This window comes from Anomaloglossus baeobatrachus, chromosome 1 (assembly GCF_048569485.1).
Source record: "Anomaloglossus baeobatrachus isolate aAnoBae1 chromosome 1, aAnoBae1.hap1, whole genome shotgun sequence".
Lineage (NCBI taxonomy): Eukaryota > Metazoa > Chordata > Amphibia > Anura > Aromobatidae > Anomaloglossus > Anomaloglossus baeobatrachus.
In genome coordinates, this window is record NC_134353.1 from 965248062 (window position 1) to 965320150 (window position 72089).

The window sequence follows — 72089 nt, forward strand, 5'->3', positions numbered from 1 at the left end:
CTGCATTCATGCTCGAGGCATCTAAAATTTAAGGGCTTGCAAACCCTGTGTGACCCGTTACGTTTTGTGAGAGGCAGGTAACTGCTTTTATATTTTTTAGTGATTCAAGGTATATGCTGAAAACATCAGGCCATACTTCACTAGGAGCTGTGAAACGGAAAAGGTCTTCTTCGTAACTGTTAGCGAGCAGCGCATACGATGCACATCCAGCACCCTCAGGCTATATTACTTAAGATAAGCTTCTCACCAAGCCAATTTTTAAACAAATGTAGAAAATATGTATTTATTCTGCCTGGTCTTCCTCCACACCTACGACCTACCGATCGTAACCAGCCAGCTTGTACGAGTGTGCGAGACATGGACTGCCGCGATCAACTGATCCGGAGAAGCGTCTATTTGCCCGGTACTTGGCACATTCAAATGAGATGGCAGAAAGAGTAACAGGGGGAAAAAAAAACAATTGAAGACCTGTGTCATGCCCATGAACTCGTGGTTCGTTCAGGGGAGCGTGAGATAAGTAAGAGTCGGTCACCAGAGTCATCAAGTGATTTTGGGAACGAGCAGGAATGCAGCGGGGAAACAGTCACTGAGGTATCACCGAATAATGCATCATCATGGCTGCAAACTTTCATCTTGTGCCTATTAGGAGAACCAGACCATTGGGATTTAGACACCCATGAAAATAAAAACCTTTAAACGAAAATCTTTTGTCACTTTTATTTGCACCAGGCTGGGCATTATTGTGACGGGGTATGCGACAGAGCAGTAAGGGACGCCAGGCTAAGGAACAATCCAAGAAGGAAATAGGACCGGGGGCGCCAAGGAGAATGCAAAAGTCCTCAAAGTCCAATCGTCCATGTACGGGCGATAAGGAGCTGGCCTTAGCACAGGTCCTCACCCTTCACTCAACAAAGCATAACTAAAAACTAAAACATGGGGCTGAATCTCCCACCCCTCCTTAGATCCACCCCCTTAACATTTGCTACTTGTAGCTAGAAAAGGGTTCCTAGACACAGCCTCCAGAGATTGTGTACTAGGCAAGCCCCCTGTAGAGGAGAACAATATATATGCAACCCCCCCCCCTCCAAATCAAGGACAATAGCTACGGCTGAAGCCTGATTGCAATATGATACAGGCTGGGGGGATATAATGTTACAATTATGCATACCTAGCGCTGCGGCAATTTTTAGGCCACACCCATACCCATATCCACTCCCCATTTACACCCATCATACTGAAACTGCAGAAGCTGTCCGTGATCGCTCTGAGCCACCACAGATCAGCAATGTGCAGAACAGGCATGGAGTTAGCTACAGGGTGTGCAGGCGGCTAGGACTCAGGAGGAGAGCTAAACAGGGTGTAAAGACAGCTAGAACCCAGGAGGAGGGCTGAACAGGGTGTGCAGGCGGCTAGGACCCAGGAGGAGGGCTGAACAGGGTGTGCAGGCAGCTAGGACCCAGGAGGAGAGCTGAACAGGGTATGCAGGCAGCTAGGACCCAGGAGGAGAGCTGAACAGGGTGTGCAGGCAGCTAGGACCCAGGAGGAGAGCTGAACAGGGTGTGCAGGCAGCTAGGACCCAGTAGGAGAGCTGAACAGGGTGTGCAGGCAGCTAGGACCCAGTAGGAGAGCTGAACAGGGTGTGCAGGCAGCTAGGACCCAGGAGGAGAGCTGAACAGGGTGTGCAGGCAGCTAGGACCCAGGAGAAGAGCTGAACAGGGTATGCAGGCAGCTAGGACCCAGGAGGAGAGCTGAACAGGGTGTGCAGGCAGCTAGGACCCAGGAGGAGAGCTGAACAGGGTGTGCAGGCAGCTAGGACCCAGGAGGAGAGCTGAACAGGGTGTGCAGGCGGCTAGGACCCAGGAGGAGAGCTGAACAGGGTGTGCAGGCAGCTAGGACCCAGGAGGAGAGCTGAACAGGGTGTGCAGGCGGCTAGGACCCAGGAGGAGAGCTGAACAGGGTGTGCAGGCAGCTAAGACCCAGGAGGAGAGCTGAACAGGGTGTGCAGGCGGCTAGGACCCAGGAGGAGAGCTGAACAGGGTGTGCAGGCATCTAGGACCCAGGAGGAGAGCTGAACAGGGTGTGCAGGCGGCTAGGACCCAGGAGGAGAGCTGAACAGGGTGTGCAGGCAGCTAGGACCCAGGAGGAGAGCTGAACAGGGTGTGCAGGCAGCTAGGACCCAGGAGGAGAGCTGAACAGGGTGTGCAGGCATCTAGGACCCAGGAGGAGAGCTGAACAGGGTGTGCAGGCAGCTAGGACCCAGGAGGAGAGCTGAACAGGGTGTGCAGGCAGCTAGGACCCAGGAGAAGAGCTGAACAGGGTATGCAGGCAGCTAGGACCCAGGAGGAGAGCTGAACAGGGTGTGCAGGCAGCTAGGACCCAGGAGGAGAGCTGAACAGGGTGTGCAGGCAGCTAGGACCCAGGAGGAGAGCTGAACAGGGTGTGCAGCTAAGGGTATGTTCACACATCAGGTTTTTGCTGTGCGGCACAATCCGGCGCCTTGCGGGAAAAACGCATCTGGGTTTTTTTCTGGTTTTTTTTTGCCGCCGGGTGTGGTTTTTCCTCAGACTTTTATTAGCGCTGGATTGTGCCGCATGTACTTGTGTTTGATCCGGTTTTTGCCTGATGTGGCAAAAAACGTCACTCCGGCGGCCACACAGGACGCAGAGAGGAACGTTTTTTGCCAGCGCCAAAAAAATGCATAGCTCCGGGTGCGGCGCTGTGCGGCATGGTGCATAATGAAAGTCTATGCGAGCCGGATTCGGTGTCATGCTTCAAACGCCGGAAGCATGTACCATATCCGGTTTTTACTTCTGAGCATGCCCAGAAGTGATATAAACTCATTGCTTGTCAGAAAATCAATCACTCACTCACTCTCAAACTCTCTCACTCACTGACTGACTCACTGACTTATTCACTCACTCTCACCCACTCACCGATCACCGGCGCAGGGCTGCACGGCTGTCACACTGCTCCGGCGGCTTTTCCTGATTTGGAAATGCCGGCCGCCCATTATTCAATCTCGTATTCCCTGCTTTCCCTGCACACCGGTGCTTATGATTAGTTGCAGGCAGACACGCCCTCACGCTGAGTGATAGCTGTCTCACTGCAACCAATCACAGCAGCCGGTGGGCGGGTCTATATTGTGCAGTAAAATAAATAAATAAATAATCAAAAGAAAAACGGCGTGCGGTTCCCCCCCAATTTTGATACCAGCCAAGATAAAGCCACACGGCTGAAGGCTGGTATTCTCAGGATGGGGAGCTCTACATTATGGGGAGCCCCCCAGCCTAAAAATATCAGCCAGCAGCCGCCCGGAATTACCGCATCCATTAGATGCGACAGTCCAGGGACTCTACCCGGCTCTTCCTGAATTGCCCTGGTGCGGTGGCAATCGGGGTAATAAGGGATTAATCATGGCAGGCGTCTATGAGACACCCCCAATGATTAACCTGTAAGTGAAAGTAAATAAACACATACACCCAAAAAAATCCTTTATTTGGAATAAAAGACAAAAAAACACCCTCTTTCACAGTTTTATTAAAATCCCCAAATACCCCTCCAGGTCCGATGTAATCCACAGAGGTCCCGCGACGCTCTCAGCTCTACTACATGAAGCTGACAGGAACGGCAGTAGAACACCGCCTCTCTCTATCAGCTCCACACAGCAACTGAAGGGAGTCGCGCTGTCAGCGGTGACGTCACTGAGGTAATGCCGGGTTGTGTGCGGTGATGATGCGTGTGAGGTAGTGCCTGCCTGTGCGGTGATGATGCGTGCTGGGTAGTGCTGGCGTGTGCGGTGATGATGCGTGTGAGGTAGTGCCGGTGTTTGTGCAGTGATGGTGGGGTCTCTGTCGCTCTCAGCATAACAAAAAAAAAAAAAAGATCCGTTGCATCAGTTTTTTCACAATCTGAAACGGATCCGTTGCATCAGGCACAAACCAGATTGTGCCTGATTGGAAAAAACTGATCTGTGAACTTAGCCTAAGGCTGCTTTCACACATCCGGTTTTTGCCGTGCGGCACAATACGGCGCTCTGCAGGAAACACGCAACAGTTTTTTTTGCCGCCGGTTGCGGTTTTTCCTGTATAAACTTACATTAGTGCCGTATTGTGCCGCATGGGCTTGCGTTTGGTCTGGTTTTTGCCGCATGCGGCAGATTTAGCCGATGCGGCGGCCAGATGGAACGGTGCCTGGCATGTTTTTTTGTCCAACAAAAAAAAAACGCATCGCGCCGCATCCGGCCAATGCGGCGCGATTTGAAATGCATGCCTATGGACGCCGCATGCGGTTTTTTCCACTGCGCATGCTCAGTAGCCTGCCGCAAGCGGCAAAAACCGGACGGGCCGCATGTAAAAAACTTATGCAAAGGATGCGGTTTTGTAACTGCATCCGTTGCATAGGTTTTAGAGCTGGATTGGCCGGCTCTGCAAAACCGGTGGTGTGAACTTAGCCTAAGATGCAGCAGCTCTGCCAGGCAGGAGATCATGTGGACGGTAGCTGATAGAAGCATTGCCAATGCTTCTATCTTTGCATATTACCGGCCAGTGCTGTGCACCTGCAGGAGAGGACACAAGTGGTGAGTACACTGTCTTCTCCCCAATGTCCTGATCTACCGTGTGCCTGCAGCATTGAGAAGCAAACACTGCACACACGATAGATCAAAGAAACAGCTGGAGGAGCACAGGCTCCGGACCGGAGGGGAGGGAGGGGGAGGGAATCAGCGCTGGGGACATTCATAGCAGCAGCACAGAGACTAGCGTATCGCGCTCTGCTCTGTAATGCTCAAGACACGTGTTAGGATGGTAGGAGGGAAAAGCAGCGAGGCAGGGAGTGGGTGGGCGGAGCCGGGATAAAGACCTCCCACCCGGGGCAACGGGACAAACTCTGCAAAGCGTGAGAGATATAGATCGCTATATATATATATATATATATATCTATATATATATCTATCAGCTAAAAAGGTGTTCTATATACTCAAGTTGACAACTTGCAATATCCCTTTAGAAGATGAAAGTATATATTATATACACTCGCATCATATATAAACATATGTATCTCCGGGATTTCAGCTACCGGGGGTGGCTGAGACCCTGGAGATATCGATCAGCGTCGTTTTTTCCGGTCCCCATTCACGTGATCGCCGTTACAAACCGTGTAACAGCGACAACGTGAAAGTTAATGTCGCACTGGTAAAAAAAAAAAATAATTCTTCTCCCATCTGGCATGATCAAACATGTTAGATGGGAGATGAATGTCCTCCCCCGGTCCCGGTGTGTCCAAAACCTCCTCACAACCCCCGGTCCCCGGTCCCCCTGACATGTCAGATGGCACGGAAAGGTCCTCCCAGGTCACCCCCTGTCAGGCTGTCACCCCGGTCTCACCCGGTCTCTGCTGTTCTCTTTACCTCATCCAGCTGCGTTCCCCAGCGCCACTCCTTCTCTTAGTCTTCGGTGAATGCTTGACGCATGCGCAGAGCGCCTGCCAGCCGTCTCTGCGCGCAGGGACACACCTTGCTGCAGCTGTGTTCCCCCGCGCCCCCCCTCCTCGTCTTCACTGAAATGCTTGACGCATGCGCAGAGCGCCCGTCAGCAGGCTCTCTACAAGCAGGTTCACAGCTCGCTGCGTGGTTCACACTGCTGTGCTATGGATCCGGAGAGCGTGCTGGGGAGTGTGAGTGCCGTATCACGGCACTCACACTCCTCACATAGAGTGGCTGCACTTCCAGAAAATGTTCGATACGTTCCCTAAGCGTATCCCCATATCCTGGAACACAGAGTCGTCCTCCAAAATGGATTACGGCGGACCAGATTTCTTTTTTTTTTTTTTTAATAATTTGGTGAAAGAGGGATGTGTTGGGGAGTGTTTTTTCAAATAAATTTTTTTTTGTTGTCTTTTTTTTATTATTGACTGGGTTTTGATGTCTGGTATCTGATAGACGCCGTGACATCACAAACTCCAGGGCTTGATGCCAGGTGACATTACACATCTGGTATCAACCCCATTTATTACCCCGTTTGCCACCGCACCAGGGTACGGGATGAGCTGGGGAAAAGCACCAGGATTGGCGCATCTAATGGCTGCGCCACTTCTGGGGCAGCTGCGGACTGCTATTTTTAGGCGGGGAAGGGCCAATAACTATGGACCTTCCCACCCTGAGAATACCAGACCACAGATGTCTGCTTTACCTTAGCTGGTGATCCAATTTGGGGGGGACCCCATGTTTTTTTTTTTATTATTCTTTATTTATAAAATAATTATAAAAAAAATAGAGCTTGGGGACCCCATAAATAAATCTTGTATTTGTTTTTTCCCCCATTCTAGGTTGAGTACAACTCCAGGTGAACAGCGCCCTTGAAGAGTGACACGAATATTTTTGTTTAGTGTTTATAGAAATGTTTTTATTACTGTTAACTGTTCTTGGGTTTTGTTTTTTTTTCTAGTGATAAAGCGGTCACACAGCGGTGATGAAAAAAATCTGACATATGTACAAATGTAGGTTTGAATGGCATTGACATTGAGTACCTTGACTATGGTCAGTTTTCTTAGCTGTTTTTTTATAGCGTGTGTGTGTGTGTGTGTGTGTGTGTGTGTGTGTGTGTGTGTGTGTGTGTGTGTGTGTGTGTGTGTGTGTGTGTGTGTGTGTGTGTGTGTGTGTGTGTGTGTGTGTGTGTGTGTATTAGTTATATTTATATTTTTTTATATAGGAGTTAAAGGAATTTCCATGCAACAGGTGCTGTGCAGGGCTTCAATCCTCCTACATATAGCTTGTCAATAGTGCTAATAATGTTAGTTTAGAATTTTTTTTCAAAAGGAATGTGTTCTAAAATTGGAGTAGCAGCCAGCACAGCCAATCATGAGGGAGAGCAAGCTGAGGGCGGTCCTTTGTGTTGGGCAAGTCTGGATTTGTCCCTTGCTGCTTCATTTCTGCAGAGATCAGAGTTGGAGGCAAATCAAAGGAATGGTAAGTGCAGAAATCTTTAAATATATTAGTGCCCTAAATAAATGTACATTACAAGGAAAGCTGCAGAGAGCCCAGAGACACCTGTGTCTGAGTAACAGAGTTAAAAAAGAAAGGGCTCCTGTATTGAAATATAGCCACTATCATCCTCACACTGCTCCCCTGATCTACAAGTGTCAGCATTAAGTTATAACCACCATCATCATTCTGCCTAACAATTTTTATTTCTGGTTTTATTTTCTGTTAACAGGATTAGCATAGGAACCCTTAGTTTGTTTGGTTGTTTTTTTTGTTTGTTTTTTTAGTTTAGAATGTGTGACTCTACATTTTGCACAGGGGGTGATTGCAACCACACACATTAGAAAGTTATATTATTTTAGCGCTTCAGGAGAAACTGACATATATTCCTGGCAAATGGCGCATATATATTCCTATAATCGCATTGTATATTCAGGGTCTGCAAAATGACACCTGCTGTATAAATAAGTCTGGAATGGATAACGATGCTCCTTGTATACGGCTGTCAGTGATGTGTGCTGGTGCGCAATGAAACGGCCATCATTATTTAAATTTTCTTTTTTTTTCTCTAGGATTCTGATCTGTCATTGACCCCGCCAGATGAGGCTGTGCCAGTGAGCCAAAAAAGAGGGAGTTTGAGCCTGAGGTTGTGATGTAACAAATTATTCACTGACATTTTGATATTTATGAATTTCAGCTGCTTCCAGCATGGAGGAGCCCAAGCCGGAGGCCACGCCGGAGCCGACGAAAAAGGCCAAGCCCGAGTCTGAGCCAAAGGCCGAGCCAGAAAATTAAACCTTTATACTAAGAGTAAGGTCCTGCTCTTCTATCTATGCACAAATTCCTAATTCTCCTCCATACACTTCATCACACATCTCTTTCTGTAGGTACGAGGCCGAAAAAGGTTCAAAATATTCCATCACTTAAATGAAGCCCTGGAGGCCGAGGACAAAATAATACGAGAGTAAGTACAAAGCTACAGTCAGAATAATGCTCCATGGGATCATTGTCAGGCTGCCACCCTCCTGACATCATCCCGTGCAGGTGTTGGCTAATTGTGGCTGTGTAATTACACTGACAATTAACAAGTGTGAATTGGGGCTGGGACCTCTGGAGCTCCCGTTACTGGGTTGTGTAAAGACATCTTATACTATTCTGCTCTGGGCAACATTTTTTTAATTTTATTTTTTTCTCTCTCCACAGAATGAAAACTGCAAAATAAAATTTGTTATTTTCTTCATAACTTTCTGTTTTCAATAAAAGGTTAAAGTCTGACATGTGTTTTTGTTTTTTTCTCTTATTTAATATGCATCATATGCACATATAAAAATGTGGGTACACCAATGCTCTATACCTATAAATTGGTATAATATACTTGTTTTCTCAAAATATATGTATAATTATATTTATTTTTTAATTACACACACACACACACACGTCAATAATCAGTTTCCCACCAACATAATAACGGTAGCTTAACGCATTATACAATTTATCAAAGAAACAAGAGAAAACGAGTACATTATACCAATTTTCAATTTTATTATTTATGCAAAAATGTACAACCACTTCTCATAGGCCCTGTTCCAAGATTTTTTCTGTGGGATACAAACTTCTTTACTTCATTTTATTTCCTTATATGGAAGCCCCTTCTCATATGGTCCTTATGCTTCTATATGCTCTTCACACAGTTATGTGAGTTTTATTGTCTGGATTTTTTTTTTTTTTTGTCTGGATTTCTGGGACCTGGTTTGCACTCACCTGACACTGATAATTATACGACCCCCCCCCCCTCCCCTCCGCGGCTTCCCCTGCCTCCTGGAGCCTCCACTTCTATGACTGACACACATATATACCTAGGTTCTGGCTTCATACAGGTAATTTATGACTAAGGACTTAATGTGTTTCAGGCATAATATTAAAAACAAATAAAGTTTTTCCTGTATGGTATTTGGTGCAATGCGTTTTCTGGCTAAATTTTAAAGATTTTCTGTTTTGTTTTTTTTTTGTCTTTTTTTTCAATAAAGGACCAAAGATAATTTTAAGGAAATTGTGCTGAGTCCACATTACCTTCTTCTCTCTTATTATTATTCCGCTAAATGCTTTAGATTGCGAGATATTTGGCTCTGTCAACTGTGGACTTTGCATTATATTAGGGTTTTGGTTTTTTTGGGTTTTTTTTTTAATGAACGAGGGTTGGGTATTTTCTATCCTTTGGATGTAAGGCTATGTCCGCACTTTGCTTTTTTTGCTGCTTTTTTAAACTGCAGTGTTTAATGCCAAAATGGATGTGTTCATAGCCTAATTGTGGCTTTTACCCAACTCTCATCGGTGGGCCCAAGAGCGCCCTCTAGTCTGGAATTACACCCAAAGGTGTAGCTTACTTTGCGGCCTCATATCTCGGGAACCAAACATGTCACCGGGTCATGTGACCCCTTAAAATTTAAGTTGGAACCAGGCCGAGCTAATGGGACCTATCGCAATTCGGGGACCCCGGGAAACGACGGCAATGCGCCCCAAAAAGACAACCATGTTTGAACCCCGATAACTTCTGAACGCGGGGTCCTAGAGCTTCGGGGATGGTCTCGGAATCGGGGTGAAAAAATCTAGGGGGGTCTTTACAAGCATTCCGCTAAATGCTTTAGATTAGGAGATATTTGGCTCCAACTGTCACCTGTGGACTTTGCACTATTTTTTTTTTCCATTCTGCGAGGGTTGGCTATTTGGACGTAATTGTGGCTTTTACCCAACTCTAAAGTAGTCTGCTCAAGAGCGCCCCTTAATCTGGAATTACACCCAAAGGTGTAGCTTACTTTGCGGCCTCATATCTCAGGAACCAAACATGGCACCGGGTCACATGACCCCTTAAAATTTAAGTCAGAACCTGGCCGAGCTAATGGGACGTATACCAAAATTCGGGGTCCCCGGGAAACTACAGAAATGCGCCCCAAAAAGACGGCCATGTTTGAACCCCGATAACGTCTGAACGCGGGGACCTAGAGCTTCGGGGATGGTCTTGTTGGAATCGGGGTGAAAAAAATCTAGGGGGGGGTCTTTACAGACAACTTGCCAGATGCTTTAGTTTGCGAGATATTTAGTTTTAAAGAAACCCAGTAACCCCTGCATTGAATAACTTTTTTTCCATGTTGTGAGTTCGTTATTTGACAGTGTGGCATCCAAATAACGGGGTCTCATCGGTTAGAATACATTACAATGGGAATATCGCCATCAGGTGTTTTTACATTCCTGTATTAAAAAATAAATTTGGTGGACAACACTGCCATCATGTGGAAGTTAAGCAGAATACATTTTAAATAAAAAAAAAAAAGCCAGAGTGAGAAGCCGTTATTTGTCAGGAATTCAATGCAAATAACCGTTCTGACGTGTTCGCTTTTTTTTACGTTTTTTCCTCCTAGACCCCTTTAGAAGTCATATTTCTGGACGTGTTTTGCGCAGTTTGAGCCCAATCGCTCCCGAACCGTGTAACGGAAATTGGCCCGTCCCACGGCGTCTGAGCATCCAGTGGCGCCATAAAAACATTTGCCCCACCCCCCGGCCCATAGAGACCTGTATACCAAGGAAGAAAACCTCAAATTGACTCTGAATATTTTTAAATAAATCTCAATGCATTTGTTGCCGACCGGCAACAGCTAGAGTCAAGCCTCTGTTGCCGGTTGGCAACAGACGAAAAATCCCATGTTAAATCTTGCCGATCGGCAACATACCCCCCCAGAGTCAACCTCAAGAACATCTCTAGAATCCGCCCCTTTCTCACTATGGAAACGACAAAAACCCTCACCGTGGCCCTGATCCACTCTCGCCTTGACTACTGTAACTATTAATTAATCTCTCCCTAACTAGACTCTCTCCTCTACAGTCCATCCTTAATGCAGCAGCCAGGGTCATCTATCTGGCTAACCGCTACTCTGATGCCTCTGCTCTGTGCCAGTCATTGCACTGGCTGCCCATATATCACAGGATCCAATTCAAACTGCATGTTCTCACCCACAAAGCTCTCCACAGTGCGGCACCCCCCTACATCACCCCACCCGTTCTCTACGCTCTGCAAGAGACTTTCGACTAGCATCCACACTAATTCGAACCTCCCACTCCCGGATCCAAGACTTCTTCCGAGCTGCACCAATCCTCTGGAACGCTCTAACCCAAGAAGTTAGGACCAATCACAACTTACTCAGCTTTAGACGCACCCTAAAGACGCATCTTTTTAGGGCGGTTTATCACACTCCCTAATCAGATTCGATTCACATAGTCCCTCTACAACTTCTCACAACATAACTCCACATCAAACTCCACTGCACCCAAATGCATCTCAAGGCTCGGGCCCACTGGTCCAGGAAACCACTATCTAGCCCCATTTCCGTGAGATGGCTGGATTGTCATTGTAAATAAGCACTTGAACCTTGCCTCTCCCCCCATCTCATTGTAGATTGTAAGCTCTCAAGAGCAGGGTTGTGTTTTTTCTTTTTTTTTTCCCTCTAAATAGTTATAGAAATACAATGTTTGTATATGATCCTCCTGAATTGTAAAGCGCTGCGGAATATGTTTGCGCTATAGAAATAAAGATTATTATTATCAACATCAGGTGAATATGGTACTGTTGTTTATATTAAAAGTTGACTTACATATTTTACTTAAAAATAATCCAGTGTTATTATACTGTATTTTTTTGAAAAAAAAAAGTCTATTAAAATAAAGGTATCTCGAGATTGTATTAATATAAATGCTTTCTTCATCTCAATTAATGCCCTAGCATGTATGATTTCGGATTGATTTAATTAAACATTTAAATATAATTTTTAATGTTAAATGTGTATCTTTATGTTGACTAATAAAGATATTATTGCTAGCATAAATGGTTTCCCCTTTGTTATATATTTTTATTTTTTTATTTTTATTTTTTTTCCCCAAAATATTTTTTGGAAAAAAAAAAAGTGAATATTCTAACATTTAAATTAACATATTCAACAATAAGTATGTATGTAATTTTGTTCATAGACAATCGGACAGCTATATGTGCTATGTCGGACGATTTTTCAAGTGACCAGACAGGAAACATTGTTAACGACATTGCTTGATAATGTCGTTTTAAAAGTCAATACAACAATAGCAATTACAGCAATGGCAATGTAGTTAGCGCTTTGAATCAATATATCGCACATATTTGCCACATCGTTTACAAAACAGTTTACACAACATTTTTGCAGACCAAATTTAATTATAAACATAAAACATTGGGGGCGTGGCCTGGACCTCATGTAGAAAGGAAGCAGCGTGGGTGAGCTCCTGCCTGGATCCTGAATCATCCTGCACACCGGCCTTGCTGACAGGCACTACCGACCCTGGAGGGCTGCAACACTACTTATAACACCCGGGGAAGCGAGCACAGCCAGGATATGCCGACCCGCAGCAGCAATAAAAGGGACAGAGACGCGCAGGAGCGCGCCTCTGAAGAATCCAATATGGCGCCGCCGGCATCCACACCATCCCGAGCTGGAGCAGTGGGAGTAGCAAGCAGGTTGGAGCGGTTTGGCAGAGTGGCCCCTGGCACAGAGCCTACCTGCAACGAGGCACCTGATGGCAGCGCTGAACGGGCCCTGGAGCAGGGAGAAAACATACCCGACGGTGAGACTGAGTACCCTGGGCCCTGCATGTTCAGCAGCACAAGGTATGCAGACACAGAGGCCTGCGCTGGCAGAGGGAGGAGGGGGAGATGTGGAGCAAACACCACCTGTTTTCACTGAGGCCATACTGAGAGACATTCTGGCAGCAATTAACTCTTGCAATACCACATTGGCCACTCTAAGCAGCCAGATGGGAACTGTCACCTCAGATATGGCCTGTATTAAACGTGAGCTGCAAGGGGTGACTGTCAGAATGGGGGAGCTGGAGGAAAGAGTGAGTACAACAGAGGATAAATTACCAATGTCACGAGAGCTGGGAAAGGCCACGCAAAATATCTCCACACTGCTAAACAAGGTGGATGATTTGGAAAATCGCTCCTGCAGAAGTAATTCGAGACTGGTGGGGGTCCCAGAGAGGATGGAGGGCAATGACCCATTGAATTTCTTTGAAAAATGGCTTAAAGACACCATGGGAAAAGACATACTATCCTCTTTCTTCACCATTGAAAGGGCGCACAGGGTCCCTGCGCGTGCCCCACAGCCGGGAGCACCCCCACGTCCTATTCTGATTAAACTACTGCACTATAAAGATAGGGACACTATCCTGCGCAGAGCCAGAGATATCAAAGAACTTGCAATTGATGGCAGGAAGATATCAATATTTCCTGATTTCTCCATGGAAGTGCAACGTAAAAGAGCGCAATTTATTGAGATCAAAAAACGACTGCGCAACCTACAAGTGCCATACTCCATGATGTACCCTGCTAAGCTGCGGATTGCTGCGAACGGAGAGACTCATTTTTTTGATACGGCTGGGGCGGCATTGTCTTGGCTGGATATCAATGAGAGATCCCTGAGGAGGAAGAATACCTGAGATTTCCCTTTCTGCCGCCAGGCGTTGTTTTTGTTTGGGACGCTATGCTGGTGAGCTCATTACAGTTAAATTCATCTAGGATCCAGGACGGGAGACGGCCGGTTCATTGTGGACACACGCTGCACTAGCGAGTTGTGGACCCCCCTCCCTGCATGGACTTGGGGCGTATTTTTTAGCCCTGATTCTCTCTATTTGGGAGAAATGTGTAAGATACACTTGATTTTGAGGGCAGGGGCACTACGCACTGGTGTGCGGAGCCCTATCTCTCTCCTTGTTTTTCTTGTTTATTGTTGTATGATGCAATCTGTTTGGGAAGTGTGGTGTGCCTCAGTCGTGTCGCTCAACCTAATATGTTTTTGAGAATCGGTGGAGAACGCCTCTCTCCTCCAGGTATGAAGTATCCGTCCGGATCATATCTTAGTCTACGCTTATGGCGACCTCTTTAAATATTGTAGCGTGGAATGTTAGAGGGCTCGGAGATGCGAACAAAAGATGTGCTATATTTACTCACCTACAGAAACTTTTACCGGCTATTTTATGTCTCTCCGAGACCCACATGGTCAGGGATAATGTTCATTGGCTGAGGAAGGGATGGATCGCGCATGAATATCATTCCACATACTCGACCCATGCACGGGGTGTGAGTGTGTTGGTGCACAAATCCATCCCGTTCTCATGTACCAAATCAGTGATTGACCCGGGGGGTAGATTTGTATGTTTGCTTTGCACGCTGTATGGTATACAATTTATTCTGGTTGCGATATATATCCCTCCACCATATTCAGTCGAACCGGTAAAAAGGATATTGTCTATTTTAGATTCCCTTCCATCTGTGCCAACACTTTTGATAGGGATGTAAGTAATTATTAAAATCCCCTATCTAGATAAATTACACTCGGGAAACATATCGGAGAACGCCGCCCCGACTTCATTTGCTAGAATGCCAACAGAGCTGGGTTTTGTAGATCTTTGGCGTGCCCAACACCCCACAACCAAACAATTCTCCTGTTACTCTAGCTCCCACCACACCATGTCACGGATAGACCTGGCTATTGGAAACGCACTTATGGCCTCATATACACAAAAGGTGGCCTACCTACCTAGAAGTGTATCTGATCACTCACCATTACATGTTACGCTTGCATGGGGAAACCCCCTCGCTCTGCCCAGGCCTATCTGGAAACTTAATCCCTTCTGGATCCAGCTTATTGCGGGATCTTTATATGATAACATTCTGGAATACTTTCATCTTAATGAGTGCTCTGCACCGCCACACATAGTTTGGGACTCTATGAAAGCTGTGGTAAGGGGCATATATATATATTAGAGAAATATGCATACGCAAAAATCAAACCAAAGGTTACACCCAGAGTCTGATTCAGAAGGTATCTGATGCGGAGGCTGCGGTGGTGCTCAACCCAACAGAAGAAACTAAAAACACTCTAGAGAAGGCACAGATGTCACTCAAAGAAAATCTCATGTCGGTGGCAGAAAATAAACGCTATTTCCTTAAACAAAATTATTTTAATGGCGGGGGAGGGCGTGGGGCACCTACTGGCCACAGTCAGAGCACAGGAATAATCTTCTTATATAAATAGGTTAAAGACGGAATCAGGTGACTTTGTAACAGCAAGCGAGGATATAATAAGAGAAATAAAGAGGTATTATATGCGGCTATACACATCAGACTGTGACCTCACGGGGACTGAGATTGAGCAGTATTTGGATGCTCTCTCTCTTCCTACACTGAGTGATGTAAACAGGGAATTGCTGGACCGGGACATCTCATTGGAAGAACTGGAGGAAGCGCTTGGCCAGACACAAAATGAAAAAGCTCCGGGAACGGATGGCCTGCCTGGATTGTTTTATAAAACGTATGCACCCTTACTGCTACCCAAACTACTGAAGGTATTTGAAGAGGCTGAAAGGCAGAGGGTCCTCCCGCCCTCTATGAGGGAAGCCTTAATAGTCTTAATATTAAAACCCGGAAAAGATCCAGAGATCCCGGATTCGTATCGCCCAATCTCTCTCCTACAAACAGACATTAAATTGCTGGCCAAGGTGCTCGCCAATAGGATGTCCCGAGTCATCTCATCTATAGTGCAGAGTGATCAGACAGGATTCATTCCATGCAGAGCCACATCTATGAATCTCAGGAAATTATATTTGGGAATTCAACATAGTTCTGAGGTACCGGGGAAGGGAAGGGCAATTTTGTCTTTAGACGCCACTAAGGCGTTTGATAGCCTTGAATGGGAATATATGTGGGCTGTACTTCGGAAAATGGGCTTTGGACATAGATTCATAAATTGGGTAAAACTGCTATATGACTCACCGGTGGCGAAGGTTAGGGTTAATGGCAGGGTCTCCGAGTCTTTTCCTCTTGGAAGAGGTACTAGACAGGGGTGCCCGCTTTCACCCTTGCTATTCGCGACTGCAGTGGAGCCGTTGGCAGTGGCAATACGGAAATCCAGGGAGGTAGAGGGATTTCGGTGTGGAGCAGTGGAACAAAAGATATCATTATACGCAGACGATCTACTCTTATATTTAGACAGGGTACGTTCCTCGATTTTGCCGGCAATGAATATCATTCGGGAATTTGGACAGAGGTCTGGTCTACGAATCAACTGGTCCAAGTCGGCTTTCATGCCGTTTGACCCCCTTCCGGGGGACTTTTCGGACTTACAGATTCCAGTTCCTGTGGTCCGGGAGTTTAAATATCTGGGAGTAATTGTCAGCCCAATCCCGAAGGATTTCCAGGCCCTAAATCTGGAACCCCTGTTACAGCGATTCAGAGCAAAAGTGCATACCTGGTGCCGTTTGCCGCTATCAAATATCGGCAGATCCAATTTAATTAAAATGGTAATGATGCCACAATTACTATACCTTATACATAATTCTCCAGTGTGGATATGTAGGGAATTTTTTGTAAAAATTAATACAATATTCCGGGAACTTATTTGGAAGAAAAAGCAAGCTAGGATTCGACTGGAAGTGCTACAGCGGGGAAAGGAGGAGGGAGGACTGGCGGTACCAAACCCATATATATACACACTATATAGCCTCCCAGATGCAACATCTGAGGGGTTGGGGCAAAGAAGGAGGGTATGATACCAGTGGTGATATAGTGAGAGAGGGATCAGTATGGAAGTACCCAAGACAGATAAATGGGGCACGATATCCCACACTGGCTATGATATTCCGGGTGTGGGACAGGGGTAAGTCTCTTTTGGGGATAAGCGGACCTACAGAGCTCTGGCCACTGTGGCAGAACCCCGACTTGCCAGAAATTAAAAAATTAGTAGGGTTCAGAGGATGGGAGGATAAAGGGATCCATTTAGTGTCACAAGTACTACAAAATAATACTCTTAAAAGCTTTGAACAACTGAGAACGGAGTTTCACCTTCCGCATGTCTTCTTTTATCAGTATTTGCAGCTGAGACACGCACTGGAAAGACAGGGGAGGACAAACCCGGTAACAGTGACACAATCAGACATTACATAGGCTGCTTACATCTGAGTCCTCTAAGGGTCTTATTTCGGAATTATATAAAAAATTACTACCTGCCCATCTGGAAACACATCCATTGATTGTTAAAAGCAAATGGGAACGAGACGTCAGTCCCCTGACGGAAGGCCAGTGGTCTGATATATTGGAACAAGTTCCTAAACTGGCGGTATCAGAGTGCCAAAAGCGGTCTCAAATATATCTCATCCACAGGGTATATAAAACTCCCAGTCTACTATTTAAGATGGGACTCAGACCAAACACACAGTGTGTTAGGTGTGGACAGGATAATGCCCATTTGATGCAGGTTATGTGGGAGTGTGGACACATTGGTGATTTCTGGAACCAAACCCTGGGACTTATAGATCAAATATATCATATCACAATACAACCGTCGCCCCGCCTGTGCCTGTTGAGTCTGTGGGAAGGAGAAGTGGATCCGGATTCTCCAACAGCCCTGGGAAAAGCACGTATCTTGTACCAAGCAAGAAAGCTACTTGCATATCACTGGTTAGACCCTCTACCACCAACATCACCAGAGCTCAAAAACAAATTAAATAACGTCATAAGATTGGAAAGGGGAGTTTATTTAAAAAGAAAAACATTGAAAAAGTTATACAACATTTGGCGGCCATGGATGGAGTTGCCGGGCCTCCCCTCTAGTGCACTGGTTCGGGATGCAATGCTGGACCGGTTACTGTTGTGCCTGCAGTGATGGCATGTGTGAGGAAGGGAATTAAAACTAGTTTTTTCTGTGGCGAAGTGGACTTTGAATGAAGAGGTGAGAGAGGACTGGAACGGTTTCATGGATGACTGCACGGAGAGGGAGGGGCGGGAGAGTATAGCAATATGATGTGGAGCGACACGGCTGATGGAGGAGGTGTTCCTGTTAGTCTGAGGCATTATTGCATAAATTTAAGTTTTGTTTATTTGTAGAGCCACGAGGTTGGTAGGCTCAAGCTATATAATATAATTATGATTTGAGAACTCTATTATATTTACATATATGCAGAGAAAGAACCTGATTTATAAATCACGTGTTTATCTGTTTATTGTTATATGAAAAGTGAAATACTCTCTGTATTGATCCCTAATGATTTAATAAAAAAAAAAAGAAGGAAGAAAAAGCTAATGGCACACCTATACCGTCGGGGGCATGACTTCCCCTGTGAAGCCGGCCAGAGGAGACGGTCCATACGACAAAGGGCCGCAGCTCCCAGGGACTCTAGAAGGGGTGGTACCTGAAAGGACACATAAGGAAAAAACATCGGGGAGGGGGGAAGACGAGGACAAACATAGAAATGAACATGAATTAAGAACATTAACCAAAATGCATAAACCTTAGGCATAGATTCCCGGGGGGTCAACCCGGAAGGGAGAGACCTAGAGGTAGGTTCCCCAACCCGTCTGGGCTAAGAGAGCCACCCACCTCACTCCCCAGTAGCCCTCCCACGGGGGTCAGTCCAGTGGGCACGGGCCCATGCCAAAAGGAAACAAGGGGAAAAAAAAAAAAAAAACCTCAACCACTAACTCCAAGTAAGGGGACCGGGCTCCCGCCAACCCCCCTACCACCCACGGCATCATTGTGGCTACAGCCCCCCCCCCACTTATGCAGCTCAACAGACCCAGAGGGCCGCAGAGGACACAATGGACAGTCAGAGGCTTGCTGTAGAGAGAGTCACAGTATCACAAAGCATGCTCAGCCACTGGAACTCAGAGGGTATAAGAAATAGGCACCAACCAGGTTAAGGAGTGTCCTCAACGGTGAGCCGGGGAGGGGAGCGACCCGCGGCCCCTACCTCCTCTCCCCCCCAAAGCCCCACGCCCTCCACCCCTCACCTTGGGCCACACGGGAGGGGGCGGCCCTTCCAACCTTTGCAAGTCCCAATCTGGGATACAGACCGCTGGAATGGCCAGTGCTTCACAGAACAGAGTGGTATCTGCTGGAGTGCGAAGGGTCGCCGATTTACTCCCTCTGCGCGCTGTTAGTGCAAACGGGTAACCCCAGCGGTATGGAACCTGGTGCTCCTTCAGGCTCGTGAGGAGGGGTTTGAGGTGCCGCCTTTTCTGGAGTGTGATGCGAGAAAGATCCGGGAAAAGCTGGATTTCCTTGCCATTGAACACAGGTGCCGTGCGCCTCATTCTAGCCTTAGCCATGATCAGTTCTTTGGTGGAGAAGTCGTGAATGCAACAAATGATGTCCCGGGGTTGGGTGGATAAATTCTTCGGCTGTAAAGCCCTGTGTGCCCTGTCCAGCTTGATGATGTTAGAAGGGGGAGCGTCCAACACTTCATTAAAGATGGATTGTAGTATGGAGTTTGTGTCCTCGGGCCCATCTGACTCTGGGACCACCCTCACACGGACATTGCAACGGCGTCCTCTGTTGTCGAGATCCTCTATGTGAGACTGCATATCCTCCATAATTTTTTGTTGCGATGTTGCCAGTTTGTGTAATTCTGATACATGGGATCTGGGGATGTCATGCTCTTCCTCCAGGGATTCAATTCTGCCAGACAATTGCTGCAAATCTCTCCTCACTTCAGCTATTTCTGACCTGCAAGTTGCTTTAACCTTATGTATAAGGCATTGAAAGTCCTCTTTAGAAGGAAGTTTACTTATGAAATCATGCATGTCCTTATAGGAGGTGTCTGGCCCTTTAAGGTGAGCACCTTCAGTAATAGACGCTGGAGTTTTAGTCTGGTGCTGGGGAAGCTGGGAAGGTTGATCTCCACACCGAGGCCCAGAGGGGGGGGGAAGCAGGCTGCTCTGTTCCCTGATATTACCAGCTGTGGCTGCAGTCCCTTCTTCTCCCGGCAGTGGGGAGGGCTGCCCCCCGACCTCCACCTTATCTCCCACCGCCACTATGTGCTCCTGGGCCTGCTGCTGCTGTGCCTGAGGATCCGATGCAGTGCAGGGCTGCTGAGCCAAGGCATCCCCTGTTGGAACTGCTGCAGGGACTCCTCCACTCCCCCCTGTGTCCCCGCTCACCCACTCCTCCTTCTCTTGCTGCTTAGCAGGCCGGGCCGGTGCCTCCATTTCCCCTCCATGCTCCTGGAAATATGGCGTCCGGGCCTCCCCTGGACCCTGTTCCAGGCCCAAGAAAGTATCCAGCGCCGTGGTGTGCAGCAGGGGGGGCCACCGATGCCTGCTGCGACGGTTTAATCCTCCGTGGTCCCATCCTGAGAGCCGATGAGTAGGTTTGTGCTTATGATAAGTGCTGATTTAGCTGAGGGTCAACAGGAGCTCCTCTTCCCCACGTCCACTCAGCTCAGCATCCTGGACACGCCCCCTTGGCGCTCTTTTGAGAGCCAGCCCTCATGCAGGGATTGGCTGGCAGACCACTGCAATGCTACAGCCCTGTTAGTTGTGGAATTGCAGTGATTGGCCGGCCTGCACAGCGTGACCGAGCCTTTATACCGGCGGGCGCGCTGTGCTCTGCACACAGCCATCCAGACAGTCAGTACAGGGAGAGTGTTGCTGCTTCAGGGAAAGGTTTGCGGCCCTTTATAGTTATTTCCGTAGCAGGGCTGCAAACAGTATGACCAGAAGTCCTTCTCAGGACTATTGTAGTTGTATACAGGCAGGCAGGGTATAGCCAGGTCGGAGTACAGGAGCAGAGTCCTTCTCAGGACTATTGTTGCTGTATACAGGCAGGGCAGGCAGGGTATAGCCAGGTCGGAATACAGGCTAGTGACCAGAAGAGTCACTCTCAGGACTATTGTAGCTGTATACAGGCAGGCAGGCAGGGTACATAGCCATTCCTAGTGGTGACCGTATACCAGCCTTCATCACCATATCTGGGGCTGGTGTACACAGTCTAAAACAGTCCTGATAGTGTCAGACTTCTCAGTAATTGTCGCTCCTAAAAACCTGTTAGGTTCTTAGTGCGTCCGTGCTTGCATTTAAAAACCGCACGTGTGTGCCTGTCGGTGGCAGCGTACAGGTGCACTTGTGTGCGTTTTGCACAAACTTTGATATAACGCACAAGTCTAGTGAATACACGTCAGCACAGCATTGCAAAATGCGCAAGGGCGTTGGCAACGAACAAGGAAGTGGACGTGATGGTGGTGCAGGCAGAGGCCGAGGTCGTGGGCAAGCTCTAATTTCGCCACAACAAAGGGCCACATCTACTCGCTCGCACGTCCGGTCCCAAATTCTTGGGGACCGCAGCAGTACAACGCTCTTGAACCAAGACCAGTGTCAACAGGTTGTTAGTTGGATAGCGGATAATGCTTCCAGTCAGATTGGCACCACCACAAACACTCTGTCTTCCACACGGTCAAATGTCAGTACCCGTGATACTGCATCGCACATTTCAGAACCTGATCCTCCTTCCTACCACCAGGCTGAGTACACGTCCACGGACATTACTGATCCCACACTTGGACACTCGGAAGAGCTGTTCACGTTTCCATTCGCACATTCTGGCCTCTCGCCAGCTCCTGTTGAAGTGGGTCATGAGGAGATCGTATGTATAGATGCCCAAATATTTGAGCAGCCACGTTCTCACGAAGTTGGCAATGTGTCTCAACAAGGGGTGGACGATGATGAGACACAATTGTCAGGAATTCAGGAGGAGGAGCAGGGTGCGGAAGAGGAAGACGACGTGGTGGATGATCCAGTAACTGACCCAACCTGGCAGGAGGATATGCAGAGCGAGGACAGCAGTGCACAGGGGGAGGGAGGCGTAGTATCCCAACAGGCAGTAAGAAGCAGGGTGGTGGCCCCAGGCAGAAGTCAGGCAACCGTTCCCCGGAACAACAACACGACACAAGGTGCCTGTACAAATGCTAGGTCTTCCAGAGTCTGGCAGTTTTTTAAGCTGGCTCCAGATGATTCTAAAAAGGCCATTTGCAACACCTGCCGTGCCAGCATCAGCAGGGGTACCAAAACTAGCAGCCTGACCACCACCAGCATGATCAGGCACATGTCAGCCAAGTACCCGACTTTGTGGGATGTACAACAGAGTCGAGGAGCAGTGCTTGCTGATGTCACTGCTACGTCTACGCTTGTTGTGCATGCGAGCCAATCCCCTGTCCATGCTGCCTGCGAACAAGCCTCCTCCGGCCCTGCACCTGCAGTTGCCTACGCAGAAATAAAACCATCATCAAGCATGTCCTTGTCCCAGTGTAGCGTTCAGTTATCCATTCAGCAAACCTTTGAACGCAGGCGCAAATACACTGCCAACGCCCCACATGCCACAGTTCTAAATGCTAACATTTCGCGACTGCTTGCGCTGGAAATGTTGCCTTTTAGGCTGGTGGAGACAGAAGCATTCCGCGACCTGATGGCGGCAGCTGTCCCACGTTACTCGGTCCCCAGCCGCCACTATTTCTCCCGGTGTGCCGTCCCCGCATTGCATAACCACGTGTCACAAAACATCACACGTGCCCTGAACAACGCTGTTTCAGCCAAAGTCCACCTAACCACAGACACGTGGACAAGTGCTTGTGGGCAAGGCCGCTACATCTCGTTGACGGCACACTGGGTTAATATTGTGGAAGCTGGGACCCAGTCTGAGCGAGGGACTGAACACGTCCTTCCCACACCAAGGTTTGCAGGCCCTACCTCAGTCAGGGTTTCACCCACAATCTACAGCTCCGGAATGTCATGCTCTTCAGCCTCATCCTCTTCCTGCGCATCCTCATCCACTTTACCCTCCACACCAGTTCCAAGCTGGAAGCACTGCCTCGGCGAAGCGGCAACAGGCTGTGCTGAAGCTAATCTGCATACGTGACAAACCCCACAATACAGAAGAGGTGTGGACAGCTCTGAAACAGCAGGCAGATCACTGGCTCACACCTCTGAACCTAAAGCCAGGAAAGGTCGTGTGTGACAATGGCCGGAACCTGGTGGCGGCTTTGAGGCGAGGCCAGCTGACATGTTCCATGCGTGGCCCATGTGCTCAACCTCGTGGTTCAGCAGTTTCTAAAGTAATACCCAGAGCTGTCTGATCTGCTGGAAAACGTTCGCCGCCTGTCTGCACATTTTCGAAAGTCACCTACTGCTTCAGCCGGCCTTGCCGGCTTTCAGCGCCGTTTGCATCTTCCGGCTCACAGACTGGTGTCTGATGTCCCCACGCGTTGGAATTCAACTCTGCACATGTTGGTCAGGATATGTGAGCAGAAGAGGGCAGTTGTTGAGTACCTGCATCACCTAAGCCGTCGGGAAATGGGTCAAACTCCACACAACACCTGAGGAGTGGAGTTGGATGTCCGACCTATGTACCATTCTCCAAAACTTTGAGGACTCCACCAAGATGGTGAGTGGGGATGACGCTATTAGCGTCACCATACCGCTTCTCTGCCTTCTAAAACGGTCTCTGCTCAAAAACAAACCTGATGCATTGCAGGCGGAGCGCGATGAGTTGGAGCAAGAAACAGTAGTGGGTGTGGGTGATAACACACAGCCGAGCCTCGTCTCATCACAACATGCAGTGGAGGACCATGACTAGGAGGAGGATGAAGACATGGAGCAACTCTCCGGCCAAATTGAGGATATGACATGCACACCAATCATATCCTCGGTTCAGCGTGGCTGGCCAGAGGACAGGGTAGATGAGGAGGAGGAGGAGGAGGAGGAGGAGGAGGAGGAGGAGGAGGAGGAGGAGGAGGAGGAGGACAGCATGTTCAGTCATCGTGTTGGTCAGGATACTGAAGTCCTGGCTGTTAAGAGTCTGGCGCACATGGCTGACTTTATGGTAAGCTGCCTGTCTCGTGACCCTCGCGTTAAGAACATCTTGGCCGACAATCATTACTGGTTGGTAACACTGTTAGACCCACGCTACAAGGAGAACTTTATGTCTCTTATTCCCGAGGCGGAGAGGTCAGCCAAAATGCAGCAGTTCCGGAAGGCCATAGTCACGGAAGTAGGCCAAGCATTCCCCTCACAAAATGCTAGTGGCATAGGTCAGGAATCAGTGGACAACCAAGGCGTACAGCCGAGAGGGGCACAAGTCCAATCCGCCAGAGGTAGGGGAACAGTCTTTAAGATGTGGGACAGTTTTCTCAGCCCCTCACGTACCACAGCCCCTGAGGTGCAGGGTAGTGCCACAAGAAATCCTAAGTTTGCCCAGATGCTCAAGGAGTACCTTGCAGATCGAACAACTGTATTCCGACATTCCTCTGTGCCTTACAATTATTGGGTATCCAAGGTGGACACGTGGCATGAATTGGCTCTCTACGCCTTGGAAGTCCTGGCCTGCCCTGCCGATAGCGTTTTGTCAGAGCGTGTTTTTAGTGCCGCAGGTGGAAATCATTACAGATAAACGAACCTGCCTGTCAACTGAAAATGCTGACAGGCCGACTCTGATCAAGATGAACAAGGGTTGGATTGGGCCAGACTTCACCACACCACCAAACGAGAGCGGAATTTAACGTTTGTAACGGGAATTTGCCATGTACCTCCACTCACCCATGGGTACACACTTCTGGACTTTGGATAATCGCTGGACTGCTCCTCCTTCTCCTCGTGCGCCACTATGATGACAGTTACAATAGATAGGCCGTTGTTTCAGGTATACCCCCAGTGGTAAATTTTTTCGCCCATTCTTTCAGAATGGACATTACAACGACAGGAGACCCACTCCTTTGCAATGGGAACAATGTTTTGAGGCCCTCATGCACGTCTCTATCCAGGGACAATGTGGAGCCTCCCAATTTTTGGCTGCCCTGCCAAAGGGCTATACTACAAAAGACCCACTTTCTTACAATGGGCACTTCAGGTTTACAGGCCCTCATGCACGTCCCTATTCAGGGACAATGTGGAGCCTCTCAATTTTTGGCTGCCCTGGCAAAGGAAAATACTACAAAGACTCACTTCCTCAAAATGGGCACAGACTCAAGAGGTCTTCATGTACGTCTCTTCTCAGGGACATCGGAGTGCCACACAATGTTTTCACGTAAAATCTTTCATGTAATCTCCAAAAGTAACATACACCAGCTCTATCTCACTATTGGGTATGTGCCCTTAACATTTCCGCCATGAAAATTAATTTTGGTGTCATTTTGGAAGGTTTTCTGGCGAGTCCGTAAAAATGGCGTAAAACGCGGACAAAATTGTTCACAGCTGTGACTTTTGAGTGATAAATGCTTCAAGGGGTCTTCCCCATGCTGTTGCCATGTCATTTGAGCACTCTTCTGAGACTTTTGTGACATTTTTAGGGTTTCTACATGCTGCCGGGGGTCATTTCAGAAAAATACTCGGGTCTCCCATAGGATAACATTGGGCTCGGTGCTCGGGCCGAGTACACGAGTATCTTGGGATACTAATATAGTGCAAGCAACTGGCCAAACCGCTTGTCAGGTACCGTATTTTTCCGATTTATAAGACGGACCGGATTATAAGACGAACCCCAAATTTAGAGATAAAAAAGGTAAAAAAAAGTAATAAAAATGGGGTCCGTCTTATACTCCGGTGTTGTCTTACCGGAGGGGGGCAGCAGTGGTGGTGAAGCGGGTCACAGGAGGCAGAGGTTCTGCTGGCACATGCGGCGGCGTCCGTGGAGGCAGGTGCGGTGGCGTCCGTGGAGGCAGGCGCGGCGGCGTCCGTGGAGGCAGGCGCGGCGGCGTCCGTGGAGGCAGGCGCGGCGGCGTCCGTGGAGGCAGGCGCGGCGGCGTCCGTGGAGGCAGGCGCGGCGGCGTCCGTGGAGGCAGCGGGCGAGTGGTGCAGCAGATCAGTGCAGTGAGTGTCCGTGTGTATGCGGTCCCAGTTCAAATGGTGCCTGGAGCGGCGCATGCGCAGATGGAACTCTCCTCCAAGGGCTCCATCTGCGCACGCGCTGTCTCCCGGCGCCATCATTTGAAACTGGGACCGCGTACACACTGGGAAACCTGCCGAACAGCCGCCCACCCGCACAGAGAGGCAGCGGCACCGACAGGCACCCGGCTGCCGCCCGCACCGACAGGCACCCGGCTGCTGCCCGCACCGACAGGCACAGGCACTTGGCCGCACCAGATCGCCGCACAGACAAGCCCCCCAGGTAAAGCTATATTTGGATTTTAAGACACACCCCTCATTTTCCTCCCAATTTTTTGGGAGGAAAAGTGCGTCTTATAACCCGAAAAATACGGTATATAGGTGTATAAAGACTGCACAGAAATAGTATCTGTATCGTTACACATGTATCTGACACAGGTAGAGCTGTGACCACAAAACACCATGGGACAACCTGTCTGAAATCACAGACCCATAAATATAAACCGCATTGTAGATCCCTTCACCATTACACCATGACAACACAGATCATTCCCACAAATAATGCGTTAAAAGCGGCTCATGAAGCACTCGATAGGTTGACTAGCTCGCCGATTGTAAGCAGTGTAACAAATCCGGACAATATACGGGAGTTGTAGCGCCCCACGGGGCCTCAGGGGTTACTCGTCACCGAGCCAGTGGTTTCATGGGGCTGCTGTGACTGGCCTGACCAGGCTCCGTCGGCTACATGTAAAGACAACAGGTGCAAGGTGTCCGATGTGGAAGGAGGGTGAAGGGTCCCTGGGAAGCATGTCACCAGTTTTAGCGGCGAATGGGGTCTCTGCCTCCTCGACTGCCGACCCTCCCTGCGACTTTTCCTCTCCCAGGAGCAGTGTTGGATGGAGAATGCCTTGCAGCGCCACCCGTGGGTCGTGGCTAGGAATCGTCCACCGCTGCGAGATGTGGCTCTCCTCCGGGGCTGGTGTTGATGCAGCGCAGGTAATCCAGCTTCCCCACAGGCAATGCGAGCCCCGTGGATAAGCAAGTAGTAACCACCTGTGCATGAAACGACTTGTGGCCTTCAGTTCGACGTTGTGTCCTATTCAGAGTCTCTCTAGTACGGAGTATAATGGAAGTCAATGGGAAACTGGAGCATTTTTATACACGCAGATATTCAATTGAGTAGAGATCGCTCGCTCGTCAATAGGATATGGTCTTTACAGTCAACTGAAAAACTGGTCAAGAAAGTCACCTTTTGTTCTAAAATGGTCCAAAGCAGCTTCTGTAGTAACTTGGGCTTTACATTATGGCATTCTAGCTGTTCTGCAATATCAATTGGGCCAGGCCTCGCATATAATCAACCGCAGCTGGTTGGGGATCCATTCTGTTCAATTATGCTTTTAAAGGATGTCAGTCAAAGGCCATCAGCTCAAAAAAGGCTCCTCGGACAGACTTTGCTCTAGCCACTTTGTCTAGCAGGTTCCAGTTGAACCCCGGCCTTCACCCTTTAACCCCTATACAGGGATCTGGACTTACTACGGGGCCTCCCAGGTTGCGTCCACAAAGTAGTTGCTGGCCGGAGGAGCGAGCCTGAGGCAAGGATAGTCACAACTAAATACATTATCTGAAGGGACAAAACCAGACAAATCTAGAAGATAAAAATCATAGATCAAAAAGTAACTTCAGTCTGTTTCCTGACAGTGTTCATTGTATCTGACACAGATAAGACCATAAATTCAGGTGGATTTACAGAAACAGATGGGACAAATGCAAGTGAAGATCAGGATAAAGAGAAATTACTGCATCCTCATCAGCACTCAATACCTGGCAACTTCCAGCAGTATCCTGTGAGTTTAAGTAAGATGTGGTACTGCGCTATTGGCCACTGAAGGAAGTAATTTATGCATTATCAGCTGCTAGACTGCAAACCACAGCAAACCAAAGCCCAAAGCAGCAAAACTGCAGAAATCAGAGCAAATTGCTTTTGTGCATTTACCCCAAACCCCACTCCCCCTCTCCCCATCAGTAAAATTTGGCCATATCTGCTTCTCTAAGAAAAGGAACTAAATATCTGGAAAAACCTTGACCCCAAGAAATCAAGTCTGTGGCAGACATGTCCCCGGCACAAACCCTCCATAAATCACCCGCTCCAGGATCAAGATTCAAATTACTCAAAATGTGAGTGCAGTGATTTCTCTGTAAAAAAAAATGAATGCAATTGTGAGGAATATTCTGAAAGATATGAGACTTATGACAAAGGTCAGTCAGCTGTCACTGTCCATTTGCACACCTCTCTGATCTACTCAGAAAATGGCCAAGGTGACAAAATTCCATTAAGGCCAAAAAAGTCACTGCGCTCCCTGCTGAGTGAATTGTCCTGCTCAGGAGGTAGGTGGAGAACTACAAGCTTCTAGTCTGAAAAGAATAAAACAGGTAGAGGCTCTGCTAGACTGGACAGTCATTGAACTAAAATATAGGGGAGTTCATTGCTCCCACAAATTAAGCAGGTATATTTTCTGATTCCCGACAGCAAGACACATCACACATTTCCACTAAATTGTGAGATGTGCGTAGCCATCAATTAAATAGAATATTCATATCTTCCATGTAGGATACTCCAGGGCAGAGATATGAGGAAAACTGAAAGTCTATAATTTTCCATGGGAGGGAGGAGGCACACCCATGGCCAGCCCAATCTTCGGTCATAAGGGTGATGGGAGAGGGGACTTGGGAAGGGGGATGGAGGGGGGAGAAACATTGGTTCTTAAAAACCAGAGCGGATATCTTGTGCGGTCTCTGGGTGGCCTCGTGTGATACCACGTGGGAGAAGTCCCAGGAAACTTGTGGCTCCACAGTGCCTCCCTTGTGCTAGCCAACCACCAGTCATTCATAAGGAACAAGGTAATTTATCCATTGGTGTATCTGTTTGTAACCCTATCCTATCTGTAACTGTACGTGTAACATTCTGTAACTCCCATCTTGTATATAGTGTATTATCTAGTTTGCCCATAAGGCGACTAAATAGAATTTAATCTTCGGCGGTTTCTTTTATCTCGAGTCACGAATCCTATGTCTGATTTCGGCATAGTTATATACACTACCTGGGCTGGATTCTGGCCATATATAATATATATATATAAACCTGCTAGAAGACCAGGCCTAGATCTAACGAGGACCTGGTGGCAGACTACTGCACTGTACTGGACCGGCAGAATTCTGTTCTGCTGGGGCTAGTGGAAAGTTCCTGTCAGGGTTGTGGGAAAGCTGGGTGCTGTGCCAGAGGTTAGGTGGCAGACTGTTCCACGCCCCATGCCAGCTGGGACAGGAAGGGTCAGTGCTACATTGTACACAGCGAACCTTATGTACTCCTTGGGGGCACAGAACGTTGCGTGTTGGTGGAAGTGACGAGGTCGTAACATGTGGTCCCAATATATTATAGACGTCAGGGTGGGGCTGCAAGGTGTGGCGTCACAGATTGGCAGGGTCACATCTGAGCGGAATGGCATCTAAGTGACACCCCCCGGCCTGTGACATATTTGATGCAGCGGTGGGATCTTGTGTGACCCCGCTGGCTGTTTCCGGTCAGCAATTTTTAATTTGAAAAATAAAAATTGCATTTGAAAAACAATTGTGCTCAAAATTTGAGAGAGAGCCCCGTCATCCAAATTACAGCCGCCACCAAGAGCCTGGAGCAGTCACAGAGGAGCAACAAGTGGAGACGCTCGAGGGTTACGTGTGTAAATCACCACTTTTCTGAGCAAAATTCGCAAACTCTGCATCTTTGGATCTATGTAACTTCATGGTTTTCGGTTTTGCTTAAAGGCAAAATATAAAATGTAAAAAGTTGTTTCTAAGCAGTGTTCCTTAAAGAAAAAAATGTAAATAAAAAAATACTAGGGAGGAAAACGCCACACGTAAGAGTTTCTGTATCGGCTGAAGGCGACCGGGTGACTAGCGATGGAGGAAGAGACATGAGGATCATTCACTAAACACCGGATAAAAGCCACAGAAGAGAAGAAACTACTGAGATCATGGAAAGACGTTCCCACATGTGAGGAGAAATTCAGAATATTCTAGAACTTTCCTGATCGGTTTGATGAAATGTGGAGAATAAATCATTTGGTCCGTTTCCGTATGTCCCGGAGACACGGACAGACGTACTCCAATGTTATACTATGTTGGCGTTTACACGTTCGTTTTTCCATACGGTCCGTGTGTCCGTGATACGTTTGTGTACCCGTTTGTTACGGATGCTTGTCAGTTTTCTGCACGGAACACGCACATACGGACCCAATGTTAGCCTGTGGGTCCGTGAGAACACGTACGTGACACGGATGCATCTCAGTGTTGTCCGTTTTTTTTACAAATATGGCAATGATTGTAATTTTTGATCCAGGTGCATGTAATTTTAAAAGTGCATGTGCTAAACTCATTGTGCTGGCTGGACACAGTGGGGAAAGCAGTGTTTGGCTATTTGTCAGCAGCCTTCAAGACATTATTTGCTTTAAATCCCTAAAATATCATGGCTCCAAGAGTTGACACTCGGCGGATTAATTCGGTCATCGAGAGACACCCTGCATTATGGGACACCAGGATGGAAGGATACTGGGCTACAGTTGAGAGGACATGGAAGGTCGTGGCTGAGGATCTATACCCCAACAATGGCTGGGCACGCTGTTCACCGGGGAAACGTGCACAATTTGGCAAGTCCTTTTTTTAAAAATAAATATTTTGCATTGATTTATATTTTACTTTGTATAATGTTTTTAAATTTTTATTTTTTTTTATCCATCATGGGTTCTTCAAACACTGCGACATTGCTAGCGATCACATTAGAGATGTGACACGCTAGAGCGCTGATGCGATAAGCCCAGATCGCACATGCAGCTTTCGTTTTAAAAAAAAATAAGGCCTCTGTGCGTTCTCTGCTGAACGCATCTGCGATATTGATTGTCACAACACTTAGGGTATTTTTTTTTTAAATTTTATAAAGCTTTTGCATTATCAAATAATGTATGCATGTACTTAATTTCGTGTAACACTTATTTTATTTTAATCTTAACAGTTGTCTTAGTCCGTCAGAGATGGAGATCAGCAAGGGACCAATATAGGCGGGAATTCAATCTCATACCCTCAACATCAGCCAACACACGGAAGAGGAAATACGTATACTTTGATCATTTAGATTTACTTCGTCCAATAATGGAGGGAACCGTAAGTATTTGAGTTTTATTTTTTATTCTTCCAACATATGATAAATGTATTCTTATCCACTTTGTAATGCAAAATATAAAAATTACATTTTCTTTTTCACTAATTTATACAATTTGTATTCCAGAACCGATGATAATTTGGATGATTCAGATGACCAACCATCTGCAGCACATTCAGCAACAGCCACATCTGCATCCGAGGTGGACCCACCACATCCTAACGTAACTGGAAGCCATACCCCTGAAAATATCCAAACTGATCATGTCTCAAGTGAGCCTGGTGCCGAGTCTACAGTGACTCAGACACAAAGCACTACACAAACCACTACAACTAATGTTCCACCATCAACCATTTCTCCTTCTGTACCTCGTTATAATCCTAGCACATATCGGGCACGTAGACAGCCAGAAGATATGAGGTCACTCCCTGAAATAATAGATACTCGTGTCATGTCCATAATGAACTCTTTAATGCCTGAAAATGACGTTGAGCGTTTTTGTAGCTCATTAGCATCAGGTCTTGCTAAAGTATCATCAGACCACCAAGAACGTGTTAGAGCAGCAATTCTCACTCTAATTTCAGCATGTCAAACCACACCTTTGCCGAACTAAGTTCTATTAACCATAGAACAATGGCGAACAAATTACAATTCTTCAAGTCTGGATGTGGCAGCACCACTACTAACTCAAAATTTGAGCAACCAGCCATCATCTTCTAGTATAACAAACTTGGCCAATCAAACTGTTCAAAATAGTGAGGCCCAAATGTCATCAATATACCCCAAACATCTGTATCAACTTTGATTGCAGGTTAAAGCACCAACATGATGACACATGTCTCAACCTGCAAGCCAAACATTACCACAAAATTACATACAACAATCACAAGCACAAACATACATTCCTCCCACTAATATTCAAACAAGACCAACACTCAACCAAATATCTACCTACCCACAGTCATTTTACATTGGACAAACTTCTTCTCAACCATTCCTACAGGGTCAACAATTTCCTACACAACTCACATACACACATCATCCCCAAATGCAAACACCACTGATGATTGGTCAACAAATAACCCAACCCATGTATGCCTCATCCTCATGTGTTACAATCCACATCTGGCCCTGATGCAAAATTTAGTCACATGTGTCAATAAGACACAAACAACTACCTGTGTTACCCAAACAACCTCTGAACCAGAAGGAAATATCAATTTGTCACAAGAGTCAGTTGTAAGTCATGATGACTACATAGACTAGCTCATTATGTTGTACATTTGTTTTTTTGGTTTGGGGGAATTTTTTTTTTTGGTACCAAAAAATTTAAACAAATGGTAAAAATATTGAAAACTCTTAATATGGCTAACAATATTGTGCTTAAAATGTTAATTTCAATAAACCATTGACATTCTAAATGTCATATTTTAATTGTTCAAGAAATGTCTATAACCATAACAAAAGGTTTTTTTGTTTAAAAAATTAAAAATTACCTTCTGATTGGTTTATTTTCAGCTGGAGTTAACTAGAAAACAAGCTTAATTCAAAAATTATGAATGTTTTTATTTTGATTTTAAAGACGTTTTGGTTTCAATCATATGATGGTTAATTAAAAATGTATAACATCTGTGTGTTCTATATCATTAGTTTTGCAATAAACATTATTTGGAACATCTGCATATTTAACCCTTTAGTGACGGAGCTAATTTTCACCTTAATGACCAGACCAAATTTTGCAATTCTGACTTCATGAGGTTATAACTCTAGAACGCTTCAACGGATCCCGGTGATTCTGAGACTGTTTTTTCGTCACATATTGGACTTCATGTTAGTACCAAATTTAGGACAATATTTTTTGCGTTTATTTATGAAAAAAATTGAATATTGGCAAAAAGTTTGAAAATTTAGCAATTTTCAACTTTTGAATTTTTATACCGTTAAACCAGAGATTTCTGTGACACAAAATAGTTAATAAATAACATTTCCCACTTGTCTACTTTACATCAGCACAATTTTGGAAACCAAATTTTTTTTTGTTAGGAAGTTAGAGGGGTTCAAAGTTTATCAGCGATTTCTCATTTTTACATCAAAATTTACAAAACCATTTTTTTAGGGACCACATCACATTTGAAGTGACTTCAATAGGCCTAGATGACAGAAAATACCCAAAAGTGACACCATTCTAAAAACTGCACCCCCCAAAGTACTCAAAACCACATTCAAGAAGTTTATTAACCCTTCAGGTGCTTGAACAAAAGCAATGTGGAATGAAAAAAAGCAAAAATTAAATTTTACCTAAAAATGTTGCTCTAACCCAAATTTATTCACTTTTAGAAGAAATAACAACAAAATGGACCCCAAAACTTGTTCCCCACTTTCTTATGAGCGCGCCGATACCCCACATGTGGTCAGAAACCTCTGTTTGGACAAATGGGAGGGCTCGGAACAGAAGGAGCAATATTTGAATTTTGGAAAGCAAAATTTGGCTGAAATAGATTGCGGGCACCATCTTGCATTTACAGGTCCGCTAAGGTACCTAAACAGAAGAAATCCCTCACAAGTGACACCATTTTGGAAACTAGACCCCTTAAGGCTCCTATCTAGGGGTATAGTGAGCATTTTAGATCCACAGGTACTTCACAGATTTTGTTAACGTTACGTTGTCATATTGAAAATTTTAATAATTTTCTCAAAAATGTTGCTTTAGCATCAATTTTCTCACTTTTTCAAGAGGTAATTCCAAAAATTTGACCTCAAGGTTTGTTAACCACTTTTTTATGAGCGCGGTGATACCTCACATGTGGTCTGAAACCTTTGTTTGGACAAATGGGAGGGCTTGGAACGAAAGGAGCAATATTTGAATTTTGGAAAGGAAATTTGGCTGAAAAAGATTGCGGGCACCATGTCACATTTGGAGGACCCCTAAGGTACCTAAACAGCAGAAACCCCGCACAAGTGACCCCATTTTGGAAACTAGGCCCCTCAAGGAATTTATCTAGATGTTTGGTGAGTACCCTGAACCCCCAGGTGCTTCACAGAATTTTATAACGTTGAGCCATAAAAAAAAAAAATAAAATTTTACCACAAAATTGTTATTTCAATCAGGTAGCTTTTTTTTTACAAGAGTAAAAGGAAAAAATTCAGCATAACATTTATTGTGCAATTTCTCCTGAGTTTGGCGATACCTTATATGTGGTGGAAATCAACTGTTTGGGCGCATGGCAGGGCTCGGAAGGGAAGGAGTGCCTTTTGACTGCAAAATTGGCTGGAATCAATAGCGGACGCCAGGTTGCATTTGGAGAGCCCCTGAGGTGCCTAAACAGTGGCGGTCCCCCACAAGTGACTCCATTCTGGAAACAAGACACCTCAAGGCTTTTATCTAGGTGTATAGTGAGCAGTTTGAATCCACGAATACTTCACAGAATTTGATAAGCTTAGGTTGCCATATTGAAAATTTTCATTTTTTTTCACAAAAATGTTGCTTCAGCATCAAATTTCTCACTTTTTCAAGAGACAACAACAAACCGTGGACCCAACAGGTTGTTATCCAATGTCTTATGAGCACAGGGATATCCCACATGTGGCCAAAAACCTCTGTTTGGATAAATGGGAGGGCTTGGAATGGAAGGAGCACCATTTGAATTTTGGAAAAGTTGAAATAAATTGCGCGCACCATGTCACATTAGCAGGGCCTCTTGGGTACCTATACATTAGAAACCCCCCACAAGTGACTCCATTTTGGAAACTGGACCCCTCAAGGATTTTATTCAGGAGTATAGTATGCATTTTGAATCCACAGGTACTTCACAAAAATGTTGCTGTAGCAACAAATTTCTCACTTTTAGGCTATGTGGCCATGATCCAGCGACACGGCGTCCAGTACACAGTGTCAGCCTTCCTGCAGAGATGTGAGTGTTGTCCACGGGAGAACGCAGCTGCCCATGCCCACGATTTGGGTTCAGGCTGCTGTGGACTTTAGCTCTATTCTACGTGCAGAGAACACTCTCGTCTCCGCAGCATAAATGGACATGCTGAGGCTCGGGAAGCTGCACCACAGGTCGGTTTATGCTGCGGAGAAAAGAAGCACAGTGGGCACGGGATTTCTAAAAATCCTTCAACTGTGCTTCTACTGCACAACGCAGCGTTATGGACGCAGGGAAAACACTCTGGGCCCAAACGCTGCAAACCCTGATTGTGGGCACACAGCCTAAAATGCTACAATGGATGAATGGATAGATGTCAAACATATATAACGTCCCACCCCACTGCATATTCTAAGCTGGCGCCCTTTAGTGCCTTTCATGTGGCACTAAAGGGTGCCTAGCCTTGTATTTAGCCCAAAAAGAAAAAAAATAATTAATTAAAATAAATGACGTGGGGTCCCCCCTATTTTTGATAGCCAGCTAGGGTAAAGCAGACAGCTGTAGCCTGCAAACCACAGCTGACAGCTTCACCTTGGCTGGTGATCAATTTGGAGGGCTCCCCAAGCTGTTTTTTTTTTTAATTATTTATAAATAAATAATTAAAAAAAAAAAAACACAAATGTAGGGTCCTCCCAAATTAGATCACCAGCCAAGGTGAAGCTGACAGCTGGGGTCTGGTATTCTCAGGGTGGGAAGAGCCATGGTTATTGGACTCTTCCCAGCCTAAAAATAGCAGGCCGCAGCCGCCCCAGAAGTGGCGCATCCATTAGATGCGCCAATTCTGGCGCTTCGCCCCAGCTCATCCCGCACCCTGGTGCGTTGGCAAACGGGGTAATAAATGGGGTTGATACCAGGTGTGTAATGTCACCTGGCATCAAGCCCAGCAAATAGTTATGTCACGGCGTCTATCAGATACCCGACATAACTAATTGACAGTAATAAAAAAAAAAAAATTTGAAAAAACACTCCCCAAAACATTCCCTGATTGACCAATTTATTGAAAAGAAAAGAAAAAAAAAAATCCGCTGTAATCCATTTGGACGTCCCACGTCGACTCTGGACCTTCTAGAATATGGGGGACACGTTCAGGGAACGTATCCCCCATTTTCTAGTATTGCAGACCCTCCATTTGAGGAGAGTGGGTGCAAAGAATCTGCACCCACCCTCCCTGGGTCACAGCTGCAGTGTGCCGAGCAGCAGCAGCAGCCAGCGTCCTGAACACAGGAAGCTGACAGCCGCGCTCTGCACATGTGACCGGCGTCTGCTGTGAAGGAGCCGGAGGAGGGGGCCGCGGGGGATCAGCGCTCCGACAAGTATGTATGACACCGGGGAACACCGGGTGGATAGGGGGGGACCCGGTAGGGCCTAGGGAGCAGGTTTCTGTCGCATGTGTTATGGCACATACGACAGAAACCATAAGAAAAGTGTAAATGCGGCCGGCGCGCTGCTGTGCTCGCCGGTACGCGCGGCCATCTTGGATTTTCGGGAGGGGGTTGGGGGTCGGGGGGGGCACTTTAGGGATACCGAAGGGACCGGAGGGAACCGGAAAAAAGATTTATCTCCCTTCTGGCATGTATGATCATGCCAGATGGGAGATAAATCATTTTTTACCGGCGCGGTCATTTACTATAACTTGATGATCGGTATACGGTGTATACCGTCATCACGTGACTGGGGACCGGAAAAACCGGCCCGAATCATGATCTCCAGGGTCTCAGCTACCCCCGGCAGCTGAGACCCCGGAAATTTTGGGACTCTGGGGGGCGCTAGACCCTTTTTTCCGACCGCCGTTAAAAAGCGGCGGATCGGAAGAAGTACCCTAATTTGTCGCCGTTAAAAGGCGTATCGGCGGTCGTTGAGGGGTTAATTTTCTTTTTTTTTTTCTCTAGGATTCTGAACTGTCATTGACCCTGCCAGACGAGGCTGTGCCGGTCACCCAGAAAAGAGGTAGGAGTTTGAACCTGAGGTTGTGATGTAACAAATTATTCACTGACATTTTGATATCTATGAATTTCAGCTGCTTCCAGCATGGAGGAGCCGAAGCCGGAGGCCACGCCGGAGCAGACGAAAAAGGCCAAGCCCGAGCCACAAAATGAAACCTTTATACTAAAAGTAAGGTCCTGCTCTTCTATCTATGCACAAATTCCTAATTCTCCTCCATACACTTCATCACACTCCTTTCTGTAGGTGCGAGGCCGAAAAAGGTTCAAAATATTCCATCACTTAAATGAAGCCCTGGAGGCCGAGGACAAAATAATACGAGTGTAAGTACAAAGCTACAGTCAGAATAATTGTACATGGGATCATTGTCAGGCTGCTCCCTCCTGACAAATCATCCCGTGCAGATGGGGTAATTGTGGCTGTAATTGCACAGTGATGAGTAACAAGTGTGAATTGGGGCTGGGACCTCTGGAGCTCCCGTTACTGGGTTGTGTAAAGACATCTTATAGTATTCTTCAAAAAATATGTGTCCAAGAAACAACACACACACACATCGGAGTACAAATTTCCATAAAATTCAATTTTTATTAAATATCTCTCTCTCTATATCTATCTATCTATCTATCTATCTATCTATCTATCTATCTATCTATCTATCTATCTATCTATCTATCTATCTATCTATCTATCTATCTATATCTATATCTATATCTATATAAACACAAACAATAGTATAAAATTACAAAATTCATCAATCAAAAGGTATAAGGAGGACCTCTACCTAAAATCCACCCCCCACAACCGTATTTGTATGTGTCCGGATAATACAACCTCTCATAAATATATATTGTTATAAAGGGCAGACAGAATGAGTAGATCCCAGGTCTTATTTTATACTTGCAGAGAGATCTGCTGCCACTAGCTTTTTATATATGCCGCTCCCAAATAGTCCAGGGTAAATGCCATATCCTGTAAAATCATTCAGTCAATCTAAGCAACAAGTTCAAGGCTTACCCATATTGTGGACAAAGATAGGAGCACCGGACACAAAACAGTGGGGGAAGGAATGCAGCTCCCAGTCCCGGACGCGTGTCGCTATCGCTTCTTCAGCAGGATGGAGGCAGGGGCGGAAGTGCGTTCATTCCCCAATTGTCCATGTTAAATACCCATGTGTTATTAGTTAAGCTCCAGGTGATGCGCGCGTGTCAGTGCGGCGCACGCGCGGTGAAACAGCCTCCAGTATTCATGTAAAACAGAACACAGCACTCCAACCCCAATGCGCAGACTCCGGGAGAAATCTACCAGTGATGTCACCGGGCATGCGCATTAAGTAAACGGAGGCTGTGAGGTGTCTACACCCAAGGAGAACTGTCAGGGAGCGCGCGCTCAGACACACCCACATCATCAGGAGCCTTGCGGTGGCTAGACGCAACACAAGCCACATCACGAATCCGTTCAGAGCCACCCAATGTATACTGACCAACAGGTACAAGGTAAACAGAAAACATAAATATATATATTTTCTTTCCATATAAGAATTACAACGGGAAAAAGGCCGCATAAGCCAAATAGTATATCAAGGTCATATACAAATTCATGCATAAAGGTTGATCTTACAATTGTGTCAGGGGGACCGTTCACAAAGGAGTCACGAGGGACACAGTTCCATCCCACAAAAAACTATAAAGATCCCCCTATTTAAAAGAGGGGAGGGGAAGAAGGGAGGGGGGAAAAATTCTCTAGGATTCTGAACTGTCATTGACACCTCCAGACGAGGCTGTGCCGGTCACCCAGAAAAGAGGTAGGAGTTTGAGCCTGAGGTTGTGATGTAACAAATTATTCACTGACATTTTGATATCTATGAATTTCAGCTGCTTCCAGCATGGAGGAGCCCAAGCCGGAGCCGACGAAAAAGGCCAAGCCCGAGCCACAAAATAAAACCTTTATACTACGAGTAAGGTCCTGCTCTTCTATCTATGCACAAATTCCTAATTCTCCTCCATACACTTCATCACACGCCTTTCTGTAGGTGCGAGGCCGAAAAAGATTTAAAATATTCCATCACTTAAATGAAGCCCTGGAGGCCGAGGACAAAATAATACGAGAGTAAGTACAAAGCTACAGTCAGAATATGGCTCTGTGCGCACTAGAAATGTGAAGTTTCTCAAGAAAATTTCTTGAGAAACTTCTGGGAGTGGAAGATCTCCGCACCTGCAGAAAAATCCGCGGCAAAAACGCATGCGGATTTGCCGCAGGTTGGTCCCTGCGGTTTTTTCAGGCTGTAAACTAAAGTTAGATATAAATAAAGCATGTTGAAAAATAAAAAAAAGCCAGAAAAAAAAATTATATTTGATGTCATTTCCTTCTTCATCAGTCTCCATATTCTATGGTGTATTTGTTCTCAATTTACCTCAGGAAAGATGGCAAGCAATGCACTCTCCTTACAGCTCCACACGCCTCATTTTCAACTTTTTAGTGACCGTAGTCACTTTATTACGTCGCCGTAGAGAACAGGTATGCTTTTTTATTTTCCTTTTTTGCCATATAAAAAAAACCTAATTTTTGGTATTAATAGTTTTTTTAGGCCAAAAAAAAAAAAATGTGGATTCATCCGCTTCTAGTGGATCGGGAGACAAAAAGACATTTTAGGGTCCTTTATCAAGATTTACGAAGGTAGGTTTATTTTTTGACTATCTATTCATCCATCTATCCATCAATTATCCCTTCTATCCATCAATTATCCCTTCCATCTATCCCTTCCATCTATCCCTTCCATCTATCTTTTTGTATCTATGTATTATCTATCTATCCATCTCTTTCTGTATGAATATATCCTTCTATCCATCCCTCTATCCATCCCTCTATCCATCCCTCTATCCATCCCTCTATCCATCCCTCTATCCATCCCTCTATCCATCCCTCTATCCATCCCTCTATCCATCCCTCTATCCATCCCTCTATCCATCCCTCTATCCATCCCTCTATCCATCCCTCTATCCATCCCTCTATCCATCCCTCTATCCATCCCTCTATCCATCCCTCTATCCATCCCTCTATCCATCCCTCTATCCATTTATCTTTTTGTATCTATTTATTATCTATCCATCTCTTTCTGTATGAATATATCCTTCTATCTATATTATTCTATCCTTCTACCTCTGTCTGTCTGTAGAAATCCTTTATCTATCTCTGTCTACATATTTATCTGTATCACATTTTTTGATTTATTTTTTTCCAGATTTCCCGAAAAGTTTACTTCTTTTTGTCGCTTGACTATTCCCGCCTTCGATCGACTATTAGCAATTGTGCATTCTGATTTATGTTATGCGGATACCCGGATGAGGAGGTCAGTGTCTGCTGAGGAGCGGCTGCTCATCACCTTGCGGTAAGTATTTTTTAAAAATCCTTTCAAATTTTTATTTTTATTTTTAAATTTTATTTCTGATCATGTGAAGAGTTCATTTCCATGCATGCAATGCTTTCTATTTGTGTCTATTTCTAATTCTTTGTATTTTGCAGATTTCTGGCCACAGGAGAGAGCTACACATCCCTGCACCTTCAATTTCGGGTTGGTAAATCAACCATCTCTGAAATTGTGAGGTGCACATGTGGCGTGATCTGGCAGAAATTGCAGCCCATGGTGATGCCTTCCCCAACCGAGGAGACTTGGCTTCAGGTTGCAGCGGGCTTTCAAACTGTGGCCAACTTCCCCAACTGCATAGGTGCGGTCGATGGCAAACATGTAAGAGTGCAGAAGCCACCGCGATCAGGATCACTCTTCTTTAATTATAAGAAGTATTTTTCGGTGGTCCTCATGGCGGTGGCTGATGCACATTACAAATTTATTGCCATTGATGTCGGTGCTTATGGCAGTACGGGGGATTCTCGGGTGTTGCGAACATCACAGATTGGACTGCAAGTTCTCCAGGATTGTGTAACGCTCCCAGCCCCACAACCTTTACTGGGCTTCACAGATCCACTCCCCTTTGTGATGGTATCGGATGAGGCATTTCCTTTATTGCCAAACCTGCTGCGCCCATACCCACGGAGGGGACTGGATACCCGGCGGAGGATTTTTAATTATAGGCTGAGTCGTGCACGCAGATATGTGGAGTGCACCTTTGGAATCCTGACTAGTCAGTGGAGGATTCTACACACAACCATCCAGTTAGAAACAGAAACCGTTGACACGGTGATTAAAGCCTGTTGTGTTCTCCACAACTATGCTCGAGAGTATAGCTCTCAGCAAGTTGAGGAAACACAGCAGGCCGAATTTAATCCAGTGTTCAACGTGTCTTCGGGAAGACCAACTAACTCGGGTGTGTTGGTGCGAGAATCCTTCACTGACTACTTCATGAGTCCAGAAGGTGCCGTGCACTGGCAATACTCCTGTGTCGGTGATGTGCAGCCGGATCAGCAGACACCCATGGGACAAGGTTAATGGCAAATGTGACGCCCCTGTGCCAGCAGCCGGCGCAGCTCGGATCCGGACCCGTGTGATGGCTAGAGGGATCCTCCAGACCCGTTGGTCACGTGGACACTACCGATGAAAAGGGGACGTTTTTGTACGTGATTTGCCACAGACAGTCTGTGCATGTGATGTGCAGCCAGATCTGCAGACAGCAATGGGACATCTGCTGTACCCTTCATCTGATAGTGTGTTATGTATATACATTTTGCAATATGTATTTGTTTTTTAGCTTAAGGTAATATATGGACAAAATTGCTTGAATTCCTTTTTGCCCAAAAAATATTTTAATTAAATTTAATTCCAAGAAAAATTCTGTTTATTTTTTCCTCCACCAACCAACACATACATATTTGTCAATTGAATTGTTTTCTTGCAACATACCAAAAAATTACATTACTGAAAAAGATATTCTTTAATGACAATATACATCAATAATCAACATCAGCATCAATCTTGTTTAATCAAGACACAAACTGGGTGAGGACCTGAAAAGTTACATACATTGCAATCTGGAGTTCTCACCCGAGCTCCGCTGAGCAGCCGCAACTGAAGTCAAGTTTTGCAAGACTATACCGCAAGCGCTGACTGCTTTCACGGCGATTGCGGTTCAGTTCATGAATCATGACAGCTGCAGACAAGCCATGCTGAAGTACGAAGCTCTCACCTGAGCTACAGAGTTCAGCACGGCCTGTCCGCAGCTGTCATTAACTGAAATGCAATTGTCACGGAATCAGTCGGTGCACGCAGTTCATTATAGCAAAACCTAACGGGTACTTTGCACGTTGCGACATCGCTAGTAAGATATCACCAGGGTAAAATGTAAAGTGACGCACATCATGTGCCGGTAACGCCGTCGCAATGTGTAAAGCAAAAAAACACTGATAAGCGAGCGCAAAAGCATTGTAAATCGCTGATCTGTGTAGTTTCTGTCATTTTAATTATGTCACACCAATAGGAGATACGATGTTGTTCCTCGTTCCTGCGGCATCACACATCGGTTTGTGTGAGAAAACGCAGGAGCGAGGAACATCTCCTTACCTGCCTGCACCGGCTATGCAGAAGGAAGGAGGTGGGCAGGATGTTTACGTCACACTCATCTCCGCCCCTCCGCTTCTATTGGCCGCCTACCCTTGCTGTGATGCCATACGACCTGCCCCGTTAGGAAGGAGGCGGGTCGCTGGCCAGATTGACGTCGCAGGGCAGTTAAGTGCTTGTGAAGCTGCCGTAGCAATAATGTTCGCTACGGTAGCTATCACAAGAGATCTCATCAGCACCGGGGGCGGGGACTATCACGCTCTGCATTGCTATCATCGGCTAGCGATGTTGCAGCGTGCAAAGTACCCTTACATCAAGCCATGCTGTACTCCGTAATTAGGCTTCTGCAATCTGCCTTATCTAATTTTCAAACAAGAACTTGGGTTAGTGTTCCGGGGAGCGCAACACTTTTTACAACCTATACAAGTCCTGCGTTACATATCCAAAGGAGTCAGCCTGGGTGGAAGGGGCAGCTGCTTGTGAGTGGCTTTCATAAGTTGTGTTAGCTACTGCACCAGCTATTTGATTTTGTGGATGCATATTGTAGCAATAAGCAATGTTTGTTTGTTGAGGGAGGTTTCTAATTGGTCTATTTATTTGGGTGGGGGAAAAAGCATCCAGAATGAGATTAAGAAGGTCACCTACACGTGGATGGGGGGGGGTAGGGTTAGGGTAGATAGATAGAGGGATAGATAGATAGAAGGATGGATGGATATAGATAGATAGATAGATAGATAGATAGATAGAAGGATGGATGGATATAGATAGATAGAAGGATGGATGGATATAGATAGATAGATAGATAGAGGGATAGAAGGATGGATGGATAGATATAGATAGATAGATAGAAGGATGGATATAGATAGATAGAAGGATGGATATAGATAGATAGAGGGATAGAATGATGGATGGCTATAGATAGATAGAAGGATGGATGGATATAGATAGATAGAGGGATAGATAGAGGGATAGATAGATAGATAGATAGATAGATAGAAGGATGGATATAGATAGATAGATAGATAGATAGATAGAATGATGGATATAGATAGATAGATAGAAGGATGGATATAGATAGAGGGATAGATAGATAGATAGATAGATAGATAGGAGGATGGATTGATATAGATAGATAGACTGATGGATATAGATAGATATAAGGATGGATGGATATAGATAGATAGATATTAACAGTTTTAATTTGTGATGTATGTGATTCCCCCCCCACAGTATTTGTGACAGAGCAGTGACACTGTGGGACCTCGGATCTGAAATCTCACAGGCTGGTGCTGTCACGCTATTACCGCTGACGAGGTCGTGTGAGGACACACAAGATCCCGCGAGCGGTAATGTGAGCAGCGTGGGAAATGCCCTGGAGTGACCCGTGCAGCCTCGTACATGGAGCTGTATTGATCATTCTGCCGCCGACGTCACTGGATGCAAGCGTCGCCAGACCTCCGGTATGGAAGTACTTCGGACCTGGATGTTTGGGGGGGCCGTGTTACTAAAGGGGTCAAAGAGGGGGCTGTATTTTATTTAACATAAAGGCTTTTCGGCGTGTGTGTGTTTATTTTTTATCATGGCACGATTAGTGATGGCGTGTCATAGACGCTGCCATTACTAATTGTGGACTTAGCGGCAGCTATGGGCTGCCGTTAACTCATTCATTACCCCGTAGCCACAGCAACCGGGAAGGGCCGGTGACACGCCGGGACTGTGGCATCTGATGGATGCCACGGTCTCGGGGCAGCGCTGGCTGATATTCTCGGCTACGGGAGGAGGGGGGCAATAACCATAGCCCTCGTCCTCCCCAGCCTGTGAATACCAGCCCCCCGCTGTGTGTTTACCTTGGTCGGGCGGTAAAAATACAGCGGAGCTCACGCTTTTTTTTTTTTTTAATACGGGTCAGTGTAATGTATGTATCTGTGGGTGCATTGTATACTTACCAATTCGATTAATTTTTTAACATCTAGGGTCATTCTGTTGTACCACGACATTTTCAATAGAAAATGTCGGAACTTCCTCATCCGGTCTGACATCACTTCCCTGCAATCCGCATGGAAGGAAGGAACATTCCCGCAGGTAAATCGCGGCCAATCCGGTGGTATACCGCACATCATTTGCTACCTGCGGTATACCCCCGGAATTTCTGCGGAAATAATGGACATGATCATTTTCTCAAGAAATTTTCTCGAGAAAATTTTCAAGGAAATTTCTTGAGAAAAATCCGCACAGTGCGCACAGATATGTTTTTTTCTCATAGGATTTGCTGGGAAATGTCTGCACAAAGATTGCAGACATTTCTCAAGAAATTTCTGCAGCAAATCCGCGGGTAAATCCGCGAGTTAAACGCACTAGTGCGCACAGGGCCTAATTGTACATGGGATCGTCTGTCAGGCTGCCACCCTCCTGACAAATCATCCCGTGCAGATGGTGGCTAATTGTGGCTGTAATTACACAGTAACAATTGTGAATTGGGGCTGGGACCTCTGGAGCTCCCGTTACTGGGTTGTGTAAAGACATCTTATACTATTCTGCTCTGGGCAACATTTTTTTAAATTTTATTTTTTTCTCTCCACAGAATGAAAGCTGGAAAATAAAATTTGTTATTTTTTTCATAACTTTCTGTTTTCAATAAAAGGTTAAAGTTTGACATGTGTTTTTGTTTTTTTCTCATTTAATATGCATAATATGCACATATAAAAATGTGGGTACACCAATGCTCTATACCTATAAATTGGTATAATATACTTGTTTTCTCAAAATACATGTATAATTATCCTTATTATTATAATTATCCTTGCTACCATGGATGTGGAATCCTTGTACTCGAATATTCCACACCAGGATGGATTAAATGCTTGCAAAATTTTCCTGGAAAATACAGGAACTGATGCCAATTCTGTGGTGAAGCTTACGACATTCCTCCTCACCCATAATTACTTTGCATTTGACAATGACATATATCTACAGGAGACTGGGACTGCAATGGGAAGTAAAATGGCACCACAATATGCAAATCTTTTCATGGCCAAGCTTGAGAGTGACTTTTTACCCTCTTGTCCTATCCGGCCTCTGGCTACTACCGTTACATTGACGATATTAATCATCTGGACAGAGTCTGAGGAGCAGCTGAAGACCTTCCATGAACAATTTAATCAGTTTCATCCCACCATCAACCTAACACTCAACTACTCCTGCACGGAAATCAACTTCTTGGACACAGTCATTAAACTACGGAACAATGAAAGAGACATCCCTGTACAAGAAGCCAATTGACCGTCCAACATACCTGAAATGGGACAGTTTTCATCCAAAACACATACAAAACTCTATTGTATACAGCCAGGCTATCAGGTACAATCGGATATGTTCCAACAGTACAGGTAGAGAATCACCTTGAGGGCCTCAGAAAGACCTTTCTGAATCAAGGCTACCACCCAAGAACAATTGAAAACCAGATTACAAGAGCCACCAGAATATCAAGAAACCATCTCCTGCATTATAAAACCAAAGAAAACCACCGGGTCCCTCTTGTAGTCACCTACAATCCACATCTGGAGGTGTTACGAGGAGCTGCATGGAAGCTACAACCATTACTGCAAAAAGATGCCCGGTTACAATCTATATTTCCAGACCCCCCCACTTCTGTGTTTTAGACAGCCCCCGAATCTAAGAAGCATCATTGTCAGAAGCTCCCTGTCCTCTCCAACACCAACAGGAGCATTCCCTGCAACCAGAAAACATGTAAGACCTGTCCATTTATACTGACAACGGACAAGATAAAGATTCCCAGATCACATCAGGACCACAAGATCCCAGGTACCTTCAGCTGCACCACAACCAATGGGGTGTACTTAATTATATGTACCAAATGTCCAACTGGGGGTCTGTATGTAGGGGAGACCGGACAACAGCTCAGGACAAGGATGAGTCTCACCGCCACACAATTAGAGAAAAAAAGGATGGATCTACCTGTGGCCAAACATTTCTGTAACCCAGACCACAGCATCATGGACATGAAATTGCTGGTATTGAAAGGAAATTTCAAGTCCCAGAGACACAGGAGACTATGGGTGTACTAACTTATGATGACCGGAGACACATTCAGAGCAGGGATGAATGTGTCTCATAGATTCATGTCTTTTTACATCAATTAAGAAATGTGCTCCTCTGACCATCCAGGGGCGTCACAGCCCGGACCAGACCCTTATCAGAGGACAATAAAACTTTCACACTGAACTGCTGCAATATTTATGGCCACAACAGTTTGCCCCCTGCCATAGAGAGTTCTGTTTTATATAACTTTTTTTTGTTTTTTTTACTGCACTATTCTAAGTCCTATTGTGTATAAATATGTGACTCTTCAGATTTTGTGTTATACCATGCCTGATGAAGAGACCTGAGTAGTCTCGAAAGCTGCGATTATTACCATCTTTTCAGTTACCATTAAAAGGTATCAACCACTGAGGACTCTCAGTTCTTTTAAACAATTTTACACATACATATATTTATAAATAAATGGTTTGTCATGGTCGGCGGTTGCTGGCAGGTTGGCTGGCATGGCTTTTTTTTTTTTTTTAAACTGCTGGGTTGGAAGGACGTTACTAAAGATTTCATGGTGCGTCAGGCGTTGAAGGGCTACCGTAAGAAAAAGGTGAGCCGGGACTTCAGGTGCCCTGTGTCTTTTAAATTGCTGGGTGATTTGCTATCGGTATTGCCTCAAGTGTGTTTTTCGGATTATGAATGTCGTTTGTTTGGGACCGCTTTTGTGTTGGCCTTATTTGGTGGCTTTAGAGTCAGTGAACTGGTTAGTAGGAACAGTCATGGAGGTTTGCTGTTGGAGGATGTGGAATGTGGGGTGGATGTGGTACGGTGTTGTTTGAAACGGTCCAAGATGGATCAGCTGGGTAGAGGTCGCGTGGTGGAACTGTGGGGCGCACCGGGTTTAGTAGAGTGCCCTGTCAGACAGGTGTCGTCCTTTTTAGAGGTGAGGGGACCACGCGTGGGGTCTTTTTTGTCTCATCAAAACGGGTCAGCCTTGTCCAGCTACCAGTTTGTCTGGATCTTTCAGAGGTGCCTGCAGTGTTGCGGTCTTAACGAGGTAGAGTTCGCGCCTATTCATTTCGGATTGGGGCGGCGACTCAGGCAGCTCGTTGGGGCCTGAGCGAGCAGGCTCTCCGCAAGATTGGACGCTGGGAATCGGCTAGGTATAGATCTTATGTGCTGCCGGCCCTGTTGTAAGATGTTCAGGGGTGGGACTACGGTAATGTTTGCTTGGTCTTCATTACCTTTTCCTTCCCTATGTTCTCCCCCTTCCCACCCTCCTGTATTTCACTTTTGTTTCATAGATTTACCGTTGTTTGTGTGGGTGCTTGGTCACTCGTATGTCTACTGGGGTGCTTTTCACGCGGGTGTCAGACCTAATGGCCGTCAGTTGGAGGTCCCCAGAGAGAAGGCGACGGTGTGATGGATCGGAGTTAAGCCTGCTTTACACCAGACGATCTATCGTGCGATAGATCGTCGGGGTCACGGTTTTTGTGACGCACATCCGGCATCGCTTGTGATGCCGGCCTGTGTGACACCTCCTAGCGACGCAGTATCGCTCACAAATCGTGATACGTGTACTAGTCGCTAGGTTTCATAAAATGGTTTATGAAACTTGGCGCCGGTTGTTCATAGTTTCCGTGGCAGCACACGTCGCTGTGACGTCGCTGTGATGCCGAACATCCCTCCCACTCCAGGAAGTGGATGTTTGCCGCCGTCAGCGATGTCGCACGGGAGGTAAGTACATGTGACGGGGGGGTTTAACGCCTTTGTGCGCCACGGCCAATCAATTGCCGTGACGCAAAAATGACGGGGGCGGGTACGATCGATCGAGAAATTGCACGATCGGTCGTTCCGTGTAAAGCACCCTTTAGAGGCATACTGTGGAGTGAAGTTTTGCCTACCTGGCGCTATTATTCCGAATTGGATAGACCACCGGATGTGTACTGCACGCGGGTGGGAATGACTTGAGTCTTCGGGCGTCTAGGGATCTGATTCAAAACAAAATGTGACTGTTTTCGGCTCTTGTCATCCCACCCTGGTTTAGTGATTGTGTGGTCTGACATAGTTGCGTGAATGGTATGGCGACACGCTAGCTCGTTTGGGGGAGTCAATAGAGCGCGAGTGAAAGTTAATCGAGAAATTCGACGTTTTGTTTCTCACGTGGAGGGTGTCGCAGTTAGGCACCCAGATTTGGAATCTTCATCCGCTGAATTTGTGCGTCGGGACTGTGTCCATGTGAATTCGGTCGGCATTGATATGTGGGCCTTGGGGCTTATGGATGGGGTAGAGAAGGCTTTGGGTTTATGGGAGGACTCGCGCGCACAAGGGACCATGCGAGCTCACGGTGGCGGAAAGGAGGGGCGTGTCTGAAGGCGGGGGTTTGCACAGAAGAGGATGAACCCAGTGCAAGAGCGGGTTACCTCTAGTGGTGCAAGCGTTTGGTGAAACGGGTCCTTGCTGGGTTGAGTCTCAGCGGGACATGGTGTGGGCAACATCCGGCCAGAGTTCTCGAGTCGGTGTGGTGCGGCTGAGGGCAGGTGGTGGGCCGATGATTCAATGAACAATTTTGTTAACCTTCAGTTACCCCCCCCCCCTCCTTTTTCGGGTGTTCTTCAATGAAGATTTGAAATGTTATATTGTTTATGCTTTGTTATTAATAAAAATGGTCTGCTGTGGCCTTTTATATCCAATGTCACGCAGTATTGGTGTTTTTTTTTTTAGATAAGAGCCTTAGCGGGTAGGGGACATTTGGTTAATGGTTAAATGGTAAGGCCTTTAGTCAGACATTCCGGAGTCGAAGTATTCCCATAGCAAAAACGGTATATCATATAGAGGAAAAAGAAGGTGCAGACAGAACGTATGGTATTACCTGTGCAGCCGGTGGTCAGCGGTGGAGTGTGCAGATATGTGACCGCAGTGAGGTTTATATGCTGGAGAGGGCGGGCCAAGCTAATTGTTTCCTGTGTTGTGGAACACACGGTGGAGCGCACGCTGCGGGTGCGCAGTGAAACCCGGAATTGCGCGCATGCGCAGTGACATATGACGGGTGAAAGTGATGAAAACTCTTAGAGCTCCAGTCAGGGAGCAAATTAGGTCAGCGTGTCTGCAAGGAACAGGGAGAGAATGACAAATTGCAATATATCAGCAGGATTTAGATATACTACTGAATAATGTAGATTCCTAGATCTAACATATGGAATGAACGTTATCATACTATATGTCGTACATATACATGTGTGCGTGCATTATAAACACACAAGCATATATACTGATACACAAGTAGTTTATGCTATTTAATAACAGGATCAGAGCCCCAGCAATAGCTAAACACATACATGAAAAGTAATGTATATCACAGATGTCCATCCTATCCTATGATTCGGTCTCTCATATCTCCAGATCAAAAATTCTCATTCTCAATTGAGCCCGTGGGGGGAGAGGGTATTGAGCATATGGATCCAAAAGGATGCTCTTTCTTTTAATTTCTTAACCCTATCACCCCCACGTCTCAACAGTGGAACATGTTCTAGAACGTGAACTCTCAATTGTGAGACTGTGTGTCCACACTGAATAAAAGGATGGGGAATGGGCAATATATATATTTTTCTATGATACAGTTCCGTTAGTTGTCCAACATAGATGCATGCAGAATTGTCCCAATAAGCACTTGTACATTACTATTTATTCTCAATAAAAATCAATTTTGATGAATCTGTCCTTTGTATATTTGGGCTTTCTTGATCGCTCCTCTCCTTTTCCTCTTCTTACTTGTTTATGCGATTAGCCCTTTATATAGTCTTTGATCTTATTAATCGATCTAACAATGATCACTATTTAGTGATATATTATGTTTATGTAATAAACAACTGTTTAAACTTCTTTTAGATGGAGGAGAGAAGAGTGGAGGACAGCCCCGGATGGAGGCGAATGCGAAAGGTGGAGGAGTGTGGGGTGAGGCCAGGAGCCGATCTTCACTGGAGAAGAGAGGTGGAGGTATGAAGAGTGGAGGACAGCCCCGGATGGCGGCTAATGCGAGAGGTGGAGGAGAAGAAGAAGAGTGGAGGACCGCCCCGGATGGAGGTTGAGAGACATTGAGGAGAGTGGGGTGAGGCCAGGTGCCGATCTCCACTGGAGAAGAGAGGAAGAGAGCCCCGGATGGAGGCTAATGCGAGAGGTGGAGGACAGCCCCAAATGGAGGTTGAGAGAGATGGAGGAGAGTGGGGTGAGGGCAGTAGCCGATCTCCACTCAAGGTGGAGAAGAGGAGGTGGAGGAGAGCATCGGCTGGAGCCCAACAGTGGTGGAGCGAAGATCGTCGAGAGCAGGAAGAGAAGCAGATCTCAGATGGAGGCCAACAGATCTGGAGCATCTGCAGTGGTTAGGAGAGAAGAGGAGCTGCCGTGACCGTGGTGGCAGCAGTCAGAGAGAGGAGGCCATCAGTCCTGGAGGGAGAGAGAAGAGAGGCCATAGTAAGGGCAGCTCCAGATGGAGGCTAATGCAAGAGGTGGAGGAACGTGGGGTGAGGCCAGGAGCCAATCTGCACTGGAGAAGAGAGGTGCAGGTATGAAGAGTGGAGGACAGCCCTGGATGGCAGCGAATGCGAGAGGTGGAGGAGCGTGGGATGAGGCCAGGAGCCGATCTCCACTGGAGAAGAGAGGTGCAGGTATGAAGAGTGGAGGACCGCCCCGGATGGAGGTTGAGAGACATTGAGGAGAGTGGGGTGAGGCCAGGAGCTGATCTCCACTGGAGATGAGAGGAGGAGAGCCCCGGATGGAGGCTAATGCGAGAGGTGGAGGACAGCCCCGGATGGAGGTTGAGAGACATTGAGGAGAGTGGGGTGAGGCCAGGAGCTGATCTCCACTGGAGAAGAGAGGAGGAGAGCCCCGGATGGAGGCTAATGCGAGAGGTGGAGGACAGCCCCGGATGGAGGTTGAGACATGGAGGAGAGTGGGGTGAGGCCAGGAGCAGATAGCCACTGGAGATGAGAGGAGGAGAGCCCCGGATGGAGGCTAATGCGAGAGGTGGAGGACAGCCCCGGATGGAGGTTGAGAGACATTGAGGAGAGTGGGGTGAGGCCAGGATCCGATCGCCACTGGAGAAGAGAGGAGGAGAGCCCCGGATGGAGGCTAATGCGAGAGATGGAGGACAGCCCCGGATGGAGGTTGAGAGAGATGGAGGAGAGTGGGGTAAGGCCAGGAGCCGATCTCCATTGGAGAAGAGAGGAGGAGAGCCCCGGATGGAGGCTAATGCGAGAGGTGAAGGTTGAGAGAGATGGAGGAGAGTGGGGTGAGGCCAGGAGCCGATCTCCACTCAAGGTGGAGAAGAGGAGGTGGAGGAGAGGCTCGGATGGAGACCAACAGTGGTGGAGCGAAGATCGGCGAGAGCAGGAAGAGAAGCCGATCTCAGATGGAGGCCAACAGATCTGGAGCATCTGCAGTGGTTAGAGAGAAGAGGAGCTGCCGTGACCATGGTGGCAGCAGTCAGAGAGGAGGCCATCAGTCCTGGAGGGAGAGAGAAGAGAGGCCATAGTGAGAGCAGTGCTGCTCTGAGCCTTCCTGGAGAGAGAAAGAAGAGGCTCTGTGGGGGCAGCAGTGTGACCATCCGTCCTGGGAGCAGCGGTGCTCTGAGCCATCCTGGAGCTGTTCCGGAGCAGATTGGTGAGTGTGACTTCTTGTGTGGCTTTCTCCCCTGGGAGCAGATCTGTGTGACTGTTCATTCTCCCTCAGGTTACTGACCATTCACAGATTAAAAATGACATCAGGTTTTGTCCAAGTTAAAAAAAGCTTCAGAGATGTCAGACCGCTTGGACAAACTTGAGGCCGATGCTACAAAAATCAGTCAACCATTTGTTTTTCTTGACTGTACTACGGCATTTGGAAACTCTACCTAGTGACAGCCAGTTAAATATAATGCAAGCCTGTCAGGAAACTGTAGCACACGAAATAAATAGTCAACAGCCCACCCAACCTTACCAGTCTCCTGTCCCACCTCAAGCACAACCTTCCCGACATTATCAGACCCCCACCCAATCTTACCATGCCCCCCCAAACTTTGCAACCACTCACAAAGTTACCATGCCCCACTACTCTGCCAAAGTTACCATGCCCCCGCCCAACCTTTCCCAACTTGCAAACAACCAAAGGAGTCTCAACCTTACTTGGCTCCATCCCAACAGTACCCTGGACTGTCCCAACAATCTCCGCCTACCCATTATCTTGCATGTCATCCTTCCCCTGCTACTAATCGTGACTCTCCTGCCATCTTTCCCTTCCCCCATTTCCACACCACTACCACCATCCACTCATCGTCCAGAATCTTCCCATAGTTTTCTCTGCTCTCCGAACCGATTCCTACACCTTCACCTTTTTCATCCACTCCCAGCAGAGGTCACAAATATTGCCCGATTTCTGTACTACGTGAACCCCAGAGCTGTTACCTTCGAGTACCTTCACAGACCCAGCAAGACCAAGGCTTTTTTTTTTTTTTTTACCAAGCTGTGTAGCTTGCCGCTCTCAAAGAGGACAACACTTGTTCTGCTTAAACACTGAAGATTTACCATGTATCATATGAATGCAAAAAACATGGAGTATACAGCGACCTCTACTTTATCAAGCCTGTGACCTCTTTATGAACTCTACAAGTGAACTTCATGAAGGTATTATAAAAGGACACGTTATGGTTAGCAAAAGGTACGATGCCCTGATGCGCCCCTCAAAGACACCCCAGGCATGCCACCAAGTATTGGAGGTGGCAAAGCAGTAATTTCTTCGCTGAATACATGACATTTAAGGCTGAAGAATGGTTCCAGCTGACGTAGAATTAAGCAGCTACATCCAGGGCCTTTTGGTCCTGCAATACCTACAAAGGCCTTGTGTTGTACAGAACATGACTAAATAATGGCCAGACCTGCGCGGTCTTGTTCAGTAGCTCAAACCATTTTAATGTTTTCCTCTAACCCTTAGATCGCAGAGTGGAGAGGACAGAACACATCCACCAAGGACATCACAAGATTGTCATTGGGGTTAAGGCGCACAAAATTGCATCGATACAAGTGGCCACATTCGTGCTCTCTGAGGGATCTAAAATTTAAGGGTTTGCAAATCCTGTTTGACTCATTCCATTTTGCGAAAGGCGGTTAACTGCTTTTATATTTTTAGTGATTCAAGGTATATGCTGAAAACATCAGGCCATACTTCACTAGGAGCTGTGAAACGGAAAAGGTCTTCTTCGTGACCGTTAGCGGGCAGTGCATACGATGCTCATCCAGCACCCTCAGGCTATATTACTTAAGGTAAGCTTCTCATCAAGCCAATTTTTAAACAAATGTAGAATATATGTATTTATTGTGCCCGGTCTTCCTCCACAGCTACGACCTGCCGATCGTAACCAGCCAACTTGTACGAGTGTGCGAGACATGGACTCTACCGCGATAAACTGATCCGGAGAAGCTTCTATTTGCCTGGTACTTGGCACATTCAAATGAGATGGCGGAAAGAGTCTACTGGGAAAAAATTATTAAAGACATGTGTCATGCCCATGAACTCATGGTTCGTTCAGGGGAGGGTGAGATAAGTAAGAGTCGATCACTAGAGTCATCAAGTGATTCTGGGAATGAGCAGGAATGCAGCGGGGAAACAGTCACTGAGGTATCACAGAATAATGCGTCATCATGGCTCCAAACATTCGTCTTGTTTTGCACGAGATGAACTTCTAAAATTCTGTGAATAAGTTAATCTCGAGTAAAACAAAGTTTGTCGTATACATTATTTTCTGCTTTTGCCGGAGGTTTTACACTGGTTAAACAATCAGACCTATATGTTCGTGTGATGCCCTGGCCTATCAGGTCGTCACAGGGTATTGTGAAATCTGCCCTTCTGCACAGTATCCACTCCTCCTTGGTTACGGGTCCTGGTCCTTTGGTGTTGCTAACAGCTGAGCCAATCAAAATCCTAGAAACACTTTACACTGTACCCACCAGACACCATTGGGGGGCCTGAAGGGAATAGGGCCGCTCACATGGGGGGGGTTGGTGAGCAAAAGTGAGAAAGTGACAGAGCGGGAAAGGAGAGTTGGTGGAGTAGTGATCCTCGTGAGGAGAGGTCAGGGAGCAGGGCTCCTGTGTACTAGGTGGCAGAGGTTGGTCTGGGCCTGGTAGGAGCTGGAACCCCGGTCGCAGGGGATCGTGTCAAGGGGCACGGACTGCCGAGGAGGGCAGCAAACTGCCTTGAGCCATCACAGGACAGGGCACGACGGGGTACGTGGAACCTAGGCCGGGAAGTAGCTTCACGTGTCCTGGTAATTTACCCGACGGGGGTGAAGACTTCAAGATTCATCCCCAACCCGCTCCAAAAAAAAAAAAAAAAAGAAATACTAACACACCGATGGGATAGGACTTTCCCAATACAGTCCAAAGAAATCCTACGCGTGAACCCTGAAAGCAAGCTCACTCAGTTAGCCATATGGGTGAGCGGGACCCAAAAAGTTTCAGACTCGAGGGTCCAAAGAGAAACACAGGTGCCAGGGAAAAGGCCACAGACTAACCGCACCACCAAGGGCACGGACCCAATATATGTATATACATAATAGACGTTCATATCAGCATTTCTATAATAATACTATATATTGGTGGCCTCCATCCAGTGCAGACGCACGGGTTCCTTTCTATATATGGTAGCCCTACAGGGGAGACTTTCCTTGATGTGTATTCTCCTTGTACGAGCTTTGCAGAGCTCCACGCATGCGCACAAGGGACGCCTTGTGCTCAGCAGCTTTTTTGATCTCTGCAAGCCTCCGGTGTCCTTACTGCGCAAGCGCATACATGGCGCTTTGTATTGCTAGCCGGGCAGTGTTACCAGCACCACAGGTGGGTGTATTTGTTGTTTTTATTCACAATATATATAGGCGTCTCTCCACACTCTAGCACCTTTCCCTGATGAAGCCACTTTAGGTGGCGATACGCGTGGGGTCACCCACTCTGAGCTATTTACGCTTACCACATGGTAATTACTTTTCTATGGACCCTGTGTTCCTTTCATCAGCCATCCTGTGCTTCTTTCCATGCCTAATGGTAGCCTCATGGCTCCCTAGTGCTTGAGATTTTATCTGATTTTTTGTCCGTGTAAACTCTATCAAATGGACGCCTTGTATTGCGGGACATTTGCCTCCCTTCCAGCATTTGTTTATTTTCTATCCATGTGTGGGCAGTACTATTATGTTGTTTAAAAACCTTTTCGCCGGATGTAATGCTATTGTTCCATCTTCCATTTTGTAACATTGGTACGACTAAGTATTATATCATTAGGGGACTCCTCTCCACTATACAATTTGGCTGTGTCATATGTGGTTATTTTGAGAGGTATTACAAGTGTTCCAAGCTGATTGTGGCGTCAGCAGAAAGGTTACCCAGTCTATTTTCGGCTCCCTGCACACCAGGATGGTTATATTGCTTTTTCAACATACTGGCTACCTGTTTGTATTTCTTACAACTTAGTACATGTCAATGTTTTGTTACTATGGTTATTGCTGTCCCTTTCAAGGTTGTGGTTATATAGAACCACCTGTACTGACAGGGTCTGTGTATATTCCATCTCTAGTTTTGGGCCTTTCAGTACTATTTCATGGCATTCCTCCTGCAATACTCATATATAGCACAGGTGACGGATTGATTCCTTTTGTCTGGTGTATTTTGCCTTTCTTTATGGCATCAGACTTATAGGTACACATGGTATCATAACATGTACTTCTGATTGTTTATACATGCGCATCTGTATTTAAACACATATATTCTACCTCATGTTTGTACATGTATGATTTTCTATTTGCCATGTATATTGGTTCAAGCCTCGCTCAGAGTGTGCTGTCCTACATGTCCTTTTAGATGTTTTTACCTCTGTGTGTTTTTGAATAAAGCCTATTTATAATCTCCATCATTGTTGTAGGTGTGCCCTTGATTCATATGCGGTATCTGTTTTCTCCCCCCCGTGTACTACCATGCTAACATGCTATTCAATGCAGCATGACCAGAGGTGACGCGTGTACCTGTTACTACTGATCTGAATGCACACCACTTCCGGACATGCGCTCTATGAAGCTGGGTGTACGTCTCCCGGCTTCAGAGAGGTCTGGTGCACACGACTGGACGTGCCGGTACTTCAGATCAGTGGGGACAGCGGACCACAGGTACACACGTAACCTCTGGTGATGCTGCATTGAATAGCATGATAACATGCCCCTGTGGGTGTACTAACATGCAAAGAGGGCGAAAGAAGCACAGGAACGAACGCCCTTGTGACTAGTCCCTGCACTCCATAGCATATAATAAAAAAATCTTTAGAAATATTTTTCTAAAGATCTCTTTATGTACGCTACTAAATACAGGTATAGTTAGGCCAGGAATAGCAATATGTACCCAGAGCTGCTCGTGGTCCTGGGTGCATATTGTACCTGACAGGTTCCCTTAAACACCTGACTTAAACATTGTACAGGCCTCCAGACATTTTAGACCACAAAAAAAAACAAACAAGCGTTCCAGAGCGCAACGATCGCACCCGCCCTGCAGAGAAACAGCAGAGTCCTCAGTGAGAGAAGTCGTGCTTTTCATGTACTATTTTTCATACAAGCGGCCAGACAGTGCTTGGCTCTGCTCCCTGCAGCCTCTCCCTGCCTGTGATCTCTGGCTCTGCTCCCTGCAGCCTCTCCCTGCCTGTGATCTCTGGCTCTGCTCCCTCCAGCCTCTCCCTGCCTGCGATCTCTGGCTCTGCTCCCTGCAGCCTCTCCCTGCCTGCGATCTCTGGCTCTGCTCCCTGCAGCCTCTCCCTGCCTGCGATCTCTGGCTCTGCTCCCTGCAGCCTCTCCCTGCCTGCGATCTCTGGCTCTGCTCCCTGCAGCCTCTCCCTGCCTGCGATCTCTGGCTCTGCTCCCTGCAGCCTCTCCCTGCCTGTGATCTCTGGCTCTGCTCCCTGCAGCCTCTCCCTGCCTGTGATCTCTGGCTCTGCTCCATGCAGCCTCTCCCTGCCTGTGATCTCTGGCTCTGCTCCCTGCAGCCTCTCCCTGCCTGTGATCTCTGGCTCTGCTCCCTGCAGCCTCTCCCTGCCTGTGATCTCTGGCTCTGCTCCCTGCAGCCTCTCCCTGCCTGTGATCTCTGGCTCTGCTCCCTGCAGCCTCTCCCTGCCTGTGATCTCTGGCTCTGCCGTCCTCTCGCTCTGGGGGCCCATAGCTTTCTAGTTACACCACTGCGAACACCGCTGGCCTACTCACGTTTGCACATCACTATATTACTAACGTTTTTATAATTTACAGGACTGTGGAAGATGAGGAGCCATCTACATCCACTGGCATATCGGCACATCACAGGTCAGTTACTGTGGACAACCCACCCACAGCAGATCCTGAATGTGTGGATACTTCTGCTACAGAAGACTCTACATCCTCTGATGTCTCCAGTGAGGACGATGAGGCCAACGCTGCACCCACTGATGAGGATTATAACTCTGAAACCAGTGAAGGAGAGAATGACCACGAACCTGAACCTGTAGAACCGGAGACCACCCAAAGAAAAGAGAAGCCCAGCAACAGCCCAGCATGGGCAGAGGTAAGACTCTCTCTCTGTCTCCATTTGTTTCTCTGTCTCCCTCTCTGGTCTCTGTCTCCTGTACATACATATGGGTTTGGGTTTCTTTGCTTTTTTTTTATATTAAAGTTGTAATTTTTTTCCTCCAAATTTATAAATCTTCAAAGGATGAAATTGAGTGTTGCTTCGAGGATCAAAATGCGGGAAGCAGGATTGTATGATCGCCATCCTTTGTCCGATCCAATCTTACAAGGTTTTTCTGACTATTTGCAAAACCATTGTAAACTAGAAAGGTACAAACAAAATATTGAAGAGGTGTCGAGGTTTCTATATTTTATGAACAAGCGCCGTGTGAGCCTCAGCTTTGAAAGTAGATTGAGAAAACACGCTCGTTATTCAAAAAGCTGAAAGACATTGGCCTGTGCAACCAAACCGCCTCCATCTACCTGAAGCATGTCCGGAGATTTGTACACTACCTGCTGTTTGTGACCAGTGTAACGTGGCGAAACCAAAAACTCTACAAGGTCATGAAATATTTTAGTTATGGATATCCAAGACATTTTGTAAGGGAATTGCAAAAGAGGTGGTGACAAAAAGGTATGTCATGAGCTAACTTCTCATTCAGAGGCATGAACAATTTTAAATTTTGGGGGGGTTTGTTTGTCACACACACACACACACACACACACACACACACACACACACACACACTTTTATAGGCCTTACCTAACCATCACATTTATTAATCTCTTAGGTACCAGGAGTTGCAGAAATCCGACAAAACACCAGAGCAATGTCGGGTGCTTCTGAATATCGCAAAGCCAGCTTTCTCACAAGCCATCAAGAATGTCAAAGATGGATCCAGAGATCAAGCGTATCAGCTGGAGATACTGTATTATCTTGAAGCCCTACTCGTACTACGACACTTACAAAGACCAGGAGTCGTCAGAAATATGACTAAGTAACAACCTGCACCTCATTGTTGTTCTTTAAAACCACCACTCTCCAACTCTCCCATGTATTGATTCCCAGGTTTGAGTGGACGGAAAGGATGCATCACTTCTATGAATATAAAGAAGAGCTGGCCGTTATTGGCGTTAAATCTCATAAAACTGCTTCCAACAAGTAGCGTGTTTTGTCCTTAATCAAGAAGAAGTGGTCAGATTTTCCTGTTGCAGCGACAGCCACACATATGAGGGGGTTCTGCCCTATGAGGACAGTAAACCTACAGAATAAGAGGGTGGTACCTCTCCTCCGCCATATTTTATCCTGACGTTTTCCTGCCCTGGTGGAGCGGATGCCTCTCAGGTGGGTGCTGTTGTGGACTCCAGTAAGAAACTGTCTTGTTGAAATCTTACCTTAACATTCAAGAGCCCCGTTCAAAATCTAACAAGTGGTTAATTGTTTTTTTCCCCCCCAGTGGTTTAACGTCTACTTTTCAAAAGAGAGACCGGGCTGTCTTGTGTGGCCAGCACCGGTCCGAATACCTTCTTATCGACTACAGGAAGAAGGGTTTAGAACGTATCCAATGACCTTGCACGCCACCTCAGAAAGTAAGGGATAATTCAAAAAACTATATTTTAAATGTTATTTGCCACGCCTATTTGCCCAATATTCCAAGGTTACCCTAAAATTCATAAAAATTGCTTTCCCCCACCATTCCGCCCTATTGTGGCTAGCAAAGGGTCTCTAACCAGCCGGTTATCGGACTGGTTGGACAACATTTTGCAGCCCCTTGTCAAACAAGCCATAGGATATATTTGTGACACTAAACACTTACTTCAGGTGAGCCAAACGATTGAATGGTCCCCCGATATATTTTGGGTGACCAGTGACGTGTCAGCACTTTATTCCACCATGCCACATAAGGCTATTTCTGCTCTTTGTTTCCATTTAAATTTGCACCCTGATATGGATGTATCCTACAAGGAATACATCATTACTGTTATCAAATTTTTGTTACAGCACAATTTCAGTTTTAATAAAACATTTCTTCAAATCAACGGTTGTCCCATGGGAGAAAGTTTTTCTTGCTCCCTTGCTAACCTGTAAATGACATGGTGGGAGCATACATAGTGGGAGCATTCATACTCCCGACAACACTTTTCTTCCCCATATTAAATGGTACGCAAGGTACATTGACGACCTTATTATGATATGGAAAAAAACCTAAAACAGACCTCGAAAATACCATGGATACATTTAAAAAACTACATCAATTCCAATGATCTCTATTTACAATTCACTGTAGAACATACCAGCTTGACCCCCTTTTTAGATGTGATTCTGTTGATAATACAGGTCGTATTCAAACCACCCTTTACAGGAAACCTATTAGCGGCAACACAATCTTACATGCCCAAAGTAGCCATACCTCTCACACCAGACGTCATTTACCTATTGGAGAGTTTTTACGAGCCAGCTCGGTTCTACTGAAATCGCCTATAATCATGAAAAACGCATTACATCACGCCTACTCCATAGAGGCTATTCACACGATATTAAAGAGCCATACATATAGCTGATAAACAGGAATCTAATATTTGGAGTAATAAAATGGTCTTCTCTACTCCATATAGTAAAGATTTTTACAATATCAAAAAAATATTCTACAAATTTACTCCTATGCTTACACAAGATCCTATACTATCAGATATCATCGCCAAAAGGTATTATTGTCATTGCTCGCAGATCTACCAACATAGGCAACATCAGATCTCCATCTTTATATTTATCTAATAAGCCTACTGACATGGCTCAAAACTACGGGCTCCTACAAATGCGGCAGCAGTCGCTGTCATTTATGGCAATACATGAATAAAACTATAAGTTTCACAGATGAACACAAAAAATATTACCTCGTTTATTAATTGCGCTACAACATGTCGTATATCGTGCAACTTGCTCTGCAAACATTACATTGCGCAAGTTTCGAGAAGTGCAACCAAACGCATATCTGAACATTCCTATAACCGCGACCAATGTAATTCCGAGCCAAATCACGAAACCTAGAGCCATGTCAGGTCTCACCAAACGTCTACGAAGCACATAATGGTGACTTTTCGTATCTTGAGATCATTGGCATTGAAAGGGTTAACCGCCCCCAACGAGGCGGAGACTGGTTTGAAAAGCTTTTGTATACAGAAGCCAAATGGATTCTAAAATTAAATGTAAGTTTCCCCAACGGTTTAAATTATCGCTCTGACTTAAGATAGATCTTATAGAATATCAAGTAGGTAGATCGCATAATTTACCATATGATTCTATTCCTATCATCATCATATATAACATGTATTAAACACATATTTAAATGTGCATTTACAGTTATGGTTGTAATATTATTCAAATCTACTTCTATATCGTACATATCGATCAATAATAATGATAATCGCTACAGCTTTAGCACATATTTTTCTATGAAGCATTTGGTACATACGAGTACTTCCAATACATATAATATTCTTATACGCGCTAACTTGGTACTTATATTGACTGTCCCGTTTTTCTTTTTTGATATATACATCTGTTAAATTGTTGATACTTACCTATGTAAAACGTTATTTGTGTAGGTTTGTTAATTTTTGCCAGCAGTGATACTCCCCCCCCTCCCCCCGGACACCGCAGCTTGATAGGAGTTTCCTAATACTGTTGTTACTAGTCCTACCTTTTGGCATAGAACATGCTTTTATCCCCCTCACACAAACACCTATGACTAAGGACTGCTTTTAATCACTGTCCGAAACGAGTAAGGTGTTTCATGCACTTTGCCCCATCCTTCTGCGCTTTTATATATGTTTTTTCTTGAATATTTCATATGATGGATTTTCGATGCTGGATCCAACCTTCCCTTTGACTACAGCTTGGCCTACCTGGCGGATCACGAGCATTCCCAGCCCTGCAGCACAGCGATTGACGGTAAGCTGAAGTTTTTCTACTTTCAACACTCATTTTACATGTTGTGCCTTGTTATGATCGACTCTATTCCTTTCTAGGTATAAACGAGTCTCCAGTCAGCTGGTCAGAAAAGTGTCAGACATGTACCATGTCTAACCTAACAGAGAAAGAGGACTGCCGAGACCCACCCACCGATTCCCCCTCGCAATGTATGAGACCACACATGGAATATCTTTTCTTTTGTACTTTATTGAAGGTATCCACGTAACACCATTCAATGTTGATATAAAAAGGGGGGTTGCTTGTTATTTTGGCCATAGCTTTAACCACAGGCACAAATCCACCTTAAACCTGAAGGAGGAGGCCGATGCCTACGGCCGTCCGTGGCAGATTGTCTCTCACCAAATCCCTCTTCCATCGGCTGTGACTTCTGAACTTGTAACAAAACATTTCAAAGGGAGGGAGGAGGGCGGGCGATGCTCACCCGGAGGGCAGATTGTGGTAAGAGAAAGGAGGGACTCCGGAGGCTACTTATAAGACCTGGAGGAGGTCCTAGCAAGGAAGGGGGGCAGCGAGGAGCATTGCACAGTGGGGAGGAGGGAGAGGTGACCATGGGAGGACATAGCGAGGGGCTCAGCAGTCAGGGGCAGCGGCATCGGCTGCAGTGCCCTGCAAAGTATTTTTTCTGGAAATACTTCAGCCATTCGACCATGACAGCGGAGAGGAACTTCAGGGAGGAAACATTAGGGGACCTCTGAAGCGTTCCACCTGGTGGCAGCAGCAGGTAGACCAAGGGAAACCCAACACCTCAAGGTGATTTATAGCAATGCAGATAGGATTTCACATTTCTACATAAACTGTTGCCAGAATTTAATAGTTTGTTTTTTGTCTCCCCTACAGAGCTGCAAAAGGAAGCCGTAGAGAAGAGGAGCAGAGGGTCCAGGCCCGGGAAGCCGAAGCGAGCAGTGCCCAGCGTGAAGGAGATGGACCTGGTGACTCCAGTCTAAATCCACAGTGGGTATACCTTTACATCAGTGCTACAGGTCAATGTTTGCTGCAGAAAACACAAGCACAGTGAGCATGTGTTGTCTAGAAACCCATCCACTGTACTTGTACTGTACAATGCAGTGTTCTGGAAGCAGCGAAAACCAGCTACCTCCAAAACGCTGCCAACCCTGATCGTGGGCACGCACTGCGGGTAGAGTCACAATGGCGTATGTATTGGGGGGTGCTACTGCTATGGACAATAAGAAACACGCTGCCACTTTAAGAGACAGAAACCTCCCCGTGTTGAGGGGTAATGGAATGTTCTGCTCCCCCTGCCGAAGGTGTGCTAATGGACAGCCCGAGTGTAAGAAGAGAAAGGAGTTTCTGTTTTGATTTTAGAAGCGTGTGAAGGAACACACAGCCGGTGTGTCTCGGAGGATTGGAGTTTTTCTTCTGAATCGAGAGAGAGACTTGCAGATAACAGGGAACCAGCGAGGAATCTGAAGCAAGAAGAAGATTTTGATCTCCTTAACCAGGCCCAGGAGAAGTGCGCACCTTCAGATGAGACTATTGTTGGGGGGCCCCCGGGACCGGATCCACGTCCCCAGCATCACTGAGTTGAATATTGTGCACATACTAGGGGTTAAAGTAGGCTTCAGTAGGTAGAACACGGCATCCGTGTGGCCCGTTTAGCAGAGGCCAGAGAGGTTACGTGCAGGGTAACATTGTACCCGACTGTTTTTGTGTTTCTTGAACCTGTAATAGTTGGAGCACCGCGCTATTGAGCGGACCAGCTAGAGAATACAAAAGTGTTGTTAAATCACGTTTTGTCACTGTATACCCCGTGCCTGAACCTGCCTTCTCCACATCTTTCCCCGCCTGTTAATAAATACACCCTTGTTGTTCGCACCTCGTCTTGTGTACTGTAACCTACTCTGCACTGCGATGGTCCTCTCGGCCATCGCTTCATATGACTCGCACGAGAGCAATGGGAGAAAATCTGGCATTGCATGTGGCCACATTTAAGACAATACAGCAGCTCACATCTGCGAGTTCTCTCAGCCCTAATCGGAAGGAGGAAAAAAAAAAATAAATAAAAAATGGCAGCATGCCGGCATTGTCTGCGAGACTATTCACTCATCCATACAAGTCTGTGGGTGAGGGAAACATCAGACTGCACTCGGATGTCATCCTAGTGTAGTGCGATATGCACACAGTTGACAATGGAGGAGAGGGGGGGGGAATTAATATCTTCCGCAGCTGGTATCCGATCTCAGGAATGGATCACAGTGGCATGACTCGGCTCATGCTCGCAGCAGAGCGGGATCTGAGGGTCATTCGCATATTGCATCTGATCTCTCCTCCGTTACTATGCACAAGTGTATCTACCCTAAAGGGGGCTTTACACGCTGCGATATAGTTACTGATTTGTCGGGGTCACGTCTTTAGTGACGCACATCCGGCGTCATTAACGATATCGCAGCATGTGACACTTCTGTGCAACCTAAAACGATCGCAAAGGCGGCCAAAATAGTTTGCCGCGAAGAGGTCGTCCTAAAACCAAAAATCGTTCTCTTCAAATTAACGATGTTGTTCGTCGTTCCTGCGGCAGCACACCTCGCTGTGTGTGGCACCGCAGGAGCGAGGAATATCTCCTTACCTGCCTCCACCGGCAATGCGGAAGGAAGAGGTGGGCAGGATGTTTATGTCCCGCTCATCTCCACCCCTCCGCTTCTATTGGACGCCTGCCGTGTAGAAAGGAAAGGAATCCTTAGAAAGGAAGCGGATCGCCGGCCAGAGCGACGTCGCTGGACAGGTAAGTCCGTGAGACAGGAGTGCGTGATTTTGTGCGCGACGGGCAACAATTTGCCCGTGTCGCACAAACGATGGGGGCGGGTACGCACGCTAGCGATATCGGTACTGATATCACAGCGTGTAAAGCTCGCTTAAGGGTAGCTTTACACGGCCCAGCAGTTTACTCAATTATTGCTCAAATGAGCACATTTGGTTGGCGATCAGGTCGTGTAAACATGGCACCTAACAGGGCACTCAGTGGCGGTCACTCAAAAGTTGTCAGTCTCTGGGATTCACAGCAATTTAATACCCTGGCCATTTTAATGCCTGACAGATGTGCTGTATAAAGCTGTGTTATGCCAGTGAGCGCACAGCGAGTGAGCGCACAGCGAGTGAGCGCACAGCGAGTGAGCGCACAGCGAGTGAGCGCACAGCGAGTGAGCGCAGCTGCTTCAGGGGGGGCGAGCTGGACTTTCTAGAAGAGCAGTAATCGTGTGTACATAATCAGCCTGTATACTAATGTTGAGGATAAGCATGGAGTATCCAAAAATACTTAATTCAGCCATTTGATAGACTCAGGTATATAGTTCAGTAGATGTAAACTAACACATTTATGAATGCTTTTGTTCTTTTTACTAACACGTATACGAGTATATGTATATTGCATATTCAGTGTATTTTCCTTAAACACAGTATATACCAGCACATGTAATTTTAAAGATGGCTGCCACATCTTGTCTACACTCGAGGTGATGAACAAAAGAAATTTCTGGAGTCTGGACTGTCCAATCAGAGAGGATATGCAGATTTCTATACGTCATGAAGTCCAGACCCACAATATTTGATTGGACTGTATTTTGTCCACACCCTTCACTTCTGAAGAGCTGTGAAGTTTTAAACAATAAAGACCAGTTGCCTCAGGGTCTGTCATAGAGAAGGTCCATAACAGATATAGTCTGTTATCGTTGTCTCGCGTGCACAGATGACAATATAATTTAAAACAGCAGTCAGATCCAAAGAGTGACCGGTTGAGTCACGTCCTTAACACTAATATTTATTTCAGGCCAACAGAATCGATCCCATCTAGTGTCCACACAAGATCCATGACGACAGGGATGGTGAGGAACAGGAAACGGCCGGGTAATAAATTAATATGTTCATTGATGTCATCTTTAAACCACAAACCTTTCTGTTTTTTTCATTTAAAGAGATGAAGACGGCCGGGATCCGCCCAGAAGAATGAAGCTCATCCCGAGGGTCAAGTTTATATATCTCTCTCTCTCTCGATATCTCTCTCTCTCTCGATATCTCTCTCTCTCTCGATATCTCTCTCTCTCTCGATATCTCTCTCTCTCTCGATATCTCTCTCTCTCTCGATATCTCTCTCTCTCTCGATATCTCTCTCTCTCTCGATATCTCTCTCTCTCTCGATATCTCTCTCTCTCTCGATATCTCTCTCTCTCTCGATATCTCTCTCTCTCTCGATATCTCTCTCTCTCTCGATATCTCTCTCTCTCTCGATATCTCTCTCTCTCTCGATATCTCTCTCTCTCTCGATATCTCTCTCTCTCTCGATATCTCTCTCTCTCTCGATATCTCTCTCTCTCTCGATATCTCTCTCTCTCTCGATATCTCTCTCTCTCTCGATATCTCTCTCTCTCTCGATCTCTCTCTCTCTCGATATCTCTCTCTCTCTCGATATCTCTCTCTCTCGATATCTCTCTCTCCCTCTCTCGATATCTCTCTCTCTCTCGATATCTCTCTCTCTCGATATCTCTCTCTCTCCCTCTCTCGATATCTCTCTCTCCCTCTCTCGATATCTCTCTCTCTCCCTCTCTGAGAGTGGAGCAGGACACTGAAGGAGCAGGACACTAAGATGAGCTCCTGATTCAACCAGAGTTTATACCTTATAATGAGCAGATTGGAGGACATAATACGGAAATCTACAGATATGACGGAGTACTAAGCACACTGGACAAACATTTTAAGGATTTTAAGCAATGACAATAAAAATCACAAGAAAAATTAATACACAGATGGAAAAGCAGGAAAAGATTGCCTAGTGGAAACCCAGCAAACAGACCACCATCAAACCCTACCAGCACAGCGCATCCCCAAGGTAAGGGCTCCATGCCAATACACTGCTAAAATAAGAATTGATCGTATATTACGCATTAGAAAATATAAAAGAAAGACCTTTAAAATGAAACACGGGGATTGCACTGTAGTCAATGCAGGAGACCTGGAGAAGGCAACTGGAGCCAGCAGGGGGTCTGACACATTAGTGATACCCTTCCCTGAGAATGCCAAATCCAAGGAAGCTAGAAAAGCCATAAAACTGGACTCTATAGCTGGGTTTACACACTGCAACATCTCAAACGACATTGCTGTAACGTCACCGGTTTTGTGACGCAATAGCGATGTTGTTTGCGATGTTGCAGTGTGTGAAACCTATCAGCGACCTGGCCCCTGCTGTGAAGTTGCTGATCGCTACAAATCGTTCAGGACCATTCCTAGGTCCTTTGTTTCCCCCTGTGCAGCATGCATCGCTACAAAGTTTGTGGGTGAAAGACTTTGCAGCAACTTTGTAAGCAACTTCCCTTTCAAAAAGCTGCTTATCAACGTCCCCAACAACCAGCTAGGTCGCTCTGCAGGTCCGGATCGCTGTTGAGTTGTTGGCCAGGTTTGCCTGTGACAGCTCACCAGCAACTCAGAGACTTAGGGAGGTCGCTGTTACGTCACAAAACCGGTGACGTTACAGCGATGTCCTTTGCGATGTTGCAGTGTGTAAACCCAGCTTATGAAGAAAAACCCAGAGACACTACTAATAGACTTTAATGAACAGGGGGAAAAACAAATCTGTTATTCTACTCAGGGCACCATGAAGCCTGGGACCAGACTCTCAGCAAACATTACAAGATCAAAACGCAGGGCATTAGCAGGGGCAAACAAATTAGAATACAGGATGAGGAGGACCCTGAAACCTTTAATCTCTCCATAAATATGTATAGCAATGGAACTATCATGGTCCAAGGAACGGAACCAAAAATGGAGGAATATAATCAACAATTCCAGCACATTAAAAACCAATTGAAAACCCTAATGAAGGAAGGAAGCATATTCACAAGTGACCAGACAATCAACATCCACCCCCCAGCCCCATCTACATCCCAATCATCACAACCCCCCAGGGATATACTCAGAGACTGCTTGGCCCAATTAGAAAGCGAGTTTATTCAATTCAAAGAAGAATTTCAAAGAAGCCAAGGTGAGAAAAATGCAAATGACCAACTGAGGGGGGAAATATCAAGGGTGAAAAACAGACCTGTGGGAATTGCAAAGGTCACTTCAAGGGCTGCAGGAAGAAAATGCATACCTCAAAGCAGAAATAACCCAGCTAAAATCCTCAATCCTACAACAAAAACCAGAGAGGGCACCTCAAAGTATAAGCACTCCCCCAAAACAAATGCCTGCACCAACTACCCGGGTGCCAGATATATCAGACCTGCGACAACCTCAGCCAGACGGACTCTACACATAACCCCAGCAATAACAATACAGCCCCACCAGCACAGCAAATCAGGGGGTCCAACACCTCTGGACCCAACAACACGAAGGAAACCCCTACCATCAACCCCAGCAATGAAAATGCATCATCACAACAAACAAGGGCAATCAACACTCAGAGACCCAACACACAGAAAACAAATAGCCCAAATAAAACACTGGATCCTGATATAGTCCTAATAATAGACTCAAATGGGAAATACCTGGACACTAAGAGACTGTTTCCGACGGCTCGGGTTATAAAAATTCACTGCTCAACGATCCCACAAGCAGAGGAGGTGATCAGTAACCCATATTTCACCGAGCCCACACACCTCATACTACACACCGGCACAAACGATATCCACCAAGAGACAATCACAAAGGACCTATCAAAACTCGCACTAGCAGCCCAGCAAAAATTCCCCAGAACCAAAATAATCCTGTCTGCCCTGCTTCCAAGGAAAGATGTACACCAACAAATAACCCAGCAAATCAACTCAGAACTGGCCGCCAGGATAACCTCAGCACCAAACATACAGCTGACAAACACCCTGAAATAACGCTTCATCACCTCTATGACGACAAACACCTCAATAAACAAGGAGTCAGCCATCTAGCAAGAGAGCTAAAGGACATGGTTCTAAACAGACCTCCAAGACCACAAGCAAGACACCCACCAAACAGATGGCAGCCCACAGAGATGGCAGAAATACACGAGACCACATGCCCCAAAATGGCAATACAAAGCAACAGAGGGCAGCAACATGGCAGAAATAAGGACATTGCTCAACACATTGTACAGCAAACTCTTGGGACACTACTAAAATATGCCACCCAAACCCACCACTAAATCCGGTTATGTCCTATGAAAATCTATCCTTCCTCATAAGGTATATCAACTAAAAATGACATCCTTAGTTAGCAGCAGCTGGAACATTCAAGGATTGAATGCCTCAGCTTTTGGGTTCAAGACAAATGACCCAGACTTCAAACAAAGGCTAAAGAACATTGACATCCAGATCCTCCTGGAGACATGGGCCCGGGCAGAGGAGGAATCTCTCGCACCCATGGGATACAAGGAATTTTCTGTCTCCGCCCAGAAAAACAAGAACACCAAACACGGCCGCTGCTCAGGGGGCATACTAATATGGTACAAGGAGGAGATCCAAGAACATATCAAGGCAATAAAAAGAGGAGAAAGCCATATCTGGATGAGGATAAGTAGCTCCATCCTCACCTCTCAGCAGGACATCTACCTCTGCGCAACCTACATCCCTCCATCAGAATCCCCATACTTTAAGTTGGACATCTACGAGGAACTTCAGAGGGAGGTAGCCCAATTCCAGTCCAAAGGTAAGGTGCTCATCTGTGGAGACCTGAACGCCAGGACAGGTACAGAGAAGGACTACCTGTCACCTGACGGAAACACATACGTCCTGGGAGATGAGCCCTTCTACAGAGACTCAGTACAGACAACAACAGCTACGACAGAGTGGTGAATAAAAGCGGCAGAAAACTGCTGAACCTGTGCCGGAGCTTGGGGCTGTATATACTGAACGGGTGCACCAGGGGTGACTCAGATTTACACTAAACTCCCACACGGGCAGTAGTGTAGTGGATTATGCCATAACAGACATAGACCCAGCAAACATAAATGCCTTCATAGTCACCCCCGACACCCACATGTCAGACCACAACCAGACACTGCTGTACTTGAGATCCACGGACAAGTCACCCAGACAAAAGCCCCACTTGAGCGGTCTCCACAACTTGCCACCATCCTTCAAGTGGTCCAAACAGCCATTGAATACACCAACATGACCAACAGAACAGAGATTAAAGAGCTGCTTGTAAACTTTCACACAAAATCCTATACATCAAACCAGCAAGAAGTCAACCTGGCAGTAAACGACTTTAATAACATCCTATATACCATGGCAGAGCTAGCAGGCCTCAGAAGGACCAACTCCAAGAGACCTACTAATGAACAAGGCCAAAAATGGTTTGATAAAGAATGCAAGACACTGCGCAACTCCCTAAGGATAGCCTCAAATCAAAAACACAGAGACCCGGACAACAAGGAGCTAAGAGTGGTCTATGACACCCTACAGAGGCAATACAAGCGAACCCTCAAGGAGAAAAAACAAAAGCACATCTCCCACAAACTGCAGCAGCTCGAAGACTCCCTCCAGGACAACTCATTCTGGGAGACATGGAGCCATATCGGTACAAGTCCCAAGCAAAGCACCCTCCACATTCAAAATGGCAACATCTGGCACAGCTACTTCAAGGGCCTCTACAAGAATATCCCAGAAGACGACCTAACCCCAGAACAGGAGCATATAATGACTAAACTGAGGGACATGGAGGAGACAATCAAGGACTTTCAAAATCCTCTGGACATACCAATCAGTGTGCTGGAAATAAAAGACAGAATCAAACTGCTAAAATGCAAGAAGGCCGCAAGCAGTGACGGCACCTGCCAGAGATGATCAAATACAGTTCCCCAGAAATACATGCAGCACTGGCAAAACTATTCACCCACGTCCTGAGTGCCGGCTACTTCCCTCAAAGCTGGAATCAAGGTCTCATAACGCCCATCTACAAGAATGGAGACCGGTATGACCCAGTAAACTACAGAGGGATCTGTGTCAACAGCATTCTGGGAAAACTGTTTAACAGCATCATTAATAAAAGGATTATCGCCTTCCTCACCCAGGGTGACGTCCTCAGCAGAAGCCAAGCTGGGTTCATGCCAAACCACCGCACCACGGACCACATTTACACCCTGCAAAGCCTCATCAAAACCCACGTCCACGGCAAAAAACAGGGGAAAATATTTGCATGTTTCGTGGACTTCAAAAAGGCATTTGACTCAGTTTGACATCCAGGCCTGTTCCTGAAACTTCTGGAGAGTGGAATAGGTGGCAGAACCTACGACGTGATCAAGAGCTCATACACTGAGAACCGGTGCAGCGTGATGTGAACGGAAAGAGGACGGCTTTCTTCCGACAGGGCCGTGGGGTCAGACAGGGCTGCAGCCTGAGCCCAACTCTATTCAACATCTATATAAATGGACTAGCAGCAGCTCTAGAGTCCTCCCCCACTCCAGGCCTCAGTCTGCATGACCGAGAGGTGAAGTTCCTGCTGTACGCAGATGACCTCCTGCTACTCTCCCCAACTGAAAGAGGCCTCCAAGATAGCCTGGCAGTACTGGAAACATTCAGCACCACATGGGCGCTTCCCATCAACCAAAAGAAGACCAAAGTCATGGTGTTTCAGAAGAGGAACCAGAACAAAATAAACACTCCCTCCTTCACATTAAATGGCTCCACGCTGGAGAAAACCAGCAGCTATACCTACCTCGGTCTGGAGCTAAGCAATAACGGGAGCCTCAAGCAAGCAGCAGAAGCCCTGAAAGGAAAAGCGTGCAGAACCTTCTACGCCATCAGAAGACAACTGTACCACCTCAAACCACCTGTGAGAGTCTGGCTCAAGATATTTGACAGCGTCATCACCCCTATACTGCTGTATGGCAGCGAGGTATGGGGCCCAGTGACCTACCCAGACCACACAAAGTGGGATTCCAGCACAACTGAAGTCTTCCACATGGAGTTCTGTAAATATCTCCTCCAAGTCCATCGCAGCACCTCAAACATAGCCTGTCGGGCAGAGCTGGGCCGATTCCCTTTATGGCTCAGTATACACAAGAGGGCGCTATCACACCAGGCGCACATACAGAACACAAACCCCAGCTCCTACCATCATAAAGCCCTGCTGAGCCGGAGCCCAGAGCAAGCCAAGAACTGCGGCAGCCAAAGTCAGCAACACACCCTGACAAAAGCCCAAATAAAAGATCTGAGCGCTGCAAGATGCAATACATAGAGGTCTGGAAGAGTGAATTAGAGAACTCCCAGAAACTCACCATCTACCGGTCACTGCAAAGGGACTGCACTCTGGCCCCATATC

General features: G+C 46.4%; 1 protein-coding gene across 1 annotated transcript; it reads left to right on the forward strand.

The window, feature by feature from the left end:
- Positions 1–6813: 6813 nt before the first annotated feature.
- Positions 6814–41486, forward strand: LOC142262697 (uncharacterized). Its single transcript, XM_075332189.1, has 9 exons — positions 6814–6961; positions 27396–27551; positions 27750–27953; positions 30760–30908; positions 36722–36779; positions 36850–36944; positions 37020–37096; positions 40012–40158; positions 40293–41486. Exons 1-9 carry the CDS (start codon positions 6814–6816, stop codon positions 41212–41214), a joined length of 1956 nt encoding a protein of 651 aa, XP_075188304.1. The 3' UTR covers positions 41215–41486.
- The last annotated feature ends 30603 nt before the right edge of the window (positions 41487–72089 follow it).

What these genes read in the sequence shown, in the direction of transcription:
- LOC142262697 (XM_075332189.1), top strand. Translation starts at nt 6,814, where the DNA reads ATGTGTTCTAAAATTGGAGTAGCAGCCAGCACAGCCAATCATGAGGGA. An exon ending in GTCCAATAATGGAGGGAACC is followed by an intron (nt 30,909 to 36,721) that starts GTAAGTATTTGA and finishes TTTTTTCTCTAG; the next exon opens with GATTCTGAACTGTCATTGAC. An exon ending in ATGAAACCTTTATACTAAAA is followed by an intron (nt 36,945 to 37,019) that starts GTAAGGTCCTGC and finishes TCCTTTCTGTAG; the next exon opens with GTGCGAGGCCGAAAAAGGTT.